The following is a 72,089-nucleotide window of genomic DNA, read 5'->3' on the forward strand; positions in this document are numbered from 1 at the left end:
CGACCCGCAAGATCCTGTCAAAAGCCGGTAAAGCTCATAATCCACCAATGAATTTTCTCGATTTAGATATTCCAATTGCCAAAAGAAAAGGTGTTAGAAATATTGTCAAATACCCATGTCTAACTTTGTATCCTATAAAGCCTTATCTTGACATTCTCAACCTTTGTTTCGTGTCTCGACATCTGTCCAAATACCAAAAATATGAAAGATGCTTTACGAGTTCCCGAGTGGAAGGAGGCTATTTTAGAGGAGATCGTGCTCTTGAAAAAACAGTACATGGGAAACAATGGAATTACTTGTAGGAAAAAAAACAGTAATGTAAATGGGTGTTCACAACCAAATTCAAACCAGATGGATCTTTAGATAGATACAAAGCCCGGTTGGTAGCAAAAGGGTACACTCAAACATACGGGATAGATTATCTTGAAACATTTGCTCCAAAGGCCAAATTAAATTCGTCGAGTTCTTTTATCAATTCTTTGTAAATCTTGATTGGTCTTTACAGACTAGATGTGAAGAATGCTTTCCTAAATGGAAAACTTGAAGAAGAAGTTTACATGGATCCTCCTCCAGGTTTTGAAGAAAAATTTGGAACTCGAGTATGTAAACTCAAGAAATCTTTATACGGTTTGAAGCAGTCTCCTCGACCTTGGTTTGAACGATTCACTCAAGTTTTTAAAAAACAAGGTTACTCACAAGGGCAAGCTGATCACACAATGTTCTATCGACATTCACAAAAAGGTAGAATAGCTGTTATTATAGTTTATGTCGATGATATCATTCTTACAGGAGATGATGTGGATGAAATAAGACGTCTCAAGGAGTATCTAGCATTGGAGTTTGAGATTAAAGACTTGGGTCCTTTGAAATACTTTCTTGGAATAGAAGTTGCTCGATCAAAGAAGGGTCTTGTGGTCTCTCAGAAAAAATATGTGATTGATCTTTTAAAAGAGGCTGGGATGAGTGGTTGCCACCCAGCTGACACACCAATTGATCCAAATGTAAAATTTGGAAATAAAGAAGGTCGATTAGTTGATAAAGGGCAGTACCAAAGATTAGTTGGTAAGTTAATTTACTTATCACATACAAGGCCAGACATAGCTTTTGCAGTAAGCTTGGTGAAGAGTTTACCGGGAAAGGGCTTATTCTTCAAGAAATCCGAACAAAGAGGAATTGAAGCTTATACAGATGCAGATTGGGCAGGCTCAATAACAAACGAAGATCTACATCAGGATATTGTACATTTGTTTGGGGAAACCTTGTGACTTGGCGAAGCAAAAAACAAACTGTTGTAGCAAGAAGTAGTACAGAGGCTGAGTTTAGATCAATGGCTCAAGGAATTTATGAAATGGTGTGGTTAAAAAGAATTATGGAAGAGCTGAGGAAACCAATAACTTCACCAATGAAGATGTACTGTGATAGCAAAGCTGCCATTAGCATTGCTCACAACCCAGTCCAACTTGACAGAACTAAACATGTTGAGATTGATAGACACTTTATCAAGGAGAAGATTGAAGAAGGCCAAGTGTGCATGCCGTTTGTTCCTTCAAAACAACAGATTGCTGACATACTCACTAAAGGACTCTCTAAGACAAGCTTTGATTTTCTTGTAAGCAAGTTGGGCATGATTGATATATATACACCAACTTGAGGGAGGGTGTTGAAATATGTATATATTTTAAATTTATTTAGGTAGATAAATCTTATTTGGGTAGATAAGTTTTATTCATATTCTAGAAATATTTTTATTTTATCTTTTAGTAGTTTACTAGAATAAGGGAACTATTTTCTTTTTATATTTTAGTAGTTTATTAGAATAAGGGAACTATTTTTCCAATTAGGATTAGGACTTTTTTTTCTCTATTTAAGTTCAATTCTTTAGTTAATAAGAGGAGTACAATTTTATTCAAAGCTCTCTTGAAATCTTTCACCCTTCTCAAGTTCATCAGTTGTTGCTGTCTAGTCTTGTCTAATCCTTGAAACTCCTCCTTGAGTTTATCCCAAGCCTGTTTTGGAGAGTCATGGGCCATTATCCTTATGAAGATAACATCTAAAACTCCACTTTGAAGGTATGACATGGCCTTGTACTTCTCAGCACAGTCTTCATTGTGCTGCCTGATCTGAGTAATGGTCGGATTTGCTCTCAAAGGAGGTGGCTCTATGTCATTTTGGACAACATTCCACAGGTCATGTGCCTGTAGATATATCTTCATTTTCACAGCCCAAATGTTGTAGTTTTCCCCAACAAAAACAGGTGGAGGAGGTGGTGAGAAGCTCATCCTTGCAGCACTTAAACAGACCAGCAAAAGTAACTCATACTTCTTTTCTTTCAAACACGAATCAGCCATAAAACAGTGCACAACCAAGGCCCTCAAAGTCAACAGGCTCTTGATAGCATTTGTTAAGTTTTAATCAAAGAGATTAACAAAACAAAGCAAAGAAGTTTGTGTTTGAAAGCTCAAAAAACTGAAGCAAATCGGATGAACAAATTGAGAGAACAATAGCAACTCTCATTACTTGAATAAGTAAAAATACATGATACATAAGTAGATGGATTACATTGGTAAAAAACAAAGCTTGCTTGTGCAAGTAAATAAGCTATTAAATCAGCATAATGACTGCTAAATCAGCTAAGAACATGATTAAATTCTAGCTGAACATTACATAAAAAGATTACAACTAAACCAACAAAAGTCAACTATTATAAAAAAGGCTCTTCAACCAAATTACACCATGGACATTTCCATGCTGCTGCTGGATTGCTTGGTCACTTGCATGCTCGTGCATGATTGCATGGTAGCATGCATGTTGCTGCTGTAGTTGCCACCTTTGAAAAAAAATGTTGATATCCACATGACAAGGTAAAGAGATAAGACGATACAATAAAAAGATAAATGATAGGGCCAAGATGACGGAATTTGTTTGGTACATTCTTTTATTGTGCGTAAATTTCAAATATATATTTCACATTACAAGCTTGTTTATGTAAGCATGCACGGGTTTGCAAGTAATATTATTGTTTGGGTTTTACAGCAACAAAACTAGAAAACATGACAGAGAACAAAGCATCAAGAAGCTTGATATAATTTCTTTGCTCACAAGCATGCAACAAGAAATGAAAAACTGGTTTTCATTATCATTAACAAAGCAATACATAACTATTATAGACAATCTTCTCTATCAAGCACAATTACTCAGCATAGTAAGTTGTAATACATTGCCTATACACTAAAACAAGCCAACCAAACAGGTCATTCAGCTACCTAAATACACCAAGCTGTTATCAAGCTTGTTCATTTTCAATCAAATTAAATTACATTGCAACTAAAACAAAAAAATATGTTATTGCAGCATGGCATGCTTACAAGCTATATGTACTCAACAAAATCATCATAGCAGCATGGTTGGCCACTTTAAACACTCCTCCTTGGCTTCCTTACTGCAAATACCAATCATTTATCTGCTTTTTTTTTTAAGCTTGACAGTTTCAAGATGCTTTGTTTTAAGTTGACCTTGCTCAAGTAATTTATCTTCAACATTGGCCTCATTCTCAACCAGATCTGACTCGCACACAAGACATCCCAGTCTTTTGTGCCAAAGATTTGTTCTTCAAATGGAGTCTTCTCCTCTTTCACAGCCTTGGTCGGTAACTTACCTTCAAACGCATCTTGCCTTGTTCCCTTGTTCATTATTATTGTTTCTTTTTGCACATACTCCCTCATGTTGTGGAGTGTCTTCATGCACATACTCAATCAACTTCTCCTTCAGCTTATCTCAAGCTTGTTTGAGAATCTCACAGGGGTGAGATGCTACTACCTTATCTTGGAACTCCTCCTCCTTCAGCTTATCCCAAACTTGTTTAGGAGTCTCACAAGGGTGAGCTGATGTTGCCTTAACAAGCAGCCCTTAAAGATGTTAGGCTTTGGCAACTTCTGTCTTTCTTAATAAGCAGAAGCAGCAAAATCAATTGCCCTCAAAGATTTAGGCTCATGATGCCATTTATTGGGGTTTTGCAGCAACAAAAGCAGAGAACAAATCGACAAGAAGCTTGATATGATTTACTTGTAAACAAACGTGTAGCAAGGAATGGAAAACTGATTTTCATTATCATTAACATTGTTTGTACATTAAAACAAACAAGCCAAACAAGTCATTCAGCTACCTAAATATATCAAGCTGTCATCAAGCTTATTCATTTTCAACCAAACAGAAAATATGTTATTGCAACATGCACAATTTTTACAACATGCATACAAGCTATAAACAAAAATAGTTATTAAAGAATAATAATTTTTAAAGCTATTTTCATAGTAGCATGGTTGACCGCTTTTCAACAATTACTTTTAAATATTTATACATTACCTTTTTCATTCTTCATTTTCATTTTATAGTTGATTTTTTTTTTTTTTTACATTTCACATTTCATTGACTTTTTCCTTGATTTCATTTGATGATTGATGTATAAAAAATCATATGACCATTTTCATGAGTTAAAAAACACTTTTTCTTAAAGAATAATAATATCTATTAAAATAGTTATATTTTGAAACAATAATTAAAAATAAGAATAAAATAATTTTAAGTAAATAATTATGCAATTTTGAAACAATAGCTAGGAAACTCCGAAGTACTTGGAAAAGAGCGATAGGGAAGTGGGCACTTCTTTGACATCCAACTCGAAGTAATAAACAAAATCAAACACAGAAAAATTATTTACACAGTTCGGTTTCCTTACGCCTGTGGAGCCTAGCTAAGCAAGAAACATCCGCTCTCTTCAACAATTACAACAACTAAATCTAACCTATCGCACATCTCGTGATGGTTCTCCTTACTTTTGAAACTTGAAGATCGATAATCTTATCACTAAATTCACCACTATGAACTCAACAAGCAAAATCACAACAATAACAAATTGCACTAAGGGTGAGCGTTCGATCGAATCAAGTGAAAAATTTTCGAGTTAATCGAGTTGACGAGTCTGATTTTATTATCCTAATTCGATTTGAAAAAAGTTGAAACAAATCGAGTGAAATAAAAGTCAAGTGAAATTGTTCAAGCTAAATTTAAAAATTAAACATGCAAATAAAAACCTTGTTACAATATAATTAATTTCTTGCTAAAAGCACATAAATTTAAAACCATATATATTTGAAAACTATTTCAAAGCAAAAGAGGAAAAATATACTTTAATATGATAAACTTAAATAATTAATTTAGTTATTTAGGTCTCAAAATTATTATTTTAGAATTTTTTAAAATTTTAAATTATATATATTATTTATATTTTTAAAGAAATATAAATTTTAAAATTTTTACAAATATTTTAAATTTTTGAAAATAGTTTTAAATTTTTTTGTAATTTTATTGAGAGAGATCAATTTGCTCATTTTCAAAATTGACAAGAACTAAATAGATATTTACATCAATCTGTCATTCGAATTGTAAAATTCATATAAATTATTTTCATATAATTTATACCTTTCAATAAATCATCAACAACTCAAACATGAAAACTATCTTCATATAATTTATATCCTTCAACAAATTGACAACTCAAACATGAAAACTACGTTCAAACAGAATGAAATGCTGAGGAAGTGGGCATTTCCCTGATACTCAATTACCAATTTCATATTTGTCAACAAATTTTAAGAGATATGTATTAGAATAAATAAAAAGGAAAAAAGAAATTGACTTGGATCTTTCTATCTAATATCACTCCTTAAACCCAGTAACCGAACTGAACTAGACGATTCCCTCAAACTAAATTGTTGCGGATAACTTTTGATTAATCCGATCTATGGTCCCCACGCATAGGAGTTCCATCTATGTTTCTGTGCAGTTTCTCATAAAAGATTGATATTTCATATTTTCTTTTTATCGCTGAATTGGTGCATAAGTCAAGCCATACCAAACTCGGCCAAAATCTTAGCTCCCACTGCTGAACACCTGGAAAAAAGGGAATCTTAAAGGAAACAGTCAAAAATATTTTCTATAAACCAAAACGTGTTATGTATCTTCATCAAGACCCATATATAATTTGTTATAATATGTAAAGGCCTGTATTAGTGAGATACTCTATTTTCATACGGTATCAAATTATAAAAATGAATGACGCCAGATATTATTTCAAACGAATCTGAGCATAGAGCGATTCAGAGATGATCAAGAAGACATTTTTTTCCCTAATTGCAAAAGCTTGATATATGTATTTATAATAACACCATCACAACTCTCTGACCCAGACAAGAAAAAAAAAAGTTATCCATTAAGATATTAACATTACAGAATTAATTATGTGGTGTGTGTATATATATATATATATCATTGCATACAGGATTTTTTTTAACCAACTTGCAGAAATGAGAGCTGCTCTCTTGAAACACTACCAATCAATTCAAGTGTATCTAAGCAATATTTCTTGCGGGAGGACCCATCAAACTCAGCACCACCTGCAAATTAAACGATAATATCAATGGCCAATATGTACACTATTTAATACGAATACAATTGTGTTGCTAAAGCAGAAGCAGCAGCAGCAGATAAACAGTGGAATGCAACACCAACAATGTCCGGTCATTGCTTTTATTTTATGAAAATTTCATTTGCAAGTCTGACGGCAACCACATTATATAGTAAGGTGTGTCAGAAGCATACCTTTGGTTTCTAGGTTACTCATTGATTAGCATTTTGGTTGTTATTTTTATAACTCACAAAACAAAACATCTTCTCAAGGATTTAAATTTTAAAAACTTTTCTCATGGATAATAAAAATGCATTTGTTTTACTTATGCATGGTACAATTATTGTCAGCGTAGCACTTTAGTCATGTTTGATTTCATACTATCTGCTTTCACTTATAACAACTTTTAATAGGAAAAAAAGCAAAAAGAAGAAAATAAGTAACAAGGGTAACAACCCTTGTTAACAATCAAACACAGCCTTGGAATGAAAACCAATTAGAAATAAATGGATTGACAAAGCCAGCAAAGAATAATGAAGTCGAAGAAGATTGTGAGTGAGTCAATTAAGAAGCCTCCTGTTAACTTACTGGTAAAAACACAAGCCCATGCAAGAAGCCAACAAGAACCAATGCCAAGTACATCTGAAAGTAATAAACCTGCAAAAAAGGAAGAAAATTGTTTTTATATATTCCCTTAATCAAGGAAAAAAATAAAAATAATTGAATGATAGCAGGGAAAGGTACCACAAAAAGTTCTGATCGTGAGAAGAAAAGCACAATCACTCCTACAAGCTTCGTGAGGGTGATTCCACTGTCAAAAGAAGTCAAAATGAAAATAATCAATTACTCTTTTTCAGCAAGCAAGCTCCAACTAGCGGGTCGTCTTTACCAAGCACTATAATGGGTGTAGGAGAGGAGAACTAAAAGTTATCCAACTAATAGCTTGAAAGGAACAATTGGACAAAAAATAACAATGGGAATGAAAAAAAGCTCTAAATGGTGAAATAGAGAAGATTTTCAGATATCTCTAACTTCTATTCCTGGTATGTTTGGGAAAGAAGTTTTAATATGCTAAGTTACTTCCCTCCACACCACCACCCTCCAAAATCCCTGCCTTCCCCAGGTCCCCAAGAAATAAAAACAAATAGATAAATAAAAGGAAGAAAGACTTGTAAAGATAAATTAAGATAGTGCCTCAGATGTTCATAAGAGATAAAATTCACTAAAAATAGTTCCTAAAAGAACAGTTAAATTGATGAATTATCCTTTATTTAGCTTGTCTACGGTGTTTATCTAGTCTTCCAATTGCTATCATTGATACCACACCAAAACTGGGACACTGAAATAACAATAAACCTGAATACAGATGCTCCAATGGTACAAAGAGCCTTCTTCATTCTTTGATCCCTATCCCCATTACTGACCTGTTTAAGAGACGCATAGAATTCTGAAATTAATAAAAGCCAATGTGCAGTTCCTTGTTTAATATAATAATTGCCTTACTGCAGCTGCATGTTCCAGGAGAACTAGAGTTCAAGTGGAGGTTAAATGTCACAATTAGGCAATGCATACATTTCTTCTTTTTACCACAAAGAAATCTACAGAAACCATAAGGAAAAAAAAAAATTCCCACAGCCATGTATGATACAAGTAATGCAGTTCCATTACCTACTCATCCCATACTACACTGAGTAAAGGTTTGATACTAACCAAGAAAGCATTTGCTATATGAACACAGAATTCAACAGCAATCCCAATTGACATGATAAGGTTCACAACTGAGACTGCATTGAGCTGAATACCCAGAATTGCCATAACACCCTGCAAAATTGGAGAGAAAGTTTTTTTGTTTAAGGAAAAAAAAAAACATAATTAGGAAAAAGGACACCAGAAGTTACAGAAACTTTATTATATTTTTAATACAAAATGGGAGGAGAAAGAAAAAGGCTGAAAAACGACACAGTATTGTAAATTTCAAGGCAGAAGATATACCATGAGATCTACAACAATCATCACCAACACCAGTACAATGATGGCAGAAATCCACAAACTGCATTTAAAAAACCAAAGAGTAACATACTAAAGTAAAGAGAAATCCAAAACAAATGGGCAAAAAGAGATTTAAGGAAACAGACAAATAGGCTAAAAAGGGACCAGAGAAAGAATTTGAACCTGGATGTGAAAACCAGACAGACAATAAAAATAGCACCTGTAATTTAAGATACTCTGTGAATTTTCACATAGAGACTCATTCAGAGAACACATGAAGTATGCATGTCTACACACACACAACCTCTTCAGGAAACAGAATAAGAAATAAAAGAACAATGAACAAAAGAAAAGGTGAACATAGCAGCAAAAGCTAAAGAACAGAGCATCTCATAAAATGAGAAAAAAAATCAGATCTCTTTCAAGAATGATGATGTGAAAGATGATACAAACTCCGTAAGTTAAAACAGTTGCTAAAAATACCAATACTTAGTAATCACATCCAAAAAGGTGAAAATGAATTTTACAAAATACAGATGCCATGAGAGAGAGCAGAAACCAGTTCTTTGAAATACAACGTGGTTGATGGATGCAAAATAATCAATACAGCATAATGGAAAACCTACCTAGCGCAATAGCAATATTTGTCAAAGCAATCGTCCAAATATCAAGATATTGCTCAAAGAAAATATAGAAGACTGAATAGGGAAAGATTTGCATCTGCATCAGATTAACATCAGCAAAAAAGTGAACTTGGTGTTAGGAAAAATATTGTTGCAATACAAAAACAAGTGATGTGAAAATGTCAAACACAAAACCAGCAGCACGAGGAAGATATTTGTAGAAAAAGAACTGTGATCATATCATTAAATTAGTGGGTTCTTTCTCCCCCTAAAGGATCTCCTTTCATTAAACATGTTCCCCTTAGAAGCCCGTTAATCAAGTTATTGTATTTCAATAACATATCAAATCTGAAGTCAAACTATGCACTCAAGTGGCATTAACACATAGAAGACAGAACCACCAGTAAGAATGGTTCACACTCCAAATAAAGAAACTTAAGCAGAACATATACATTATAAGAAATTAATTTGATTAACTGCCATAAAGTATGTCATGGCAGTCAACATGAAAGACCAAGAAATATTCATGGCTTCATAATGAAGAACATAAAATGTGCTAAAACCATCTCTATAGCAGGTCAGCATTAGCAACAGAGAGTGTGATGAGCCAAACACAAAAATGGAAAAGTGTTCTAGCCACTAACATTTCCCTGCTTGTTCCATGAAAAGAAAAGCAAACTTGCATCCAACCTCTTGACATGAGAACTTTAAAGCTTATCTAGGATCAAGGAAGCCAAAGTAAACTATTAATAGAGCATGATTGATTAAAACCTTCAATGAATCAGAAATTCTTGAGCTAAACTCCCTTGCAGCTCGCAACGCATTGACATAGTCACCCTGAGGAAAATGACGAGATCAAAGCAAAGTGGTATAATTAAGTTAAGTTGTATTAGAAATACTCAAAATTCATACTGAGATCAATCAGTCAACTAAATACATAGGCCTACTTGTCCGTTAAGTGGTGTGTGGTAAGTACGAAACTCTGATGCTTTTATTACACCACTCTCATAACCTGTAAAGAAGTGTACAGAAAAGCAAGATAGACCTCTTATTATCTCATAAGAGCAAGAAAACAAAGTTTAATACGCATAGGAAAATTTCCAATCTACAAACCATTCAAATCCACACTGCTAGTGTAAGCCCCATGACCACCTTTGGCACAATCAGCAGATGGGAGAGCATTAAGGAACCAAGGAAGCTTCTCTCTGAATTGCTCTGTAGATGGGCGATCATTAACCAAATCTGAATGGCGGAAGCACTGGAACCAACTAAAAGAATGTTAGCGCTCGCAATCCTTTTAGTTTGATACTTGGAATAAACCTTGAACCTTAATAACAACTCAAATGTACATATAATGCATACAATATATATATTTATTTCTGTAAAACATTTCTAATTTATATGCTACTCCTAACTCCACAGACACACACAAGGAAGAGAGAGAACAGGGACAAAACCGTTGTACAGTCTTTGCAGACTCCGCCTAAGCCACAAGAACCTCCATCTGGTGAACAGCAAGGTGGCTGGAAAGAGTATTTTCTACTTTAGTAATCCAGTGATAATCATCTAAATAGCTCAACAAGCTGGAAAAAATACATCAACTTCATGCTATGCAAGCAGGATATTACTGTTTAACAATTAAACAGAAAATTGCATTTCACACACATTTAGATCTCAGCATAAGAGGGAATAAGAAAAAAAATGTTGAGCTTGAGTTAAGAACTTAATATCAATAAAAAATCCATTTAGCTAACATGAAGGAAACTAGCATGTAGCATATGAAGTACTAACTTGATCGTCTGGCGGACAGTAAGATCCATTTGTAAACTTCCGACAACAACCAAATGCCTCAGGTGATAACCATACAAGAAAATCATCAAGCCATGAAGCAGCTGGCTTAGCAATATAGCTTGATTCTGAAACCAATGATGCTCTTGATATCTGGCCAAATGATAAATTGTTTTGTTTCAGATAGGGTGTCAGAGAGACAGACAGATAAAATAAGGCGTCAACCAACTCCAAGAAAACATGCATCCCAGAGTGCTTTGATGTTAGCATTATATATTATAATGAAAGCTACTAGAAATTCATTACCTCATTCAAAAGAGAGTTAGAATCACACCGGTTGATGGAGCATAACTTGTTTGTATCTCTTGATTCCAAGCTGAGTGGAAAGGCTCATTAGATCAAACCACCGTATGGATTGCGAATAAAACCAATAATACAGATGCGTTTACAAAAAGGATTTTGGCATAAAGCTTTAGAAGAACATTATAATTAAGCTTGGATATTGGCAGTAAACTTTACTCCACTAACTCCGTGAACACATTACCCATTAAATAACTAAATTACCAACACCTCTCACAGAACATCATCCATTTTCATTTTGGTCTTATTACAAGTAAATTTTTCTGTATTTTTTAAAATATATATCCAAAATATAAAACAATTAACAAAATCTATATTACAACCATAAACTGTAATTAACTAAAATTTGCAATCCCATGAAAGAAATCATTCTGTTAATTATCCAAAAGGCAACTATAAACTTGTTTGTACCTCTTGATTCCAAGCTGAGTGGAAAAGCTCATTAGATCAAACCACCATATGGATTGAGAATAAAACCAATAATACAGATGCGTTTACGAAAAGGATTTTGGCATAAAGCTTTAGAAGAACATTATAATTAAGCTTGGATATTGGCAGTAAACTTTACTCCCCTAACTCCGTGAACACATTACCCATTAAATAACTAAATTACCAACACTTTCTCACAGAACATCATCCATGTTCATTTTGGTCTTATTATAAGTGAATTTTTCTGTATTTTTTAAATATATATCCAAAATATAAACAATTAACAAAACTTATATTACAACTATAAACTGTAATTAACTAAAATTTGCAATCCCATGAAAGAAACCATTCTTGTAATTATCCAAAAGGCAATGATGACTGAAATTTGAAGTTTCAGCATTTTAGCTGCAAACTGCAACCTGTAAGGGATAAAGAATTGATCCTGTACTACACAATTACCCTTTCTTCAGCATAGCTTTACTTACCCAAAGGATAAAAATTTGATCAATCATGTCTTTCCTAGATTGTTCTATTGCTTAGGGCATGTGTGTCCGGTCCATGGTTGACCTTCATATATCTAACGCCAGGTTCAAGGCTTCTGAATAAAGACAGGCAGAAGGCAGCAACAAGATCCAAGAGAAATCCACCTGCTTCCTTTAGAGCTTATAGAGAGAAACTGAAAATTTTTTGAGGTAGAGAAACATTCAACCTCATGCATCAGGCTTGGACTCCACTATCACCCAAGTTTCTAGACTTTTCTGACCAAAGAACTCAAAAGCTTTTCGGATAGGAATGCTTTCACCCTCACTAACAGGATATTCAAATCAAAGTTGAGTTGAATGAGACAGTAGCACACAGCCAGCAAGCAAATCCTGACCTAATAATTTGACACTTGAACTCCTAGAAATCTAAACCTAATCCTCATAGAAAAGTATCCATTTCTAATGCCCCATAAACGAATACAGAGTTGAATAAATTCTGCCAAAATCCCACTAGCAGAAGCAAGAATGAAACTGGAATATCTCTCATCTACCTTTCTTGCTTCTCTAATATTGATAGTTAAAAGATCATCTTTCATACCCAAAAGCAGTCTCTCTCTTATGTATGTATGTTAGGATCAAACTCAGATAATTCACCTCAAGCAATAACAGTTTCTTCATCATGAAGAAGTCAAGCTCTCTTTCAATGATATCTCAAGTTAGTGATCCATATGAAAGAGGCGAACAAGTCTTATCACACAGCCCAAATGAAAGTGTATTTGCATGCATAGAAGTGTCTGTCTAAACTCTAAAGTACACCAGTTTTTGTGTATCAACTGCATTACGTGAACAATAACAGAGCTTATGTCTGAGATGTCTGACCAATGTTAAATCATGTATGCTGATATCATGCACATCATTTAGGTAATGGTAATGGCATTCTTCAATCTCATGGACACTGCTATTGCATGGTGACATTCACCAGTTTGAAAACAACATACAGTACTTACTGAAGATTAGGTAGAGGGGGAAAGCAAGTATCAAACTGGAAAAAAAAAAAGACTTGAAATAATATACAAATCGATACCTGTAGTTGTAATCCTTAACAACAAAATATAACGGTGGTCCAATTCTGAGATATTCTGAGATATTGGTGAAGTATCCCTAACACAAATATATATTGGCCAGTAAGAAAGAAGGATTGACAAGAAGAAAGATACAACACACCAGCATGAAAAGGAAATATCAAACCAGATGGATCAAACCTGAAGATAGGAGTCCCGAGGAAGAACAATTTGTTGCTCCAAACCCGAGTCAATCCTTGTGGAGAGCGCCTAAAACACAAGTACACAACTATTTAAATGATGAAAAATCAATTAGGGGGAAATAGTTGACACAAAATGCAAATAACTTACAATGCTTGCCAAAGCAAAAGCAACAAAGACGGCAACTACCACCACTTTGACACCCCGAAGTCCAAGAAAGGGGGCATGTATTTCCTACAGTATCAAAGGGTTTCAGGAGTTAACACGAAAGCATATAATAGGCCATATAGCATTGCTGTGACAGTTCATTAAGAAATTCGCTTGCTATAAATTCGTCAAGACAACACAATGAACCCAACTTCCAACCAATGGATATAACAATGCCTTGGATTCAATTCAGAGCTAGTAACTTTGAATATCTTACTTGCATATATTTTGTCAAAAGTCCATATCCTCTTGAGTTCATGCCTAAATTCATCAAAATGGTTGGTCAGTATAAATGCTGGATTACAATGTAGAAGAATGTTCACATAAAAATTTAAGGTGTGCTTGGTTGAGTGGAAAAGTGAAAGGATTGAAAGAGGAGGGGGAAAGTGGAAAGAAAATTAATTTTGAGTCTGCTTAATAGAAAGGAAAAGTGGGAAGAAAGAACACAAGAAAGATTACCATTTTTCATCCTAATGCATAAGAACAAATCCTTACAGATTGGAACGATAAGAAGAGAGAAAATGAGAAAGATTGAAGTTAAGTGTACATTTTACAAGATTATGCATTTTTTAGAATCTTCATTTTCTTTCCTCCAAATTTTCAACTCAAGCAATGAATGGAAACAATTTTTTTTCTTTCCATTTTCCGTTCTTTCCTTCCAAGCACAGTGATGGAAAGAAAAATATAATTTCTTTCTACTTTTCTTTTCCTTCAATTTTTCACCTTTTCAATTTTCCTTCCACCCTACCAGGCAAAGCCTTAGAGCTGTACTAGACATTCAAAGCAAACAATACATAATGAATTCATAAACAACAACCTTCATCAGACTCTTCAGCAGATGATGGAATTTTTATGCACGGAAAACAGTCAATCCTGTTATCTTCAGCCCTCAGACAGTCGAAAACTATCAGTGAAACAAAAGCAGTAACTTGTAGAAGGAAGTCCAGCAAAACAGCCAAAGCTAACAAACGAAAAAAAAAAACAGAGTCAGAGAGATTAAGGCCAAATAAGGAGTTGATAATTTAAAGTTACAAGATAATGAATGTAAGCACAAGTTATTAGACCTGCAAACAGGGAAAAGACACGGCATGCTGGCATAGGAGTGAAACCTCCAACTGCAAATGCAAGAATCTCAGACAAACTAGCTAGGGTTATGGATGGACCGACTTCAACCAGGGCATTACTGATTCGTTCCTCTAAAGGTAACTCCAATGGTTGGCGTTTTACAGCATGAACCAGTATACACATGTTATCCACTCCAACCTAATTAAAATAAACAGAATGAGAAGTGAAAAAGAAATATATCAAAGAATTTATAAACTAAAAGCACAAAATAATCACTGCCAAACCCTAAAAATAAAAAATCATATAGAATGTCTAACAGGATGTATAAGTTCACATTTAAAGAAAGTGGGCAGCATATTAGAGACCAAAATATAAAAACTAGGGACAGATATCTATGACAAAGTGTATTTATAGTCTGTTTTCTATGGTGCATTAGAATGGACACATGTCTGCCCCCTCAATTACGACCACAAATTGAGAATAAAGCCATCATAAGAATACAAGTTTCGGTTTCAGAATAAATAAACAGTGAAGTATTGACTGATGGAATAAACTGTTCGATGTATGCATATGAATGGAAACCTTTGCTTTAAATTAGTAAAACCCAAATGTAAAAAACTCAGCAGGTGTAAAGTCTAAAAGACTTGTTGACAGGGAGAAGGAGAATAGGGATCAACTCAGGACTACTTGTTATTATAATCTAGGATGCAAATTATCTCATAGAAATAACTAAAACAAGAATGCCATTTAAAACAATCTGATTGAAAACTTACAGCCAAAACCAAAAAAGGTATCACTTCCATTATGATCAATGTTGACTTGACCCCGAAAGCACTGAAAAACCCAACAGATCCAAGAACAGAGAGCATGACAAGAACAACTCCTGAAAGACCAAGCAAGACCTGCAAAACGGTAAATGAATGGTAAGCTACAGAAACTTATTATTGCACCAAGGACAAGAAAATTTATTCAATTTCAACAGAAAATAGCTTATGACAAGAATCTATGTCACATGGACATAATATACACAAGAAATATACAAAGGCATGCATGAGGAAATTTCTGTCTCTATTGATGAATGTACCCATGATGAGTAAAAGAACCCAGGAATACCACAACATTAGGCACTAGGTGATCAAAGAGACATATAGTAGACATGGAAAGTGCTAACAAACCAAACAGTTTTTAGTGTGCATCAAATTAAATATGAAGAAATAGTTAAAAACTTAGAAAAATACCTTGGATGAGATATAGAAAGTAGATAGACGAGATGCATCTCCCAATGTGATAGATATGTAAGCAAACATCACAAGATAGCTTACCTGAAATGAAATTAAATTAGGAGGAAAGGGAATACGAAACAAACAAATATTTGACAAGTAAAAAAACAGATACAGAAATAACTAGAATCATTTCGGAAAAGTTGACTGCTGAGAAAAGAACAAGTTCCAGTAACTTACCGCAATTGTTATAATATCAGCGGTGCTCTCCCTTTTCAGTTCTTCCTCAATTGAGCTTTCAGATGAAAATGAAAGAGAAAGATTTCTAGACTGAACTAAAGGTAGCAGCTCCTCCTGTCATGTCCATACAACCATCCAAGAGTAAGTAAGACATTTTCCCTCTGACTGCACAATTATAGCAGCTCCTCTTGATAATCCATACACTAGAATATCCACATCCAAGAGAATGTAAGAAACAAATGAACAGTTGTACCTTTGCTAACTTAATAAAAGCTTTTTCCCAAGCCACTGCCTTCCCATTCCCATTGCCTGCTTCATCAATTGCATTATTAACTGGGTAGGTCACAACAAATGCAGAAGCCTGAATTTGAAATGAAAGAGTATTAAAGAATAAGCATGCACTCAGAAAGGCAAGAAAGGATAAAAAGCAATTACCTCGGAATAATTGATCCCAGAAAATCCCCCTAATGCAGTGCTAGGATCAAGTGGAGCCTCAAATGCACTCAAACAAGTGTCTGAAGAAGTGTAATGCTGAAAGAGGGGAACAAAGGAGACAAAATCAAAGACATCATAAACATCCTAGTGAGAATCATCATAAATATAATGCTAACAGTAACAAGCATAGGTGTTCCTAACTTCGAAGAAAAGTAACTATGTTAAATGACATACAACAGATATTTCATAGGTGTGGCTGGTTATGGTGGGCCTCAAATGTTCATCTATGATCAAAATGAAAAGCCTTCATAATCATGACATGAGCTTTGTCGTTTTAAACTGAGCAATCAATCCCAATTCCTGCCTCAACCTTAAGGCAAAAGCCTCAAACCAATTGACATCATAAAACAGAAGTAACATCGGAGTAAACTTAAATCTGACAGGAAAAGAAAGGAGGATGGATTCAATAGAATTGCATGCCAACAGGGAAACATCTGATTTCTTCCATGATTATCCAGAGACAACAAATACAAGTACAAATGCACATGCCCACCTACACATACAAATACATAGAGATAAAAAATAATTACCTGAAAACAGTACTCAGCATGTAAAACTCCTCCATAGTTATCAAAGTTTTCCCGATCCATCTTGAAATACTAGTGGAAAGAGGTCAAGTAACAAAAACAAAGATGATTATGCTTTAGTAAAGCTAAGAGGTAACTCGAATTCCTTTTACTTAATTTCAAAAGGCACTATAGATATCTTGAACCCTGAGACTCGCAAATACAAATGCAAGAAAACCTGTAGAACACTCTGAGTAGCACAATCTTGGCCAAGAGGCTTCAAGCAAATATCGGTCAGAGACACTTTCGAACCAGAATATGTTGCACGAATTCCATCAACCTGTCAATTTTCAGCAAGAACAGACAAATAAGATGATGCAAACAGAAAACAAAACATGTGATGTCTCACTTATATCAGTGACTCAGAAAAGTAGCAATAAGTGCATTGTACCTTCTCTTGAATTTCAAAAAGCAATTGGATGTTATCATCTGAAATAATACTCGGTGGCTTCCCATGTGTTTTATCAGGCAAAGTGGCTAATATAAGCTGGATAAAAAAAATTTAAGTTTCAGAAAAATGTCATTGCTTTAATATAAATTTAGATGGTGTCTCAATTCCATTAAACTGAGATATAAACAAACAGATAAACAGTGAGACAAAGATACAGAAATAGAGAATTAGTGTCAGTTAACAAGAATATATATATATTTATTCTCCCACTCAATGTTCAACTTTTGGCATAGAGAATCCGATCAAGTCAAAAAGTGGAGAAAATTTTTAAGTATAGTTAGATCAACTTAAACATTAAAGTCTTGAGATATGAAATTAAACTTGAATGCTCATGCCTAACCCTTTCGGTAATGATGTTCAATCAGCAAGTAACTAAAGTGATAGCATCTACCTCACAGCTTATATAATTGTCAGATGAAAAAAATCCCTAAAATATGCATTACAATTTTATGTGTGTGGCTTTCTAGGTTCCTCCACTCAGATGTCCGTTTTCAATTTGACATTTAGTCAGGCATATTAAGGCACCTTGTAACCAAACAGACTAAGATGACGTTTAAGCTTAACTATATAACTTTTGTCACCTATAATTTCCAATTCGAACTTTCTAAAAGAATCTTAAGATAAAGTCTACTAAGGAACAGAGCTCAAGGAAGGCAAGAAATAGTTTCTCTCCTCTTTTATACAGGATATAAAGGCAAATTAATTGTTGAAAGCATTTATTCCTTCCATTATTTCAGGAAGGAAGGGGGTAGATGGATGGGGATTGAATATGGAAAAACAAATCATATCATAAATGAAGAAAAACAAATGAAAAGAACCTGTTCAATTCTGTAGAAGGGCGCAAGGTGACTGTCAAAAAACTGTTTCTCTTCTGCTGCCTTACTTCCATGGCCTACCCACAACTATATGATAACATCTGTCAAGGCTTGATAGTATGTAGAAGAGCAATGGTATAAAGCAAACAGAAAGTATGATCACACACAATACATGTCCTCACAGCTTATCCAAGGGGCAGTCAGGTACCAAAAAGATACTTTAAGTTCAAACAGCTTCTCATCCAAATATTTAGGAATGGAAAAAATATATGGAAAAACAATTTTCCTTTCCCCTGTTTTAGAATCGATACAAGAAATTGAGCAGACAAATGAAAAGGGTCTACAATGGGCTTAAAACAGGAGAATTACAAAAGCACAAGGAATCAAAAGAAGAAAGATCTAATTACAACAAAGAACTATTTCTAGTAAAATTGAAAAAGATCTGTTTCCTGACAAATGTTGTCACAACATTGTAACAGTCCCCACCCCCACCCACCCCAACTGATGGACTAGAATAGAGAAAGGCACAAGAATAAGATTAGAACTAAGGCATTGATGATAACTCACAATAGTTTCTAGGATAAAGATGAAATATCATACCTTCTCTGGCCTTGTCTCCACTTCGATACGTATGAGACCAAAACATAGCACAATAACAACTGCCAATGATAAACACAGTACAAGAGTAGGATTTCTAGCAACCCATTTTCCATAACTCCTGGACACAGCAAAACCAAACATTTAGCACATGCTATATATTTAATTATCTAGATATATGCATGTGCATGTGCATATTCTGCGTTCGCATGTGAGACAAAATCTAATTATGCACATGTTTACCTGTAAAAGCTTGACATATATCCTTGAATAAAGGAGAGTTGTGCCCCATTTTTCAATTGCTCAGTCACCCCACGTCCCTGATTTCAAGACAAAGAGGCACATATTACATCTAAACCTCAAAGTCTACCCAGTTCTTTTTAAGAGGACATATAACAAGCTGAATAATAAAACAGGAAAAAAGAAAAACCCTAAAAATCATTTTGAATAAAATGAAAAGCAACATTATACTGCTAAACCAATATAATTGCATTAACAAAGCAAAGTTTCAGCAGCCTACTAGGACATCTTATGAAAAATCCAGTATTTCAATAATCATCATTATTCAACAATGGAGATCATTTCCTCAATGCATACCAAATGCTCAGTTGGAGTCTTGGACAATCAAATATTAACAGATCAGGGACAAAATCATGAGTAACTGAACAAAGTTATGAGTTTTATGCTAAAAAAATCTCAGAGTTTAACATGAGTACTGAACGTTGAAGAAACAGGAGAGTGACAACATATAATCCCAAAAGATACTAATAAAGTCTGCAAACAGACAATACACATCCCCAGCACTTAATAAAACAAAACATATAATCCCAAGGATTTAGGCAACCAGACATAAGTTCTTAGGAACTGGTTCCTGGAAATAAGATAATTGTTAAGTACAAAATGAAGCCCTTGACTACTTTAACTGATGCCAAAATGCCAATAATATAGAATAGTAATATTAGACGGTAATGTTGGAATTCCTAAGATTAAGGACAGAAAACTTACCTTATTACTAGGAGTTCCCGTGTAAATAGAAACTAATCTCAGTCACTGATTCTTAGGAAGTTACTGTTTTTTAGGGATTGTTTTCCTTGTTTGTGTTAATTCCTCTCTTTATAGGTGTAAACTAATTAGCAGAATAATAACAATCTTTTTCTAAGTTTCTTCATGGTATCAAGAGCTTTAGGATTCATTCGATCCTGCTCATTCGTCTCTAATCTCCCTTCCTAAAAATCCCTCCGGTTTAGTCCTCCTCCCATGGGTGATGTCAATGAAACTCTGTCTGAAACTGAGACTTCACAAATAACTCAGAATGTCAATCAGGGAATCACTCAAGGTGAACTTATTTCCTCCCTTATAATCACCAATCATTGGCTAGATGGGAAGAACTTCGTGCAATGGTCTCAATCGGTCCTTATGGTGATTCGTGGTCGTGGCAAATTAGGATACATCAATGGAGAAATTCCACGACCAACCACAGCTGACCCGACTTATGCCACTTGGGAACTCAACAACTCGATTGTAATGGCTTGGCTAATTAATTCGATGGAAGGTCATATAAGCCGCACCTATCTCCTTTTCAAAACTGCAAAAGACATGTGGGATGCAGTCAAAGAAAACTACTCGGATCTTGGAAACGCCTCTCAAGTATTTGAGATCAAGCTTAAGTTAAAAGGACATCCGACAAGGGACACTCGAAGTAACTCACTACTACAACAATCTGAAAATTACTATGAGGCAGATTGGGGTGAAGGCTTGGAACATACCAAGTTTATGACTCACCTCAACAATGAACGTCTTTATGAGTTTCTAGCAGGACTGAACCGTGAGTTAGATGAGGTCCGTGGCCGAATTCTGGGCAGATCACCTCTCCCAACCATCGGTGAAGCATTTGTAGAAGTTAGAAGAGAAGAAAAGCATCGTCTTGTCATGATGGAAGACTCAAAGGAACCTAAACATGTGACAACTCTTGGCAACCGGCCTACTGAGACCTCTACCCTCATCTCCAGAGGTCCACAGCCACAAAAACCACATACTGGAAATGATAATGGATCAACCAGACCATCGTGTAACCACTGTAACCGTGTTGGTCATACAAAAGAAAAGTGCTTCAAACTCCATGGCTATCCTGAAAAAAAACAGAAGGATAATAAGACTGCCCTGTTATCCTCCACTGCTGCAGACGATGTTCTCGATGTTCGCCTAACCAAAACCCAACTTGAGATTCTCCATAAGATACTTGGTACTTCCACTGCTCATGGATCTCTAGCCACCCAAAGTACTGCCTTCAATATTGCCTTTGAATCTAATAATCAATCCTCTTCGATACTTGATTCGGGTGCCTCCAATCACATGACAGGTAACTCCACTTTGTTTCACACCTACACCCCTTGTCATGACAAGTCCCGAATCTGCATAGCTGATGGTTCTTACTCCCCTGTGGCTGGAGGAGGAAAAGTACAAATAACAGAGAATTTTTCTCTCGATAAAGTCCTACATGTCCCAAACTTGTCCTGCAATTTACTTTCAATCAATAAACTTACTAAGGATGAAAAACTTCTTGCTAAATTTTCTGCAATTGGTTGTGTGATACAGGAACAAAAATCGGGGAGGATGATTGGCACTGCTAAAGTTGATGATGGACTATATGTTTGGAATAAAGACAGCACACAAGGAGGATTGGCTCTATCCACTTCAAAAGAGGACACGATTATGTTATGGCACCGTAGGTTAGGGCATCCAAACTTTTTGTATTTGAAGAAACATCTTCTGCTGTTATTTCGAAATAAAAGTATTAATTCCTTGAAGTGTGAAATTTTCCAATTATCCAAACATACCCGTGTGCCATACCCATTAAAACCATATATCTAGTCCTAACCATTTGCATTAATCCACAGTGACCTATGGGGAGCCAGCCGAGTGAAAAATATTACGGGGGCTAGGTGGTTTATAACATTCATTAATGATCACACTAGGGTATGTTGGGTCTATCTCCTCAAAGAAAAATCTGAAACACCCAAAGTATTCCAAAATTTTCACTCAATGGTTCGAGCCCAGTTCAACTCTACCATACATACTCTCCACACTGACAATGGGAGAGAATACTTTAACTCTGTCCTAAGCCCATACCTTTCTGACCAAGGCATCATACACCAAAGCTCTTGTCCTGACACTCCTCAACAAAACGGGATCTCCGAGAGAAAAAATCGACATCTCCTTGCTGTGGCTCGAGCCATTATGTTCACCATGAATGTTCCCAAATACTTATGGGGAGAAGCTGTCTTCACTGCCTGCTATCTCATAAACCGAATGCCAGCAAAGGTCCTCAATTTCCAAACACCTCTAAATACCCTTCTAAAGTCCTTTCCTCTATTTCGTGTTCCTAATCTTCCAGCCAAAATATTTGGTTGCAAATTTTTTGTCCATAACCACACAAAAAGGCTATAAGTGTTACTCACCAACCTTGCGCCGAATGTTTGTCTCTCGGGATGTTACCTTCTTTGAAAATGAACCATACTTTGCAACATCTCATCTTCAAGGGGAGACTTTCAATGAAGATGAGACCCTTAATACTCTCCTCATTATACCTCATGATCCTACCACTACTATCACAAACAAGCCTAACAACCAAGGTGCTATGGTAATCCCAAATTTAGAGACTGTTTCCCCTGTGCAGCAAGAAGTTAGCCCGATCCTTCCCAATAACAATACCACCACCGAAGTACAACAGCCGCCTGATCAAGGAAAACAGCAAAAACAGGTTACCGAAATACAGGTTTACTCTCAATGGAATCGTTCTCTTGAAACTGATACAACAGTGCCAATTGCATCCCCAACCAAGGACTGTTCTGAAACAGAAGTCTCACCTCCGTCACCATCCATCTATCTTCCAATTGCAGTTCGAAAGGGCACAAGGAGCTGCACTCAACACCCTATTTCTTAGTTTGTGTCCTATGGAAATTTATCTAAGTCTTACAAAGCTTTTGTGACTAATGTTGATTCTGTAAAACCTCCAAAAAATATAGAAGAGGCTCTTGAATCAGCTGAGTGGAGACAAGCTGTGATGGAAGAAATGAAGGCCTTCAAAAACAATGAAACATAGGAAGTCTCGGATCTACCTAAGGGAAAAAAAATAGTAGGATGCAAATGGATCTTCACTACAAAATTTAAACCCGATGGCCGTATTGACCGATACAAGGCTCAACTTATGGCTAAGGGCTTCACTCAAACTTATGGTCTTGACTACGACGGACGTTTGCACCGGTTGCCAAGCTAAACACCATTCGAGTCCTCCTATCTCTTGCTGCCAACCTTTATTGGCACTTGACTCAATTGAATGTAAAAAATGCTTTCCTCAACGGGGAATTAAGTGAGGAAGTGTACATAGATTTCCCACCCGGGTTTGAAGAAAGCAAAGGCTAAGTGTGTAAGTCGAAGAAGTCCTTGTATGGGCTGAAACAATCTCCACGGGCGTGGTTCAGCCGATTTCCAAAAGCTATGACCAGCAGAAATTATATTCAAGGGCAGGCAGACCACACCATGTTCTACAAGCACTCGGAAAAGGGAAAATGCTGCATCCTCATCGTTTATGTGGACGATATCATATTAACAGAAGACGACTCAAGCGAAACTGTGAGGTTGAAAGAATTCCTTGGTACAGAGTTCGAGAGACTTAGGGAATCTTAAATACTTTGTTGGTATGGAGGTAGCAAGGTCCCAAACAGGTATTTCCATCTCCCAAAGGAAATATGTTCTTGATCTACTGTCAGAAGTTGGTTTGATGGGCTGCAAACCAGCCGAAACTCCTATGGAATTTAACCTTAAATTGGGAACTAATGAGGATGGAGAAGAAATCGACAGGGGGAGATATCAACGACTAGTAGGAAGACTCATCTACCTATCTCACACCCGTCCAGACATAGCCTTCAGTGTAAGTGTTATCAACAAGACATGCATGCCCCGAGAGAAGCACTTGGAAGTCGCATATAGAATATTAAGGTATCTAAAAGGGACTCTGGTAAAGGCACGCATTTCAAGAAAAGCGCCAACAGAATGTGGAAGTCTACACCGATGCAGGTGGGCAGGTTCTGATAACGATAGACACTCTACAAGTGGCTATTGTAGTTATGTTTGGGGTAACCTCGTGACTTGAAGAAGCAAAAATAGTCTGTTGTAGCACGCAGCAGGTCTGGAGGCGGTGGTATCGAGCACTATCTCATGGTATATGCGAAGGAGTTTGGATACAAAGACTTATGGGGAACTAAAAGTGCCTTACAGGCCTATGAAGATGTCTTGTGACAACCGGTAGCGATCGGCATAGCACATAATCCTGTGCATCACGATCGCACCAAACATGTGGAAATAGATCGCCACTTTATAAAAGAAAAATACACTCGGAGAAGTGTGCATCACCTACCTACCTACTAGACAACAAGTTGCGACGTGTTAACTAAAAGTTTGAACAGAAACATGTTTGAGGAACTTATTGGCAAGTGGGTTTGATAAACATCTACACTCCGACTTGAGGGGAGTGTTGGTATTCCTAAGATTAAGACAGAAAACTTACCTTATTACTAGGAGTTTCCTTGTAAATAGAAACTAATCTCAGTCACTGATTCTTAAGAAGTTACTGTTTTTTAGGGATTGTTTTCCTTGTTTGTGTTAATTCCTCTCTTTATAGGTGTAAACTAATTAGCAGAATAATAACAATCTTTTTCTAAGTTTCTTCAGGTAATAAAGCTAAGTTGCAAAAAGAAACACCCAAATATTGCAACATTTCAATGCAGAAAAATATCATATTGTAATCTCAAAATCCTAGATGGGAACAGGTAAATAGAATTCTACTTGTAAGTGACAGTAACAAAGATGTTAAAATGAAAAGGAGGAAGGAGTTCAATGAGAAAGAGGGAAGAAAAGATATATTTAGAACATAGCTAACATATTGCTATTTTTCATCAATTAAAGATTGGCAATAATATAAGAATACCAATTGCAGCAGACAGCAACACAACCCGTTGGAACTCCTAAGAATCTTTTTTTTTTTTTTGAAAAAATAAAATTGAACGCTACTCAGGTTCAGAAAAGGTAAATTGCTCTTTAATGCAACTCCCAAACTCAAACTCACCATACTATGAGAATGTCCAAGTCAACCATGTACTGATAAGGGAAGTAATAATCATCATTTACCTCCAAAGCAAGGTTCAAATCATATTGCATGTTAGACAAATTTGATTCATCTTCATCTGCTGACTTCAGTAATGGTTCCCTGTCGGATGCAAGTATCCTTTCTCTTTGCCGATGAAACAATGCCCATCCGAAAAGTCCCAAAACCAATATGATATATGCTATAGCTAATGCAAAGTCAATACATCTTACCTGCAAGTAACAGTCAATATCACTATATATACAGAACATACGTCAATAAAACTTTTCACAAATGGAAATTAACTGATTCAGCCATGAGGTTTAAGTGTTATGCAGTATGCACTAGCGTCGTTAAGTCATTTAAACTAAAACATAATAACTTTATCTAAAGGAAAGCCATCAATTAGACCTTAATAGGTCCAATAGTTATTGAGCAGTGATCTTTTTTCGATGGTGAAGGAGGTTCAGAATTGGAGCATTGAGGTGATGAAGGACAATCGCCACAAGAGCAGCCAAGAGAGGTGTCACCACATGAATACGTAGAAACGTTCATCAGCTCCATTCCAGATAAATCAGGAACAGTAGACTTGAAATCAATAGCATAAGGTGAACCAGGAAACCCAGGAGGAGCTTTCTGACCAATAAAATCAAACCACTCTGGAAAGAATCAACATATTAATAAAATACTATTGCAGAACAGCTAAAAGTCATAAGCAGGTGATGAAAATATACTACAAAGGATTCGGCTGGACCACACATAATATAGAAGGAAGTATCTTCAATTATAGTTTTAACTAGTTTCATTAACAAGAAAAATGCACATTGCTTCCCAGCAGCCAAATTCTTTGATGTGAGAAGAACCATGAGTTTTATGGGTTTAAGCAGGTCGCTAAAAGAAGATAAGTCAACCTCCATTGACATAGTGATGTAATCCAACAAACTGTTCATTCTTTGGTAAAGACTATATATTCCAACTCTATCTGTAGCATAAGTTCTGTCCATCATGAAGACATTGACATAACTGCAGGAAATGAATGAGACCAACCCATCATTTATTATCTTTCACCCCAAACTTTGCAGAAAAAAAAAAGGCAAAGACCCAAGAGGAAATCCATAAAGTTCAGCTTTTTCAGGAAGGATTTCCTCCAAGCAATCAAGAGATAATACCATTTTATTTTGAACTTCCTCCATACTGCTTAATTCACTCTACAGAAAAATCACTTTTGTTTTCTATGCCAAGACTGTTGATTCAGAAAAGAAAAGATGCTTAAATCAAATTTTAAATGTATAAATAATACTCAGCTAATGGGTGTCAGATGATACTTGGCAAACTGTTTTGGCAATATAAATTTTCAGCCATGCACTTAACTTAAATTCACCTTTAAAGTTTGTTGCCCCAGCTCCTATGAACTGAATGGCTCGTGTATTCATGGTCCCGAACTTTACCTCCTTACAGGAGTCATAAAGCCCTTCTCCAAAAGCATCAGATACAAAAAAGTCGATGCCATCCACTGTCAAGTTGCCATTAATCTGACAAATTAATAAAACAATGGGAATCAGTTAAACAACGTTAGACATATAAAGTGGAAAACAAGAGGTATGTTAAATCAAAAGCATGGAATGGCCTTTGCTCATTAGCCTGTCCTAACCTCTGAAACGGAAGTCACATTGATGAATAGACTTTGATTTGGAGAGCATGATAGCTCGCAGAAAAGATTTAAGAAGTTCCTCAAGCACGCTGGACAACCAACAAGGAAAGGAATGGCCTGACAAATAGCACACGTTACAGATAGTGGGAGAAAAGTAGATTAATGGATACAATACAGCAGATAAGCTACAAGCACCCCCAAAAAGAAATTATACCCTTACCCTGGGCATCATCATAAAGGTTTTACCTGCTGAACCTGTGCCCGCAATGTGTTAAACTGATCCTCTGTGCAACAAACATTACCGCTTATTGATGGACACAAACTTTGAATTTTGGCAGAAAACAGCTCATCAGGCTGATAAAGCATGAAATAAATGTATAAGGAACATAAGAAGAAGAAGAAGAAAACAGTGTCAGAATAGCTTTAAATTTTGGCAGAAAACAGCTCATCAGGCTGATAAAGAATGAAATAAAGATATAAGAAACATAACAAATAAAACATTAAGTGACAGAAATTATACTTGAAGGGAAAACAATCAGAGAAAACAGAGCAATAAAAATGTAAAATGAACAAGCAAGAAGTTGCTCACCTTCACAGATGGAGAACCATATGGGCAATTTAGAACTTTACCATCACTTCGTTGTCCGCAAATATCATACATTGCACAATATTCTTCGGAATGCCTCTCCCTGGCCAACAGACCACAAGTGTTTCAATTCAAACAAAAGAAAATGAGGCAGAAAATACCACAACCTTGTGACAAGAAATTAAAATTAAAATAAACAAAAAAAAAGAAGGTTGCCATCAGAGATTACTCAGCTCTTAGTAATTGCAAGACCTGAATAATATTCTGGAGGATAGGCTCAATAACTAAACATGCAGTCCAAAAGAACTAAAAAGAATTGTGCTGTAAAAAGCTGGGAATTGTACACAGCACATATTAACCAAATCGCAGATATTAAACACACATCAAGCTTTGAGACTGAAAAAAGCGTTACCCCGAAGTGAGATAAGAAACTGAAAAGCCACCAGAATCAGTCTTCTCTGCGCACAGTCCTTGCATCAATAAAATTAACTAGAAAAAAGGAACAATTTAATTAACACAAAGTGAGTATAAAGGGCTTCTAACACTGTACGAACAAGCTTCTATATCCATTTCAGCCAATTATATATAAAACTTCACAGTTTGAACAAAAAATACTGAGGTTCTAATTTTTTGAGCAAAATCTGATATTCAAAGTCAAACGCAAGTCGATAAAGTTACAGCTCCATCTTGTAAGCGTTTGGCCATCCTTTTTCCACTTCAAATCAAACAATAAACAGCTTACAAATAATAAAAAAACGAAGAAACACCATAAATAGCAATAACGGTAAGAATTGCACCATAAATAGCGGAATACCCAAATGAAATCTCAAGTAGAAACTAAAAAGTTCCAATTCAACTACGATATAGTGAACCCATTAGCGCCTTGTAGCATAGCATTGTAATTTAACAACACAAAAACAATTCATTCGGAAAAACCAAGAAATCCATGGTCACGGTATCATCACAAAAAAGGAACCCTTAAATTCAATAAAAAGAGTTGAAGAAACAGCTTGTCAAAGTAGGATCAAAGAACAGGTTCTTGCCTGTAGAAGAGAAAAAGCAGCGAGAAAACTGGGAAACTTCATCCTTAACTTTACAAGAACGAAGAGTGAGGTTTTAGTTAGTAGATGAAAATATAGCAAATTTTGCGTGATGACTTAAAAAGGACGAAAGCGAGGTAGGAAATTGCCATTAAACAAAGAAAAATACCTGTACAAAGACACAGTCGTATTTATTACACATAATTAACAAAGGACAAATTAATGTAGAAAATGCCAAAATGGTAAACTTTTTTATTTTTATAAAAAATAAAACTCCATAGGAGTCTTTATGCTATAACTTGATTGCATTTTAGTTATCCTAGTTAAAGAAATAGCGAATTGGTATATATACATTATAGAAAATAACAAAATAGTCCTTTAGTTAAAATTATGCTAGTAAATATTCATTTTCGTGTTTTATATATAAATTAGAATAATAAATTTAATTTTAATATTTACAATTTTATTCAATTCGATCTTTAATTTTTTTTTTGGAGCAAAGTGGCCATCTACCTATCTTTGTTAGCCACACTATTTTATTTTACATGACATGTTTAGTAAAAATTTAAAAAGATAAAATAATAAATTTAGCTTATAATGTTTATTTCCTTTTCATTTTGTCTTAATTCTTTTTAATCAATTTGTTCATCAACCTTCAAATTTTAATGAAATTATTTTTTGAGTGAAAAAGTTGAATGGACCGTTAAAATTTGGTTAAATTTTGTTATTAGCTATGTATATAAGTTATGAATTTACCCCATATTTTTAATTTGGTCATTTTCAATCTCTAGAATTTTATAATTTTAAAAATTTTAGTCCTAACTAAATGGTAACTATTAAATTCATTAAGTTATGTTATTTTCAAAATGTGATACGGTAAATATATTACCACATGTGTAATATCATGTCAAGTTAGTAACAAATATCGGTAAATAGATTTAATAATTGCCATTTGCATCGAGACTGAAATTTTATAATTCAAAAAATACAGTGGCTAAGAGTTATCTAGTTGGAGAACATGGACTAAATGTGTAACTTTATGCATAATATAAGACTAATAGCATAATTTAACCAAACAGATTTAACTACTATTGTTTAGTCATGACTAAAAGTTCAAAATTTAAAAAGTATAAGAACGAAACTTGATTGGTTCAAAAAGCAAAATAACTAAATTTGATCAAATCAAAGACATGTACTAAATTCATAACTTATGCAAAGTACATGGTCTAATAGCATAATTTGACCTAAAAAATTACAACGATACTAAAATCGCGTCATGTGTGACAATCCTTATGTACATCATAAAAAACAATTAAAAATTCTAAAAGTTCATAAAATCTTTAAAAAATTAGCCATGTTAGTAATGAAGCACACTTGCACTACATACGTATACGGGCTACCACAAAATGTTAAAATTTTAGTAGTCCAATCAACTTTTTTATTGAAAAATAATAATAACTTGACTAAAATTTGAAGGTTGAGGGCTAAAGCAATATAATAATAACTAGACTGATAGTCGAACTGAACTGAATTTTGATATTTAAGTAATTTTAATACTTTTTATTATTAGTTTTGTTATTAATTCTATAAGGTAAAAATAAGATAAAAGATATAACGTTGTAAATGGTTTTAAAATGTATTAAAAACCAGAGAAAAATACATAACTAAATAATAAAAGAGGAAATATTACTTAATTAATGATTATTCAATAAAAATTAAGATAAAAAATGTGAACAGCTCATGGTTGAAAAGGTTATTGCCTTCTTGATGTTCAACCTCTGTAACGCCCCTAACCCGAATCCGTCACCGGAATAGAGTTACGGAGCATTACCGGAGTTACCGATTCATTTATCAGATATTTCATTAATTCGATATATTTTCTTTTCCACGTTCAAGTCTCGTATTCAAGTCATCCGGATCTTTATAAAGAAATTTGATCGTCGTTTTCATTTATTTCGTGTTATAATACATTTAACTAATGCTCTAAACAAAATTATCATTTTAACCCTAAACTTTTAATTAATGATGATTTCATCCTTAGGTTAAAATAAAATAAAATTATTGTAATTTAATCCTTATTTCCAGCCGTTATTCTCACACAAATTGATAACAACCTATGAATTCTATAAAATGTCAGAATTTTCCATAATTTCATCACTTTTCAATTTAATCCTTAAAACATGTTTTTCCACGATCTTGAGCTAAATTAATAATTTCATTCAATTTTGTAATTTAAATAATAAAATAATTCATTTCATGCAAATTGGTCATTTCTAACATTTTTTTACAAAATTTCCCATAAAATTTTACTTTTATTCAATTTAGTCCATGAGCCTAAAACATACAAATTAGCCATGCTAGCTGAATATTCATACATATTTTCCTCCTCCTCCTCTCCATTCCACATCCTTAATTTATATAACACGCAACAAGTAACATTATCAATAATTTCACTATTTACTTATGTATATTCAAAACTGTCCATTTGCGTCATAGTCACTAAATTATTTATATCTTAAGCTACAGAACTCGAAATTAAGATCCGCTAATTTTCCCTGAAACTAGACTTACTTATCTTATTACCATAAAATTTTCAGAATTTTTGGTTTATCCAATAAGTACAGTTTATTCTTTAAAGTTGCCCATGTTCTGCTGTCTGACAATTCCGACCCTTCTTCACTAAGAATTAATTATCTCATCATACGAGATTCGGATGACGTTCCCGCTTATTTCTATTGAAAATAGACTCTTTAAGGATTTTAAACATATAAATTTAATCCCTTAATTATTTTTATCCAATTTTTGATGATTTTCCAAAGTCAGAACAGGGGAACCCGAAATCATTCTGACATTGTCTCACAAAACTTATTATATCTCATGATTTACAATTCCATTGCTTACACCGTTTCTTCTATAAGAAACTAGACTCAATAAGCTTTAATTTCATATTTTATTCATCCTCTAATTAGATTTCTACAATTTTTGGAGATTTTTCAAAGTTAGACTATTGCTGCTGTCCAAAACTATTTTAGTGCAAAATGTTGATTTTCATTTTGCCCCAAACTTCACAGTTCATACAATTCAGTCCTTACTTAATTAACCCCTCAATTAAACTAATTTTATCAATTAATACTTTTCCTAGACATTATAAGTTATTTCATAACTATTGAAATTCAGAATTTCCACATAAAACTCTAACTTCAAACTCTTTTACAATTTAGGTCCCAAACATTCACTTTCTATTCAATTCTTTCAATAAAATCAGCATATAAACAATTTAAAGCTCTAATTCTATATCAAATCATCATATACTTCCAGCACATATTCATAGAAACTTTCAATTTCTTTCATAGAGTCAAGAACTAATGAATTCAACAAATGGACCTAGTTGTAAAAGTCACAAAAACACAAAAATTTCAAGAAATAATCAAGAATTGAACTTACTTGCAGTAAAAATATGAAAAACCAGCTTAAGGGAACTCTTCCATGGTGTTTTTGTTGATGAGAATGCAGAAAAAAAAAGAGAAATCTAGATAATTCCACTTTAGCCCTAGCTTTATTAAGTAAATTTTGCAATTTTCCAATTTTTCCCTTATTTTCTTGGTGATTTCATGCTCTTGCCGTCCAGCCCAAATAGACCTTGGGTCTATTTCCCTTTTAAACCCTCTTTCTTTTATCATTTAAGCTATTTAATCATTTCCCACAATTTTTCATTTGATACAATTTAGTCCTTTTTGTTTAATTAGCTATCAGCACTTTAAAATTTCTTGACAAAACTTTAATACTAACTTATTAACACTCCATAAATATTTATAAAAATATTTATGGCTTGATTTAAAATTCTCGAGGTCTCGATGCCTCGTTTTCAATTCTAATTATTTTAATATATATATATATATATATATATTGTACATTTCACTTTTTCAAAATTTTTCCTAACTTCACATTTAACTTATACTCACTAAATTAATAATATTTCCTACTCATTTGTCGGATTTAGTGATCTCGAATCACTGTTCCGACACCACTGAAAATTAGGCTGTTACAATCTCGATCTTGGCATTGCTGGGCATGAAAAAATTGTTAATGCTTAGATCCTTGTTACCTTCCTTAGGGAGTTTACAGGTGGATTTTAAACTTTGCAAGGTATGAGAAATGTTGAGGCAAAGAGGGGAAAGGTTACATGTCACAAGTTTGTATGCTGGGGTGAAGCTAAAAATCTTTTTGAGGTGGTAAAATTAAATTGTATATTTTTACGATAATAAAAATATAATTTCATCATTTTGATAGTCTATATTTTTATAATTTTTAAAAGATTAAATTAAATTTTTATCATTTTTGGGGCCAAAATATAATTTTATTATTACTAATTTAAAATTTTATAAATTATAAATGAGATTAAATGAAATTTTTTCATTTTAGGGGAAACCAAAACCTTATCAACTCTCTTACTTCAATAAAGTGTGGGATGATGGCATGAGGATACCAAACTAATCCAAGGTGTATTCTTTGCAATGGAGAGGACTTAGAAACTAGACATCATCTTTTTGGTTGTTGCTCTTATTTCAAGTTGTTGTGGGATTGTATTTTGGGCATGTGGTATGCGAGTGATTCATCATTTTTTAGAGAAGATTAGAAGAGTAGATGGGAGAGCTCCTAGGCAAATTCAAGTTCTTTTATTTTTTTTATTCAACTCAAATTCAAGTCACATCACATCTGAGGCGATAAACATTAATTATTAAGTCAACACGAGATGTTCAAGCCAATTCAATTTTTGTTGATATAGATTAAAAATTTAATAGCAATAAGCTTGTGGATATAAAAATTGTTATAAATGTTTCTGTCCATATATTTAAGGAGTGGGGATTAAATGTAAATAGATAAGGGTTTTGATTTTTCTTAGTTGAATTATATGTATCAAAATATTACTTATTTTTTGGATGAATAAAATTTTACTAATCCAAAATGTTAAAAAACAATATAAAAAGTGAGGAAAATAAAATAATGTAAAAACTACTTAATTAAAATAATCTTTGGAAAATTAACGATTATTAATAAAAAATATAAATATCTAAACAAGGATATGAGAATATAGAGAGAGGCAAAGTTCGTCTTAAAAACTCAAAATACATTAATTAATATAAAATTATTATGAATATTTTATTAAGTAGATGTCTATCAATATCAAGATAAGTTTTAATAGACTTTAAATTCTAATAGTTATTAGAATTAGATCTCTACTTCATTTATACTTCTTATACTTATAAACAGAGACTTTGAAGAAGTATTGTTATTATCCCATTGATCAATAAAATACGTTCTATATTGCTTCCCATATTTTCTTTGTTCTTTACGCCTCTATCTCTCTTTATTTTATAACAAAAATAATTTACTTGTCAATGAAAAATAAATTTTACTTTTGTTTGTCTTAGGTTACATTTAGTGTTTGAAATGTTATGTTTTAATCAATTACGTTATTGTATTATAACATTTTAGTCACTAAGTCGTTAATTACAATTAAAGGCAACACGGAAAGCTAACGTGACATGTTAAATCATCATTTCAAATGAAAACTTTAAGTTAAATTATACAATTAACCCCTATATTTTTTTCATTTTAAGCAATTTATTTTTTTCTTTTATGTTCTGTTAACTTTCTTCTTCTTTTTTTCCCATTTTTTTCCCTTCACTTCAGCTTTTCCCTCTATTTTCCTCTCTTATTCATTTCTTTTAACGGAGTTTTTCTATGTTTTCCATTTTTTAAAACTAGTTCACAAGCTCGCCTCACTCGAAAAAATTAAATTGTTTAAAAAAAAGTATAGGGACTAGTTTTAACAAATGGAAAATATAAAACAACTACATTAAAAGAAATGGAGAAGGGAGAAACATAAGAGAATGAAAAATAAAGAAAAGTTAAAAGAACATAAAAGAAAAAAATTTAAATTTCTTAAAATGAAAAAAATATAGGGATTGTTAGCTTGAGTAATCAAACCGAAATTGCCAAAAGAGGGATGAATTGGCCTTTTAAAAATTTGGTGGAAGCAAAGAGAGAAAATGAAATAATGAACACAAAGATTTAGAATAGTTCGGCCTCAATTGCTTACCCCACTATCTTAACTTTCCACAACTAAGAATTTTCCCAAATTTCTAATTTATTCAACCTTTGAGGACAATGTTCAACCTTACAACTCTCTTAAGACTTCTACCCAAATCTTAAGATAAAACATCTCAAAGAATGACAAAGAAACAAACTAAGAAATAATCCTTACACGATCAAAGTGTTTGCCAATTAAGCACAAATAAACTAAAATACACTTGAACTAAGGAATGAAAGTAAAGGATCACAAGTGTATACAAGAAAATTATGGAAGTATTGGGTACAAAGGTTGTTTGATTAATGATTTTGCTTGAATATGCTTTCTTGTTATTGTAGGATCTTTAGAAGCTGGTATTTATACCCCCTAATTGATTTCCAACAGTTAAGGTTGTTGTGGTAGTTAATAGAGCCATTGGGGATGTGAAAACCAGAGCATTTAATACACCTGCAACGACGAGTATCGATACCGAATAAAAATGTATCTATAATTTTTTGCAATAAATGCTAAATTCAGTGACCGTTGGAGTTTAACTATCGATACTAAAACAATTTTATCGATACTTTATGAACTAGTATCGATACTGTATCAATATTTTATTGATTTTGTGAAAAACAGAATGTCATTTTGGTATCGTCTATTTGAAGGGTATCTATATTTCAAAATTATTGATTCTTGGCCAAAAAGGAATCGATACTGGGTGATCTGTAAGATGAAAAGAATGAATGGTAGTGAGTAAGAAAAGGACAGGGTCTGTAGAAATGGCGAGGCGTGTGATAGTCCACCTGCAACAGTTGTACGGTTATCAATTCGGCTAGAGTGAGGTCATATGATGAGAAGCTCGGAGGATCGAGTGGAGTCCACCACCCTACTGAAGAAAACTCGCCTAGAACAAGCAATGAGTTTAACTATATTTAGTTTAAATTTTCAAGTATTACTCTTGCAAGATAGGGTTCATTTATTTATATGTGACCTAGTGAAGGATCTCACTATGTTCATTTGAACTTACAACAATGTGGCTGATGTTAGCAGGACTTGTGAGGATACTTGAGGACTTCGAGAATGAACCTAAGCCAGACAGTGATAGGATCGGGATTGTGCAGTTAGAGTCCTGCACATAGGAAGAGGGTACCATTAGAGGTTTCACCTCAAGATCAATAACAATAAAGCCAGATAACGTCATTAGAATTTGGGTTTTTTTGGGGATAGTTAGCCTTAGCTAAATTTTAAGAGTTATTTTGTAAATAAGTAGTCTGTATAGAGACAAAAACCTTGAGAGACCAAGTTTCGGATAAACTCAAGGCTTTTGTTGTAATAAGTATTATTGTTTCAATATAGCCTGTATTATAATAATTAGCCAATAGAATTTAGGATAAACTAATGTGATTCATTTGTGATGCTCCGTACCCGAATCTGGCGAACGGGTCGAGTTAGGGCTATTATAGGTTCCTCTTAACTATCATCCACGGTCCGTATGCTTCTGTTTCCTCCACTTTGTCGTCATCCACCATCGCCGCATCTGTCGCCAGAGATTCTCCATCACTGGAGGCACACCACCATCTGTCCTTAGACAAGATTCCGTATTTGAAAATATTCCCTTTACTTGTCCATATCATCTACACGAGAAACAAACTGTTGAAAAATACTCATACTAAACTCGTTGGAGTATTCCATTAATCAAGACATAAGAAACCAACAGTTTATCCAAATTAACGTATACCACTATACGACCGAAATGACCCCATGCTCAATTATCAATATTAAAATCTAGTTTGACAACTTTCCCCACCATCTCTCCAATCTCCCATAAAATCTTCCTTTTATACATATGCCCCGGAAGCCTTAGAAGACAGACCCAAGGCATTACAACACTTGGAAAGGGTTGTGCAGGGTTAAAATCTATAAACCACGGTTGTGCCGTCAAGTATTGTCCATAAGTGATTCAAAGGCCTTGAGAGAGCACCTTTTCAAAATCAATATTATTCTAAAACTTAGCCAAGAAATAACCATTCTCAATGTACATAAAGTTAGAACGGCATAGAGGGTTTCCAAAGATTTGAAACCCTATTTTAGATAGCTGCATACCTAATGTTCTGACCTAAGAGCTTAATCACTACTGTAGTAGCCATATCTTTAACCAAGAAATGGTGAATCCTCTTCGAGAAATCAATCGAAGGAATGCCATTTACAATCAATCTCGTGATGTCCCTTTACACAAATCAAATTCATCCTCCACTTCCACCCTTGTTATTACAATCCCCCTCTTCGAGCCAATGGGGCCTTTTCCCACCAATCTCTCTTTCTAAGATAAAGGTGGATCAGGGACCAAAACAACTGCCTCCACAACATTCGAATCAACACATTGATTCCTAAGACAAGCTCTCTTGGTAGAACAATCCTCAATAACTTCTCCATCCATTTTTCACATTATAATTAACCTTGGACTATGTATTTGTTTTTCTTGATTGAAAAAATTGGTACAAATTGATCTATTATACTTTAGCTTTAATCTATTAAATTAGACTTTTTTTTATAATAAAAGAATCAAAACGAGATTTTTCTTAATTTGTGTTTTAACCATTTACGTTAAAAACGATAAGATAAGATTAATAGATAACATGTCAAACTAGGCATTTCAATAAATTTTAAATTTTTATAATTGTAATTCAATTCAATTTATTTTTGGGAAAAGTGAATATTTAACCAATAGGTTGCAAAGATAATAACTCTATTTTTAGCCTTATCTATTCTATGAGTTCTATAAAATCATTATCATAATTAATAACTTGTTTTTCAATACATTAAAAATCATAACATTTTATATATATTTAGGAAAAATCTCAAAATTATATATGAAATTTACTTTAATGTAAAATTTTATACATGAACTTTGATTTTGTGCAATTTTATACATGAAATTTTGATTTGATCCAATTTTTACAAATTATTAACATAATTATTGATATAACATTATTTTACGCTTATATACATTACGTACACAAATAATTATATTTATCCAATATAAAAAATGATGCATTTATTTATTTAAATTTGTATGATTGAATCAAAATTAAAGTTTTATGTATACATTTGAACCACAATCAAAACTTCATGTGTATAATTACACCAAATTAAAGTTTATTTATCAAATTGCACATTGAATCAAGTTCATGTGTAATTTTAAGATTTATCCATTATTTAATAAAAAGTATTATTTCAATTATTGTATTCAATCTAAATATCCAATTTGAAAAGTAAAAAGAATTGTCAAATGACATCATTCATTGACTAATGTAGGACTTAATAGTATTAAAGGCCCTTGAAGAATTTCCAAAAAGAAAAATTAAGCCACTCTAAATTTTTTACATTCAATTAAGCCCTTAAACTGGTAATTTTATCTAGTAAAACCCTTGGACCAATGTTAACTGTTAGAAACTGACAACAATTCTAATAGCAACAAGTCAACCAATAGATGTTGACATGGTGATCCATGTTAGCAAAAATTCAAAATTCAAAAAGAAAAATTGAAAATTCAAGTTTAGAATGAATCCAGACAAATGATTGTCTAAATTTAATTGAATTTGGACACCCATTGATCTAGATTTACTCTAGCATTATAAAAATAAAAAATTATGAAAAATCATTATTTGATCGTATAATCTCATAGAATAATTACTGTAGCCAAAGCAAGTATTGTTCTAAAATCTTAAAATATTTTTATTTATTAAAATTTTTGGTTTTTTTTTTTGTTGATGTACAATGTCACATTAGCAAATGGTGTTGATGTGTTTCATCACGTCAATATTCGCTAGTTGACTCAACAACCACGTCAGAGTTCCCATTAATTTCTTATAGTCAACACTGGTCAAAGGTCTTACTAATCAAAATTATTAGTTTAGGGTCCAATTTGTTTGAAGTTTTATGTATTTAAAGAATTATACAAATCTTACATTCCCAAAGAAAGACCTTGAGACCCTTGTATATAAGCTATTATACTTCATTGTTCTAGTAAGAACCAAATCGAGAGGGTGGACTCATGCATTAAGCATAAAAGGCTAGTGTAATGTACACCTAAACCCTTTTGTTTATAAAACTTTTTTTACTAATTTTTTAAGAGTACAAAAAAGTGATCTTCTTAACTTATAACATTTATATTTAGCCAAACTACAATATAAATAAGATAAAGATAAGGCAGGAACGAAATGAAATAAAAAGTCAACCCATAACATCTATGTTAGCTTTTCTGTCTGAATTAGGGGTGAGTATTTGATCGAGTCAAGTTGAATCGAGTAAAAAAATTTTGAGTTAGTTGAGTGACAAATCCTATTTTAGCAACCGAACTCACTTTGAATTTTTTTTCGAATCAAACCGAATCGAGTCAAAAAATTTCGAATCAAATTGAGTCCAATTAACGAATCCTATTATTTATACTTAATGTTGCATTTAGATGGACCAATTATTTAACTAGTAGACAAAGTACAATATTATTTAATTACACAAACAATATAATGATTTTGCCTTTTAACTTAATGGGTAAACATTTATCAAAACGGCGTAATTTTGTCTTTTAACTTAATTATTTTGAATTTTTACTTTTAAAAAAGTAAACATTTATCAAAACGACATAGTTTTATCTTTTCTTATTCGGATTTTCAGATAACTCAAATTGTGTAATTCATATTCCAGTTAAACCGAAAAACTTAATTTTTTATTCGAATTGATCCGAATAACTTGATTAACTCAAATAACTCGAACTATTTAATTAAAAATTTAAATTTTATCGAGTTTTTTAAATCGAATCAAATTTTGCTCACCCTAGTCTGAATGCATTCAAAACAATTCGCTTTCTAGATAATCCTTCTAGAAGAGTGGGATTAGAATAGAATAGAACAATTTTTCTAGTTACTTCATTCTTTATTTCTATTTGAGAAAATCCTTAGGAAAAACATTTTGTTTCCACTGAACTTAAACAAGATGTAAACGTCTCTGGTAAGCCAAAGTTATCATTTAATAGCTATTTTGCTTCAATCAATCCCATAAAAAATTGAAGATTTAGTTACGATTAGAAATAGACTTTTCTATCTTTATCCATGGATCTTTCCTCATACTTATTCAATTGGAAGGTAAGCTAAAATTATTCAACCAGTTTATTCTTTATGTTCTCTTTCAAATACTCTTTGTTTCCTTAAAAGCTTCCTTCTACAATTTTAGCTGAGTATTTAATTAGTTTGTTTTTTCTTGTTCCCTGTTTTCCTATTGGTTAACATAATTGCTTGTTAAATCCTAGGGAATACACAAATCCATGAAATATCCTTATGAATAGTGATATTCACACCTCAAGCAATAATTCTAATATTCTAAGCCTTTGGTTTTTAACAATCTTAAGGATATTTAGATGTTGTTTGCATTATCGATACTCATATTCGTTGTTGCCATTATTGTTGTAATGCTATTTGTGTCATGTCTCCATGAAGGTACCATGTGCCTACTTTTACTATCGTATTGCTATATGTATCTCAATTATTTTGATATTCCTATTGTTTGATATTCTCATGCAACAACAACAAGTATTACAAGGGGTAAGATCTAAATATTTCTAAAAGACTATAATTAGTTTAATTTTGTAAAATAAAATATTGATCGCATATAAAATGTGTTATTTTTATGCTTAATTGTTTGAATAAAGCATGAATCTATGATTTTATGTTGTATGAATTCATTTATTATTGTCAAAAAATTAGTGGACTTAAATTGAAGTTTAATAAAATTCTTAATATAGTAATAATGTGAATTTACTCTAAACTTGATTAATATTAGTTTTACCTTTAATATGGGTTGGATTAAACATTGATTTTTTATATATAATAAACCAAGGTTTTAATAATAAGATATGCATTTCTAACTATGATAAGAATTTATTGGTTATCATGTTATCGTATTTGATTGAATGCAAGTTTTATTTATTTAGTTTGAATTGCATGTTTATATAGAATTGAATAAATATATGTGTGTGTGTGAGTTGAATTTATTTTTTAAACGTGATTTATAATGAATATATGGTTACAAGCCCAAAATAAAATTTTGAGAAATAAGAGGAAAAAAATGAAAATTATTTTGTGGGGAAAATCCATAGTTGGTTGTTAGAAATAAGTGTAATAGTATGAAAGTGCATGTCTAGGAAAGATTCAGGCTAGGAAAGACTTAGTACTTAAGATTGTCATGTACACCACCTCTATTTAGGAGAAACCTACTTTGTTTTATTCATCAACTATGCTCACTATTCTAGTATCCAATTATGATGACAAATTGGGCCACTATATAACTTTATGTAAAAATCAATAATGGAAGAATGGTAACCCTGTTAAGCCAAATGTCAATTTGGTCAAAGCAAATGATATAATCTTGTGTTGATTTCTCAAGTTGATATTTTGACTAATGTGAAAGAGTAGGAGATGGATAGTGGTTGTAACACCTCGATACTTGAACCGATCTCTGAGTTCAAGCTACAGGATGCCACATTCATTGTCGAAGCAACTATGATCATTTCTCATTAATTAAAAACCGTTATACATTCAAATACAAGTAAATCATGCATATAATATGATAAGTAGCCATTTTTTGGGTTTTATACGAGTTTACTAAAGCTCTATTGCTAACTCTAGGTCAAATTAGTCCCAAATTGTAAAGATTTTAGAATTCCAGGTTGATGTCGCGACTTTCGAGGTTCCTCCTCATGATGCAACTCACTAACATAGGCTTTTCGTGACATCAAGTATACATCATCACGATGTAATTCGCTAGTTGATCTTGTCACGACGTTGTGAGTATGTCGTCACGACGTGACTTACTATTTCCCAAAAAGATCAATTTGGAACAAGTTGGAAAGACCTAAAATAACACTCAAACATCTAAAATACAACCAATTTAACAATAAACAGATTGTATTCAAGCCAAAATATACGAAAATGGTACTTTTAGATAACATTAATCTACCAAATTCCAAAATCAACCATTTACGATAGAAAACCGACTTAAACCTAGGTATATGCCATATACTCATCAAAAGAGAACTTTAAAAACTTTGCTAAGTTAGGAATCACCTCCTGGATGTTGGGACTACTTCTCATATTCTGAGAATCACCTAAACCTTTGCATGGAGAAAACAAACCGTACGCTGAGTGATAGGGCTCAGTGGTAGATTTATGATTCAAGATAATATAACATAAAGTATCAATAACAATATAACATGTTACACATCACAAAATATCTATCAATACATATTCCCAATTGCATCATAATTTCACAACCATTTCCATACAAAAGTGTACATATACCAATGTTTAACCAAACCGACTAACTTAACATTAGCATAACCGACTCAAATGCATATATAAACCCTATTTCAAAACATACTTGTAATTAATACTAATTCATAATTCAAGTACTCATGACCATGACATTATTACATTCAATCTCATATTCATTTCTCATCAACAATTCATTTTCACATATCATTTGACATTTATCATTTCATTTACCTTATTAACCATCATTCAAACTCGTTTCTAGAATCTATTGACTCATTCGTTTTCGGTTTGGACCCCTGAGCTTGTTTTCAATTGATTTACATAATCATCAATTTGTTTCATCTATCTCAATTCACATATATACATATTTGGTTCAATAGCATCATATATCATCATATCCACATCATTTACCAAACTTACAATTTGCAACCCTATTAACTTGACTCAAACTAGGATGGATACATGGATCGTTCAACCAACACACCAAACTGGCACCTAGGTGCACTATCGGATAAACCTAAGTAGGGATAATTGGCATGTAAAGTGCATATTAGAACACGAAGCACATCACTAGTACACGAAATGCATCCTGGTACACAAAGCTACACCTTAGCGCACAAAGCACATCTTGGTACACGAAGTGCATCTTGGCATACAAGGTGCATCCTGGCGCATAGTTCATACGCAAACCAATCCTATGACATGCCAACTATATTCAACTTAGCTCAACTAGTTAATAAGGTATCAATGTTAATTTTCATTTACAATTTAATACATATATTATTTATCTATCATATTCATAATATTAATCCATTTTATCATCATATCACATATATTTCCTACCATTCAATATATTTACACTCAATTCCACAACACACATCATATCTCAAAGTAATTCATGTTGCTTTACATTTTATTCATTTTTAGTCTTCTATCTCGACAATTCATATTCAAGCTCAATCCAATGGTAGTCCATGTCTCGATAATTGATCTCAACTAAAGCAATTCAATTTAAAAATCCAATAATAACCCACCTCAACACCTTATAATGCAAAATAATATGTATATACAGAAAATAATTGGTTCCCAAATCATAAACATACAAACCGAAATTCTGAGCTATTTGTCGTCGACTTTTGATTTTCCTTCCCCTCTCGACAATTTCCTGTCAATGTTAGCTAAATAAAATCATAAAACATATAATATTATCAAGTTCCATTCAAATCTGAACCAATCACAATATCAAGCATATTTTACAATTTATTCAATTTAGTCTTTAAACTCAAGACAAACATAACTTTCAATCAAAAACTCCGGATTGTTCCTTAGGTTAGCTTAATCAAGCTTCCAAAATAAAAAAATCTATAAAAATCAAATAAAAATGGTTAGGAATTTACTTAAAATTAAAGCTAAAAGCTTAGAAACCCTTAAAAATGGTGTCCTCTACTCTTCTTCTATACTTGGCTGGTTGGAGAGGATATCTCATCTCTCCTTCAACTTACATTTCTTTTTATAGTTAGATTATGGCTTAATTAACTTAATTTAATCATGTTTTATCTTAATTAATCAATTCATTTAATTAGTTAATTAACATCATTACCTTCCATTACTTCATACTTAAGCATGGTATAATTACCATTTTAATCATTTCATTAATTGTAATTTAAGTCCCCAAGTCACTTCCTAATTAAAAATTATAGCATTAGATTTTACAATTTAGTCCCTGGGCCTTAATTAACCATAATTTTGGCTGAATTGATCATCCAAAAATTAATTCACCTATGTAATAACTCTATAAATATCTTTATTTAATATTTATGAACTCAACTGATTGAAATGGGATCCTAAAATTGTAATTTTTGATATCATTGAAAATCGGGTCATTACAAGGTTTACATAGGTAAGAATGGTCATTACTTGACTTGTTAAGCATTATATGATTATGTCCCTCCTATGTTGTAAACTAGACTTGATAATGGGCTGGGCCACCCATCCAGGTCTAAAGGTCTAGCCGAAAGGTGAGAGGGTTTAGGTAAAAATATAGGCTCGAAAAATGCGCTTCGCAAAAAATTGAAGCCCATTTTTTAAACGGGTCGAGCCTCGAGTAGGATTTTTGTCACATCCAGTTCCTATTAAAGTTCAGAATTAATAAGGACCATGTAACATCCTCAAAACCCCATTGGTAGAAAATAATATGATATAGATTCTAAGTGAAATAAAATTTAAAGAAAGTAAAGGATAAGGGATGTTAGAGAAAAATGAAATAAGATATTCAATTAAGTAAATTATAATTTGAAATATTATTATTAGAAATAATGAATGAAAAAAGTAATAGTAATATGATGATGTATTAGTTTAATAATACAACTAAAGTGATGTGTTAAGTTTATTGAACTGTTAAAGTTTACTATGACCATCTAGTGAATGTTAGAAGAGACTATTTAACTTCAAATAAAATCGAGTAAGTTAGAATATCTTATACTTTGTATTGGAGGTCATTAGAATATCTTATACTTTGTATTGGAGGTCATGGAGTGGTATAGTAAGTTATACCTTAGCGATGTAATACGAATTAAGTGAAGTGTATATTGTGGTTAAATAATGGAAGGTCAATATTTATGTCAAAAAATTAGAAGGATATATGAAGGTTATAGATAATTGATAGACTGAAAATATATAAAAGAATACATGAATTCGTGAAGAAATGAAAGAAAGAAAATTATATGAATCAGAAGGATAAGTAAAATATATGTTTAAGAGACCGAAGAATTTAGAAGCAAGTGCATTATTGGGATAAAGAAATTATAAAGATATGATCACAAGGGAGAAGGATATCAAGGCAATGCAAGGAAGTAAAAAAATAATGAAATTTATAGTTACTCAAAGTAAGAAAATTTCAAGAACAAAATTTTATTTAGGGAAGAATTTTGTAATTCCTCCAAAATCATTATCTTAAATTTTATAAAGTGATATATTCGAAAGTATATAATTTAAATATCGAGTAAATGAAATAAAGTATATCAATGTTAGTAGAGGAAGGTATTGGATAATGGAGAAGGTCCAAAAAATGAATAAATTATAAAATAAAATATATAGTATTATATTGTGAGATATAAATTTAAGGTATTGACTAAATTGTGAAAAAGTGAAAAGTGATGAGATCACAATGTGAATATTCAAAAGTTGAAACGTTAATGTGTAAATTCAAAAAGTTGAAAGACTAAAGGTGAAAATAACCAAAAGTAAAAAGGACATAAAAGGAAATATAAAACTTGACTAAGGGCAAAATGGTCATTTAACAAAATAATAATAAATAAATAATTTTGAGAAAAATTACAAAAATTTCATTGGATATATGGATGAATTATGGCCATTAGATTTGCTTAGGCTTGAAGTGTAAAATATGGTCTATTGGATTGTAAGCATGATGATGATGATATTTTAAATAATATATTAATAATAAATAAATTAGATATTTTAATAATAAAATGGTACTATAAAAAGGGATAAAAGATGAGGAATTTTCTTCATCCTTCTCTCCCCGACGTGAATAGAAAATGGGGGAGGAAAAAAATATTTCATTCTTTTACAATTTGATCCTTAGTTATTCAATTCCACTATTTCACCCCAGAATCATGAGAATTTCTATGAGTATCAAAAAGGAAAACGGAAGCATATATTTTAAAGAGTATGTTCATCAACTTAGAAGCAAGAAACAAGTAGATGGAAGTAAAGAAAAATAGATGAAAAGAGAAGGATAATGATAAAGTTGAGAAAGAATTGGAAAATAAGCAAAAGAGAAGAAATTTTTGTCAAAAGAGATAAGTTTTCAAACTAACCTTACTTGTATTTCAATGAGTTGAGATAAATATATTGTGAATGAAAAGTATAGTATGTGTGTATTTTAATTTATACATTAGAGACAAAAAGTATTGATGAAATATGACATGAAGAGACACCAAGTTTTCAAGTGAGTGAGTGTATGATTTATAATTTTGACAAGTATTAAGGTAAAGAAATGAATATGTTATAAACATATAAGTGATTAATTTGGACAGTAACTAAAAGTATATTAAATACATGTGATTAGATGAAAGTTAGTGCAAATGAACCATGGGAAAGAAAATGTTTCTACAAAAACAATTTTTGGACGGCAGAAGTAATTAAACTTTAAAAATTCACCAAAAATTATAAAAATCGAAAGGTTGAGTTAAATATGGAATTAAAGCCTATTTAGTCTAGTTTTTCATAGAGAAAATGGTGTAAGTAATGAAATTGTAGATTATGACATATAATAATTTTTGTGAGACAAAATCACAATGATTTCGGGTTCCCCTATTCTAAATTTGAAAAATCATTATAAATTGTAAAAAAAAAAATGTTTATGAGATGGAATTCATATGAATAAAATCTTAATGAGTCTATTTTCAAAGGAACTAAATTAGAAATTAATATGAGACTTGTGCTAAAAGTTAATAATTTTTTAATGAAGAAGGGTCGAAGCTTCCTAGCAGCAAACTAGGGGAGGATTTAAAGAATTAACTGTATTAATTGACTAAAGGAAAAATTTTGAAATTTTAATGGTACAAATATAATTGAGTCTAGTTTCAAAAACAAAAATTGGATCTTAATTTCAAATTCTATGGGTCAAGATATAAATAATTTAGTGACTGTTGCTCTAGTGGATAGTCTTGCTAAAAATATGTAATTAATGAAAACATAATTAATGTTGCATATAAGCATGCTATACTAGAAGTTGTAAATTCTTATATAATTATATATATGCACTTATAGGATGTGGAATATGGAGAGGAGGAGGAAAAAAATAGAAGAGTGTAATATTAAAAAGTTGTTATAAATGATGGAATTGTTAATGTACAAGAGAAGTGTAAATGAATTGATGGAACATTAAGTGAATAATTGTTTTATGATGTTTTAATGGACTTATTTGTAAACTTTTAATAGTTATGGTAATCTTATAAATTTTATTGAGAATCATATGGTGTTGAAATATGGAAATAGATACATGTGAATGATATGAATGATACATTAGCTGAGTTGATTTGGAATATGTTAATTGAAAAAGACTTAGGTGGTAAAAACTTGAAGTATGGAAAAAAAAAACGGATGAAACAGGGTGCACATCACAATGTCAAACATACCACATCGCGACAAGCCCAAGTCAGTGAGTGACGTCATAACGAGGAACCCCAATGCCGCGACAACGACTCAAGGTTTTGAAAACTTTGTAATTTAATCTCGATTCAATGATAAATTGTTATGTGTGCCATAGAAAGTTTGAATTGAATTAAGACATATTTTTTAAATTATGTTGTAAATTCTATTTAGTCTTAGTAGTGTGATTAAAATGATTGAATGAATCGAATTTAACAGAAGTTGTTTCAGCAACGAATGTAACATTCCGGTGCTCGGTCCCAACAAGCGGGTCAAGTATTGGGGTGTTACAGATCGGGAGTTAATTGAAAGAATTTGTAGATTCAGCAAACTCTATTGAAAATCTAGAAATTATAGTGGCTGAATGAATGATAAATAGTTGAATCTCACTTCTAGTTTAGTTAAGCTGGAATTGCCTTGTAACACCCTCAACCAGATTTGTTTTGCCATATCCGAACTTTGGGTATTACCACTCGAATACAGACAAAAACTTAATCTACTTGTACAAATTTCAATTAAATTGCAAGTTAATATCGTATAGATCCAACCTAAATTACATAAATATATATACAATGGGAAAATACAATTGCGACACATGATAATTTAATTACCATGATATCTAAATTGAAATTTTAATCTATTACAGTTATCCCAAAATATGGATTTCTAAATAACATTTCAAACTTTGAGCATGCAACCCAATTTGCATTGTATGCATAATAACCCGATACGCCATTTCATTTGGTGTAACCCTAGCATTGTCCTTCCTGGCATAGAGTCACATTGTCTCACTTGAAACACAATATACACAAGATAAGTTCATAAGAACTTAGTGAGGGAAACATCATTTACCTGAGTAATACTTGCACATTGTAACTAGCGAATCATAATGACGATCTTATCGCTCTTAACCTTTAAATTTGTCTCTAGCAAGTACTTCCTCTGATTCTATTCTTATACATATCAGATACCATACCTCACTCTGCAATCATTCCTTTTCCATCACTGTCTTCGATACATCACTACATCCTTCAATTTCTAAGCTATCATATCTTCACAATTTGAGAATGAACTCTTATACAGATGACAGATACCTTCATTGAACAATCAAGCTTAAATTCTTATTCGGTTCACACATTCAATGCAACTCCTTTACTTCTCTATATCTCTTCAATTCATTATTTTCAATTGAGTCATTGTCTTATATAATACCTTACTATGTAAACCATAAAGACATTATACCTTACTGGTCTTACTGATTACACTGAAAATTTTATATAATGTAAGATTGTTATTCGTTAATTATTAGTTACATCAAGATACCAAACAACAAAAGGACATGTGGAACCAACATAACAAGAAAAAAAAAATGGTTATTTTGCTTCTACTGATTTTGTCAATCCTATCCGAGTTAGTTACATTGTGGCTATACTGTGTCATAACCTATCACCATTGAACCAGGCCTGGGCCATATCGTGCAAGCATCGTGAGCACAATATTGGTTTTTTTTTCTTTGGACATCCAAAAACCCCTCAAGGTTTTATCATCTAAAGGTTCATCTCCCCAAGTTTGAACCTACAACCTCATTGTACAAAAGTATTAATGCAACTCTGATACCATAGGATCTAAGATAGGGTAAACATGAATATCGTTTATGTATAATTCAAGCACTTATAGTATGGTTAAGTTTTGAGGCTTATTATCTTTTTATTCTATCCTGTTTACTTACAACTAAACTTGATCATGGGTTGGGTAAGGCTGATGCAGTATTTTAGACTCACTTTCTAGGCCCATCCCAACCCAAAAAATTGGCTTCAAATTTTGTCCAGGCCCGACCAATATTAAAAATGCTAAAATTGAGTTTGACTTGGTCCAATTGTAATAAAGGTTTTTAGATTGTTTTTATATAAAAACAAATTTAATACAATCAAATATACTAAAAATATTAAAATAAATATTTCCTAATAAATTGAAAATAAAAAAAAAGTATAGGCATGTGATTTGGGTTGGGTTGGGCCTGAGATAAAGAATTTCTACCCAAGGCTCGGCCCATTTAGAAAACGAGCCATATTTTTTATCCAAGCTCATTTTTTAGGCCTATATTTTTACCCAAACTCTCCTATTTTTCGAGCAAGCCTTTGCGTTAAGGCAGATGCTATGGTCCATGATCAAGTCTACTTAGAACATATTCATTTGGTAATTTGTTAAATGAAAGTAATAAAAAAATGGATGACAGAACAAAGACGTTGGTACACATTGTTGGTGGTAGAAGAAAGAATGCTACAAAAACAAACGTTGGAAGTACTTCCGATGCTTATTTGAAACAATAATTATTTAGGTGGAGTATTCTTCAAGTATATATCTATTATCGTGCTCTCATATTCAAGTTGTGTATAAATTTTTTCCAACAATATGATTGAACTCTAGTTTACTAATTATGGAAACTAATATATATTAAGTAAATATTAATAAATTTAAAAACATTTAACAAGATTTTCTTTCCATATGTAATTGATAATTTAAAATGTGCTTTTGATTTAATTGTGGCAATGACAATTTCATTTTTCAAAACTCTAATTTTTGTTAAATAAAATAAATTAATACATATTAATAAAAATATATAAAATAATATACAAATAATTAAATAATGCCTTTTGCTAGCAATCCAAATGAGCATGTGATTAAAAGCTTTGTATTGACACCTTAAGATCAAGGTTAAGGTTCGAATCTTGGTGTTAACATCCCACCTTTCTTAGATTATAATGAAGGCTTGATTATATATATACATATATAATTTTCAAACTAATAAAATAGGAGAGAGGTCCACATAAATCAATATAAAATTAAAGTGATTTTACATTTTTCAATAATTTTTATACGATTAATATTTTAATAATTCAACCATCATATTTCATGTCTCTTTTATATATACATGTCAAGTTTAGCATAAAATAAAAATTTCTAACTATTCATTTTATGTATAAAAATAAACTTTCAACCATTAAATATATATTAATATAAAAAATATTTTAGATCAATATAATAGAAATAACGAATCGATTCAAAATTTGCATGCATGTCAAGTGCAAATATCTTGATAAATTTAATGAATGGGCTGTTAATATATTTATTATATAAAAAATACAAAATATGTAAAACCACTTTAATTTTACATTAGTGTAAATGGATCCCTCCCAATATATTTTTAACCTAATACATGAATTAATTCACTATAAATAAAACACTATTTTTAATCTAATATCTTAACATATTCATTGGAAATTGAGTGTTACAATTTCCATTCTAACCGAACTAGAATTGGACCTCAACCATGTCCAATTCGATTTCTAACTTTCTTTTTTCTTCTAATATAGGCTGCTAGCTTACGATATCTTTCAATTTAGTCCCTTATTCATTCTTATTTCTAGGTTAATTGGAAATTGGGTGTTACATTCACTTTAGTCCTAAATTATACATTCAAGTCCTATTCATCTTTTAGGTCTTTTAAAGATTATTTGAGGCTTATTGGATCATTTCTAAGTTTTCTTTGAAATATGGTTGAAATTGAACGCCGTTTGGGGCTTATTCGGGCCAAATTGAGCAAAAACAAGGTAAAATGGAACACTTTTATCAATACTCACTATTCTAAGTACCAGTACAACTCCCCTGACACTATTCATTTTTTGCTCTCTAGAGTATTTGTACCGATACAAGACATACAAGTATCAATACTTGTTTGCAAGGTACCTTAAATTAGGCCCAAAACACTCATTTTTATGCTATGGTTAATCCAATTCATTCCCAAACATCCATCAACCAATTTAAACCATAAAACATCTCAAATTATCATATATATCATCATACATTCAAGATATAACCTAACTAAATTCCCTACACTATTATATTCTTCAAGCATTTTTCATTAGTACTCATAAATATATTTAACAATATCGATGTACATGCCGTAACTAATTCCAAAAGAAAAATTTTATACTCACTTTTAGACCTTGAGATGTGATGAAATGTGTTGAAACTAAATCTTTGTTAAAGTGCTTCAAATTAATTTTTTTCACCTACATGTTAGAAAATAACACATTAAGCTTTTGAAAGCTTAGTAAGTACATTAAGAATTTAAACTTTCCATTACATTAATTAAATTTAACATGTCAATACATTAAATATAACATATTGAATTTAGCTAAATAATTGATAAATATTGATTTGACTTACAATCTTATCATATTTCACTTACCAAATCACTATCAAATTCACTTAACCTTTTTCCATTTTGCCCATAGTAGACTTAACTGAACAAGTAGGATATGCAGAAAGAACAATGAAATGCACCAAAGTGCAAAATCATTGAAATGCTCCAAAGAGCCACTATAATTGAATTGTATTGAAGTGTTACCATCACTAAGTTGCACTAAAGTGTCACTATTACTATGTGCGCTGAAAGTTTCCTAATGACATGTCATATATATCCAACATGTTCATGTCTTATCTACTTGGGCATTTATATTGTCATTTTCATCGCTATCTCTTAGCAAATTTAATAATATATGAAACTTTACACTCTTTACAATTTAATCATTATTTTCATAAAAATAAATATTCACTAAATTATCACTTTAGCATCACTTAGAAATAAATTTACTATCATAAACACTTCATTCATATTCACAATTCAAGTATCTTTATTTCATAATTCTAATTTTTACACCCTTTGCAAATTAGTTATTTTTACATCAATTTCACTACATTTAACTTTACAATCTTTCGAATTTAATCATTACTATCATATAATTCAATAACCGCTATGTTCTCACTTCAATATACATTGCACTTTCATTTATCGCTTCACATAGATATTTTATTATAATATTTTAGTACACATAGTCACTTTTGAATATTTTACAATTTAGTCATTGGAAAAATGAAATTTAATAACCACCATAAATCCACTTCAACATCACTTTGAATTTAACTCACTACCATGTAACACTTCATTTAAATCCACTAACATACAATTTTATTTCACATATCAATTCTTTTGTACACCTAACTATTTAGTCCCTTTTTACCAAAATTCCACTACACTTAGTATATGCGCTTTACCATTGAAACTATTTTCATTTCAATAATACGTCTTATTCAATTTCATAATAAATAATATCATGTTCTTAAATAATTTAATCATACAATTATTGTTATAACAACTTAAATATATCCTACACTTAATTTTAATTGGGCAAAACAAAATTCTTGAAGTACTTACACTTAAATGCTTAGATTTTCTTCCTTCTCTCACTCATTTACTACATCTTTTCCTTTGTCAAACAATCAGTTCTCTTCTCTTTCACTTTAATAACATACCACATGCATACATGTTTTAATGTCAAAACAAGAATTAAATACTATTATTGTACACTTTAAATGAAACTGGTATGGAATCCATGACAAAATCTCACCATTCTTACCTTGCTTTTTTACTTCAAACTCTTTCTCCACTTTTCTCTCTCCTCCAAGATGAATATAATCTCTCTTCTCATGAAACAAAGCTTGTTATAAAGTTTCTCTATTGATTTTACTAAAAATCTATGGAATTTTTTTAAGGATTTAAACTTGGTTTGATTAAAAATGTTGGAAATGACCAAATTGTAAAAAAAAAAAAAACTTTTCTTTTATGAAATGATGGTCGCGTTGGATGAAAATAATGATGGTGAGAATTCTATCATATTCTCTCATAAAAATATATTATAATTGATTAAAATTATTAAAGTGTATAATAAAATTCCCAACATTATCATTTTCATCCAATGGCCCATATTTATTCACAATTTTCATCAATATCAAAGGGCTTAGAATGTGCCATAATTTATGAAATTATTTTCATAAATATTTATTTATGAGATGTCCATTTTACCCTTGAACTTTCTCTATAATCTCATATTTGATTCATGACACTTTCTTGGTATAGTTAACTTCTAATCCTTTCTCTATTTACTTTCAGTTCAATTCAATCCTTTATACTTTTAATTTTCTCACTTGTGCCCTAACACTTTTCACTTTCTTACAATTTAGTCAATACCTTGGATTTATTTTTCTTAATACAAGAGCGTAACACTCCTAACTCGTATCTATCGTCGAAACAGGGTTACGGAGTATTACAGGACAATATAATAGTAAATCATTCAAATCATACATTAATACAAACATAATCAAATTTTTTGGACCTTAAGAAACTCAAATACTAACCAAAATACAAAATCAAAATGACATTAATAGGGTCAAAAACACATCAAAACCAATCTAATATGTGCCTAACCAATGTACCCTCATTGTTACCACAATTATATACAATTTAATATCAAAATACACATTAATTCAATTCATCAACTCATTCAAGCAATGCCAAGTCAAAATACCTAACAAAGTTACCACAACCACAACAAATCAAATATAAGTAAGCTACACATACTAATATAACAACTATATCTCATTCTCACACCCTTTGCAAATTGGTTATTTGCACAAAATATCATTCATAACATTTACATAAGCCAAACATTAAACAAAATAGCACAAGAGCCTATGCATGCCATACAGTCTGAATTTAACATTTCAAAAACTACCGAGATAAACTGGATAGTGTGACTTGAGTGCTGATCCGATCGTCCACCCTTCCGAAAATCTATAATGACATTAAACAACACAAGTAAGCTTAATGAAGCTTAGTAAGTTTGACGAGATAAACAAAAATCTTACCGAACTAACTATAATAAATCAAATAATAAAAATCATCCATAACATCTCCTTGTCATTCACAACTTCAATCGGTAAATATATCCGTATTCAAATTAATACAAAAATAAATAACATGTCTTTGAAATTCACTAAATAAATCACTTTACCGAAAATTTTCCATTCAAAGAACGATTTACGGATAAGAGTACATCGTCAATAGAAGCTCATAAGAGCTAGTCCTCCCAAATACGCCAACAAAAGCTCGAAAGCTGAACAGAAGCTCGTAAGGGCTGATCCACCCAATCACACCAAACAGAAAATAAAACACGAGAGTTTGCAACAAATGCTAAACCCCGGTTTACTTGGGTAAACTGTTGATATCTCCCTCCAATAGCATCTCCATTCCAAACCCCAGTCATACACCAAATCACGAATGTACTCAAATTACGCGTTCAGTTAAAACTGAATATCCAATTCCATATTATAATTCAAACAATAATTCATTTCCAACAATAGAATATATGCATAATACTAATCATCAATTTATACAAATGTTAAATTTTAACCGTATGAACTTACCTGGACTGAATTGTAATAATTGTAGAAGTTTAGGGACTATTCTACTATTTTTCCTTTTCTACAAGTATCTACGGGATCTTGATCTAAAATATAAAATTACTCATTTATTAGCATATATTTCATTTCCAATCTATTTTACAATTAATACCCTTTTATTTTTTAAATTTATGCAATGACTCTGAACTTTTACAATTTTTACAATTTAATCCCTTAATTAGTTTTAATCCTTAATTAGTTAATCTATCAAATTAACTAATTTTCTCAAATCAATAATCTATCCAAATATTCTAGGCCCTCATACAGCCCCTAATAAACCTAATATTCACTATCAAACCGTAATATTTTGATATTTTCACAATTTAATCCTAAAATCAATACTTAACAAAAATCACTTTACAAAATCATCACACAACACAATCAAAGCTCCAAATCCATGTTATTCATCAAAAACATCTAATATTTATCAATGGAAACTTCCAAAATTTTTAACATAATTAGAAACGAAGATACGAGTTAGCTGGACCTAGTTGCAACAATCTCAAAAATATAAAAATTAAAAGAAACGGGCAAAATTTACTTACCAAATCATCAAACCAAAGTTGGCCGAATACTAAGCCCTAGCTATGGCTTCCTTCTTTAACAAATTGGGTGAAAAAACAAAGGTTACAGAAGATGACGTCACGTTTTATTTGTTTTACTTTACTTTTTATTATTAAATTACTAATTTAACCTTTTTTATAATATTAAAATTCACCCATTTAATGTCCACGTCCATTATTTTTAATAATGGTCTAATTCCAACTAAGTCCCTCCTCCTTATTCAATAAACCATTTAATCACTTAAATCAAATAGTGACTAAGGTTTACATCTTTTACGATTTAGTCCTTAATATTTATAAAAATATTTAAGGCCCGGTTTATAGAAACGAGGTCCCGATACCTCACTTGCTAAAATTACTTGACCTTAGGGTCTTACCACTTGAACCTAATAAATTGTTATAAAACATAAATTACCAGATCAAAAACCTTTTTAAAACCATCGTAAATATTAAATAATAATATTTACAAACTTACTTGCCGAATTTGGTGGCCTCGAAACCACTGTTTCAAACACCACTGAAAAATCGGGCTGTTACAAAGAGTCTTTTCAATTCCTTCTGTTATGTAACTACCTTCCTATTTAACATCAATAATTTCAATATTATTTATTTCAAAAATTCTAACACGTGTGATCTCGTATTAGCATTATTCTTGACTTAAGGGTTTTAAGGATGTTACATATCTCCCCCTTAAAATTTATCTAACTCTACTAGTGTAGATACTTATCTCTTCCATAATATGATATTTCACTAAAGAAATTTCATTATTTCTTAGTTCATTTACTTCTCAAGTAGAGGTGTACATAGGCCGGGCTACCCGGCCCGGCCCGAAGGCCCGTCCGAAAATAGGAGGGTTCGGGTAAAAATATAGGCCCGAAATATGGGTTTGGGTAAAAAAAAGGGGTCGGGCTCGGGTAAAATTTTTTTTGCCCGGGCCCGAATTATATACTAAATATATATATTTTTATTTTTAATCATATACATTTTATTTTCAATTTTAATATAACCACTTTTTATTATATTTTCAATTTGTGAATTGTTTTAAGAATTATTTTAGTATCATTTTTTATTTGTTTCTTGTTTTAATATTTGTTTTAAATGTATTTGATTTATTATATTTTAAATTTTTTTATTTAATGAATATGGGTCGAGTCTGGCCAGGCTCGGGCTTAACAATTTTATTTCGGGCCGGGCTGGACCCGGGCCTAGAAAGTTGGCCTAAAATTTTGTCTGGGCCTAGCTCGAACTCGGCCCGGCCCATGCATACCTCTATTCTCAAACAAGGATTCTAAAATTTTAATAAAATTTCAATAACTTCTAGTGAACTCACATGTAATGAAACAAACCAGTATCTTTCCAACTTTGACACATGAAAGATATTACAGATTCTATAAGCCTCAAAAATCAACTTTCATTTCTTTCCAATTTGATGACATTTTTAGAAACACTTTCTGTCCCATACTTAGATTCAATATCTTTTCTCTTAAGATCTGCATAGAATTTATGTCTATCAAAATTATTTTTTCAAATGGTCTTCCCTTCTGTTTCTTTGGTGAATCCAACTCTACAATCTTGTTTTCACTTCCATTCAAATATTGTTATAGAGTATAAAGATATTGAAAAAACCTAATGTTATGTTACTTGGGACATAATTTATTATATCCTTTTCATTCTCTTCCATTAATGATACAGCTTTAATTCATGATATATTTTATTACTTCCCAAATGCATGACAATTGACCTACAATAATTTTTTCGAAGTATGCTTTATTTTTAACTTATCAATATCGTAAACTATCTTGAAATCACAGTCTTTTCACTGTCAATTTCAAATCTTTTTTTTTTCTTTTTTCCTTTTTTAACATTCTCTCGTTGTGCATACTTAATATGTTGTAGTAAATGCGGTTTTATTTTCAACTCAGTTAATATCACTCCATTTTATTCCAGACTTAGATGAAAATTAAGAATTTTCTTTTTGAAAAATATTAGTTATGAAAATTTGTTTGAATTCGATTGGGGGTAAGTAGTTGACGTGTCAAAATTTGAATGGATAATAGGAAAGATTGGAAGCCCGCCCACTTATCATCCTAAACCCTAACCCCGCCAATATCTCTCCCTCGGCTCTACCCTTTTATCAAAACAGAGCGCCACTTTTCACCCTTTCTTCTCTTAACTCAAAACTCCAAACCCCCCTTCGCAACTGCTCACTTTCGCCAGGTACCTCTTCCTTTTCCTTCTCTATCCCTAGATCTCGATTTCACCTTTTCTTTTTCGATTTTGTATTTCGTTTTATTTGATGGCATTGAATCGCTGATTCGTTTCCAAGCTTCGGTTCTGTTTGGTTACTGAGAAAAAAAAAACTTGAGATTTGAAGCGCGTTTTTTTTCCCTTTTGGCAGAGAAAAAAATGGACCGGTACCAGAAGGTGGAGAAGCCGAAGGCTGAGACGCCGATAAACGAGAATGAGCTGAGGATTACAGCTCAAGGGAGAATGAGGAATTACATTTCTTACGCCATGACTCTGCTTCAGGTTTTTCATTGTTTCGCTTAATATACCTTCCTCTGTTATTCTTTTCATGTCGGATAATTGCATTGTATTAGGCGTTAATTTAAGTGTGTTAAAATAGCGAGTAGCGTATTTTTTTAATAAAAATATTCTGTTGTTGAGCTAAGGTATCGTTTTGTTTTACAGGAGAAAGGTGCAAACGAGATTGTGCTTAAAGCTACAGGTAGAGCTATAAACAAGACTGTCATGATTGCTGAATTAATTAAGGTAGTTGTTTGATTTTAATTGGTTATTGTTTCATTTATCTTAATTTTGTTGTTATCTATTCGTTTATGAATTCATGTCCATAGCTGCGTCATTCGTTTTCTTAATGATAATGTAATCTCTAAGCATTTGAGAACATGTTGGTTTTGTTATATCTCTCCCGTGCATATTCTCCAATTTGGAGTTAGAAAGATAAAGGAAGATATAAATTCATGAAATGCGATTGCTCTTATCTTTATAATCTCCCTCCCTCTTTTTATGCGATTTTGTACTAAAATGTTTTAACTTATTCCAGAGGAGGATTGCTGGTCTTCATCAGAACACATCAACTGGATCAATAGACATAACTGATACATGGGAACCTCTAGAAGAAGGCCTTCTTCCGTAAGAACCTAGATTTCCCGTTCTTTCTGAGTTCGGGCATTCATTTTCTGGCTAGCACTGATGTCTAATCGCCTCTAATCTATGGTTTACTTGAACAGCCTAGAAACCACTCGCCATGTTTCGATAATCACGATTACTTTGTCTAAAAAAGTTCTGGATTCATCTTCAATAGGGTAATTGGCCACTACTTGTCTGTATTTAAAAGCTCGCAATGTTGAATATATTATTGTTCTTTGAGCCCTGTTATTTACCATGATTGTCTTGGCATGCTGCTCTTTCGGTCTGCAACATGTTATGATGTTAGATATCAACCTCCAATTCCAACCGATCAAGTGAAGGCATCAGCCGAAATTGAGGGAAATGAAGGAGGTAAGGCAATAATGGACGATTATTGATGATTATGCAAGTCTGCTTTATGCTGTGTCTGGTATGAATTGATATTTATACTCCAACTTATGCAAATTAGAGGACTCTGCTGACACCCAAGGCAAAGGACATGGGGGTCAAGGAAAATATGGAGGTATATAAGCAAAACAGCATGGCTTGTTCTGTACTGGTGTGAAATTGTCGTGACCTAAGTTTGAGTCATAAAGGCGTGTTTGGAAAAAGTCATATTCATTCTTTTATGTTGGAGACAATTAGAGTTAAAATCCTTTCACAGATTCAGCTATAGTATCTTCCTCTCTTCAACTTGTACTGGATATCAACTTCAAAACATGGATGTGCTTAGAATGGTGATGAGATTAATAGAAACTTGAATTTGATGATAAATTAAGATTCAATTATATCCTTTTGGTGATAAAAAGGGTGAAGGGGACAGTAAAGAAACAGTCTTGACAGCACAGTTGGTGCTGTGTCTTCTGTTGGTTGCAAATAGTTGCTACGTTTAGTAGCACGTTTTATGCTTTCTTTATCTGAATATCTGTAGAACAGATTTTCGGTTCTAAGGCATTTTCTTGGAATGGGATGGCAATAATCCTTGGGCATGGGATTGATTGGGAAAGTCTATTATCCAGATTTGTGCTGTGTATCATCAGATCATATCTTTTCTTTTTCATGAATTTATTGTAGCACATGTGAAACAAAACTTACGTGTAAGTTTAACTTGTGCAGGCAATATCAATGGTGGCATGGTGGACAATAGGAATGGAGGATGGGATGGCGGACGAGGTTATGGAGGCAGAGCTCGGGGTCGTGGGAGGGGACGTGGTTTCCGAGGGCGTGGTAGAGGGTATGGTGGTGGAAATATGCAGCGGGACTCAGGATATTACAACGGTAATGATCCATCAGGACCATTGCCTGGCCAGGGTCGTGGTAAATCTTTGCTTCCAATGTTGCTTTTGGTTTTGCCGATCTGTTCTACTGACTTAACTTTTAGTTTAGTGACTTGACGTATCCAGAAACCAATATTTTTTTCTATCAAGAAACAGATTTACAAGAAGCTATTTTCTTAGTTGAGAGTCTTTAGGCAGTGTTTCTCTGTTATAAATCGCTGCTGATAAATGTCATCATGGGATTTCTCTGTTATCAATCACTGCTGATAATGTCATCATGTGGTTACTTCTGGTAGATTTTTCTTTCGGCGAATGAGTTGCTTTAAAAAGAGAGCATAAATTTTGGATTACACATGGTTAAACGTCCAGTGTATTGCCAATAATCTTTATTAATAATTCTTCAAGTTGCAAGTATGTGATTGATTATTGTTTTAGAAGAAAACAAAATATATATGAATCTCCATAGAAGGATTAGCTTCTCTTTTTCCCTCATATTCAATGCATGCCTACACATCATTTTATTAGAGCTACATTCACCATTTTTGTTTAAAATCACTGGTTGCAGGTGGACGTGGGAGAGGACGAGGACGTGGTCGCGGACCTCCTGGTCAAGGTTTCAGATCTGATGGTCCATTTCAGAAAGCTGCTTGAGCATCTACAGAAGTATGGCTTTAAATTGAAACAAAACCAGTGGATGGCTGCTGGCCTTTACGCATTATTTAAGGCTTTGATTGCAAATTTGATTGGTAAGAGACCTTATCTATTGTTTTCTAGGCCGCAAATTTTGAGGGAAATTGGTAGGTAGATGATATTTTATCACGCGCCGCCAATGTTTGTGCAATTTTTTTAGTTATTTTTAGATTAATATTGAAAATGATTTTCTCGAAATAATAGAGCAGCAGTCTGCTTGTCATCTTTTTTAGTGACGTTTGTCATGTTGCATAATTTTTTTTAACATTAATCTCAGTATAGGATTAATGTTTAAAATTATTCATAATTTTTTTTAATCTTTAAATAAGAGAATAATGTGTTCAGAGGCGAATATAGGGGAGTTGGTAGGGTTTTGGTGAAAATTTCTATTTAGGCTATTGAATTTTTTTAAATTTTAAATTAGTAAAGATAAAGTTGTACTTTAGCTCCTTCTAAAATTATAAAATTTGATATAATTATTTAAAATTATAAAGATATAAATTATAAAAATTAAAATTTCATTTCGCTTCCTAAAAATTTATTTTGCTTTGTCTTTCAATGCGTTTCAATACACTTGAAACTATGTTCTCTTGCACTAATAATAATATTCATGTTAATTGAATTAAGACTCGATTAGCTTGTTCAATATTTAAAGAATAAATGATATATTTAGTGAATTTAAAATATGATATAAATAAAAATGGTTACCATTAATTCATATTTTAAAATTTAGTTATTTATATTTATTATAAAAAGAAATAAGAAACAAGTTAATGGTTATGTATGGATTATACTACCTAGTATGATCTTGTCAAGTATCTGATGCCTGTGGTAATTATGTATTTAATAAAATGGAATAATAAAGTATATTTATAAATTATTTTTTAAAAAAAAGTTGTAGATATTATTTTAATAGTCTTTACTGTAAGTTAAAAATAGGAGCACTGGATATATGATTGTGAATGGATGTGTCTCTCCTTCCTGTTTACTTTAATGTATATCTAAAAGGCAAGTATGGTCCAATACAGTGGCGTTGACGAGTTGTTTACCTGTTTAATTTTCTAGTCAAATCTCTTTTTAATGAAACGTGATATTTAATTCAAACTAATTTTAATAAAACGATAATGAAAGATGAATGTCAAAAATGAGATGAGATTAAGAAATTATCTTCTGTTTTATTTTTATTTTCATTTAATATAATATAAAAACGCACCTTTTGAATGTTTTATTTATTAATCTTTTGTAGATTTAAACTTTTAAGATCTTTTAAAATGTTTTTATTTTCTTATAAAATATATAATTGTTTATGAAGACAATTTCAGATATCGTCTTTTAATCAATCCTGGAAATTAATAAGAGCCCGAAATAAAAGATGATACGACGATAGTCATTGTCGTTCACATGTTACTCCTTTTTTTTTTTCTTTTTTTCTTTTGGTTGTCGGCAAGCGAGACAGTTTCAGATTTTAAATCTGGTTAAATTTTGCTATCAGTTCTAATACCATTATGCTATTTTCAAATTTTATGTCCTACTTATTTAATCTACAGGATTAGCTTATTATTGTCAAGTAATGTTTACAAAAGCAGCCCTCATTGTAGTTAACTGATTTGATAATTATAGTTTGACTCAAGATTAAATTTTAAAATTACAAAGACTAAAAATATTTAAATTTGATAATAATGCCTAAATCTACAACTTACATATAATACTAGATTAATAGTAGAATTTAAGTTACGACTGAAATTTTAGCATTCAAAAAGTATTGAAATTAAAATTGATCAAATTAAAATATAAAAATTAAATTTATAGCGACTAATAACAGAATTTGACCACGTTGTAATAGGGTAGTTTTTATCGATTGGATGGGCTTGTTATGTGGGCTAATTTGTTAGGTCAAACTCTTATTTGAACATTCATAATAATAATAATAATAATAATAATAATAATAAAAATAATAATACAAGATTAGGTGGTGTGTCTTCCCTATTATTAACGAAAAATAAGTGCAAGTGAAGATAGTAGGCATGTGATTTAGGCAGAATTAAAGTGATAGACGTCAAGGGAACTCATAAATGGGGTTGAAAAAGCTTCTTCCATTCTCTTTTACTTTTTCAACAAATCTTGCATCTCTCGTTGATATTCGGTTTTGAAAAGCAAAATTACAGTTTTGGGTTATTAAGCAAAGGCTAATGTACTCAAATTTATTTTAAAAATCTATTAAGGGCTTTCACATCAAGTTAATCACTTGCTGACTGGATTTAATAATCAACATGAAGAAACATGATTTGTTGGCAATTTTTTTTAATAAGCTTTCCAACTTTTCAGAAAAAAAAAAAAAAAACTTTTTCACTCCATTGAGTCTTGAACTATCAGTTTTGACTCGGCCAATAAATGCTTATGTGGTGATTCATTTTAGTGTTGAATGATGATGCGCCAGTTTCATGTTAGCGTCGATTGATTGCCCGGTTAAAAAAAATAAATTAAAAATCAATATTATTTTAAAAACAACTATAACAATTAACTAGACAAATGCTTGTCTAAGTTCATTTGAGATTGAACACTTGTTTATTTGAATTCATTTTGAAATTATAAAACATAAAAAATTTAAAAATTAAAAAATCAAAATTAATTTAAAATTATAAAAATTTGGACACCCATTTTTCTATATTGATTTTGGAATTATAAAAATTATAACAACCATTAAAATTATATGGTTTTTAATTAATTTCTAATAATTTTTTATAAAATTTAATGATTTTTTAATAATTTTATGTTATTTTTTTATAATTTTAGATGAACTATAAATGGATGTCCAAATTCAAATGAACCTAGACACCTGTTTGTCCAGTTTCATTGTGTACGTATTTTAAAATAATTTTTTCTTGATGTGGTAATGCCATGCCAGAAACCGGGCTGACATGGTGTCTGTTAATGGCCACGTCAACGTTACCTTAAATACTAATAATCAATGTTAGTTAAAGGTTCTATTTGACAAGTTTTGTTAGTTTAAGGGCTTAATTGGGTGCAAAAAGTAGAAGAGGCATAATTAAATTTTTTTTTGAAAAGTTAGAGGGCTTAAAATACCATTAAACCTTTTTTTTAATGTAAAATAAAGACTTAAAAATTTAAAATTAAATAGATTAATTTAAAAAAATAAACAAAATTCTTTTTCCTACCCTCTGCTCACATAACCAAAACTTTTCATGAGGCTTTACATTGTAACTTTCACTTCCTTAATTAAAATTTGTAACTTTGATAGAGCCAATGAAACAATGTAGTATTTGGTAAGGAATTTTACTGAACTCCAGAGGTTAAAAGAGGCTGTTGGAATGATCTTTGTAATGCAAAATCATGGCTTTAAGCTAAATGTTGAAACCTTTAATTGTATTTTGGGGGTTGGTTTTTGTAAAAGTAATAAGTTTGCTTCTTGTTTAAACTAATGTCCAATCTAACGTCCAGGCACAAGTTTGAACATGACAGTGAACAAAGGTAAATAACAAATAGAGAAAATGAAGAGGTAACTCCCAAACTTTGTTAACATAATTCGAAAACAATCCTACTCTGTAGAGTCTTATTCAATGAATGATTTATTAAACAACTGGTCTAACCACCTATTGGCTAAAACTAATCTATAACAACCCGTTTTTAGTGAAATCAAAATAGTGGTTTCAGGACCATAAATTTTAGTTAGAAAGAAAATTTATTTTAAAATTATTGCATGGTCTGCACATGATAGAAAAGACATATGAAAATTTTGATAAGAAAATTTTATCGATTTCATGTTTAATTATAGAAAGGACCAAAGTGCATAAAATGCAAAAGTTGAGTTCTAGTAGCTGTAAGTATCAAATAGCTATGGAATTCAAAACCTGAGGTCCTTATATGATAATTAGACAATTATGAAAAGTTAGTAGATATTTTGATGATTCATCTATGAAAAATTAGAAAAGAAAATGACTAAATTGAAAAGTTAAAAAATTAATGGATGATAAGTTAATTAAATGAATAAAATAATTTCATATCATCATATTTCCTAAAATTTCTATGGAAACCCTAAAAAAGAGAAAGGAAACCAAGCAAGCTTAATTGGGTAAGTAATCTTGTCCCGTTTTTAGTAATTTTTATATTTTTGAGATCAGAATAACCTAATCTATCTATTTTGGGATAAATTTGAAAAGATATTAAAGTATTGAAATTTTGCCATATATGAATATGCTGAAAATTTGAAATTTATTGGTATCAGATCTACGGTTTAGTTAATTCTTAGACTAACGTAGTAAGCACGAGTTTAGCTATACATGCCTTTATATAATTTGTGATAGTGTAATATCTCCTGACCATTTTAATTGTGTTTTTAATATAGTAATGTCGTCCAACTGAGCTAGAGCTGAATCCAAGGAAGTTGAGAGCAATGCTCCAGCTTCAGTTCAAAAAGCTGCATCTAGTAGTAGTAGAAGGCCCGAATCTGAGGGTCGAGGTGAGGAGGCAAAATAATCTTTTTTTAAATGATGAATGAATGGTTTATAGAATTTCTGATAACAAATCCTGTTGTACAACAACCTCCCCTTCCTGCTCCTCAATCGGTTCCCGATATGTCACAAGGTACTGAATTTGTTAGAACTGGTAAGCCTCTAGTAGATAAATAGAATACCTTGATTTTTGTTGTACCGAGGGAAAATGTTACTTGGGAATCTTTCCAAATAGAATTAAAAAAGAAGTATATTAGCTAGAGAATCCTTGATCAGAAAAAGAAGGAGTTTTTAAAGCTTAAATAGGAAAATATGATTGTATCTGAATAAGAGCTAAAATTTGTTCGGTTAAGAAAATATGCCAGAGAGTGTATTCCGACTGAAGTTTCCATGTGTAAATGTTTTGAAGAAAGATTAAATGAAGACATTAAGTTATTAGTTGGGATTTAGGAATTAAAAGAATTTGTTGTACTGGCTGACCGAGCACATAAAGCTGAAAAACTTAATAAAGAAAATAGGCAGGCAGAGATGGAAGCACGAACTTTGAGCAAAAGATTTATGGGAAAGTCACAATCATCAGCTTCAAAGAAATCAAAGAAATATTAAGATCGTTCTGTCACATCTACGGGGTGTTCTGGTAAGGACCGAAGTATTCAACGCTCAAATTCGAGATATCCGTCCCCATCCGCAACAAGTGTAGGAAGTGTTGAAAATCCTAAACCAATATGCAAACATTGTAATAAATTGCATTTTGGGGAATGCCGTATGAGAAGTGGGCCATGTTTTAGATGTGGATCTTTAGATCATTTTCTCAGAGACTGCCCGGAAAAGCCTAAAAAAGATACTGTTCAGACTTCTAGGCCGAGTAACCTCCCTCAAAAGGCAGACCACATCGTCACCCTGGTAATGTCAGTGGTAGCCGAGGTGTGATAAAAGATTCAACAGTCAAATCTGAAGCACGAGCACCAACCAGAAAATATGCTATATGTGCACGTGAGGATGCTTCTGCACCTAATGTTATTACTGGTACATTTTCTCTTCTTGATATTGATATTACTGCTTTAATTAATCTTGGTTCAACACATTCATACATATGTATGAATTTAGTGTCTGTTAAAAATTTACCTATTGAGTCCACTGAATTCGTGGTTAAAGTTTCAAATCCCGTGGGCTAGTTTATGATGGTAGATAAAATCTGTAAAAATTGTCCATTAATGCTACGAGGTTATTATTTCTCGGCTGATTTAATGTTGTTGCCATTTGATGAATTTGATGTAATTCTGGGTATGGACTGGTTAACTCAGCATGATGCAGTGGTAAATTGTAAACAAAAGTACATTGTGTTAGAATGTCAGAATGCTGAATTGTTTCTTATTGAATCTGATAAACTGGATGGGTTGTTTAATGTAATCTCAGCTATATCAGCATAGAAATATATCAGAAAAAGGTATGATGCTTATCTTGTATATGTGTTGGACATTAAAGTATCTGAATTGAAGATTAAATCAGTACCAGATGTTTGTCAGTTTTCTGATGTGTTCCAGGAAGAATTACCCAGATTACCTCCAATCAGAGAGGTGAAATTTTCTATAGATCTTGTTCTAGGGACAACTCTAATACCTATAGCTCCTTATAGAATGAATCTTACATAGTTAAAAGAATTGAAAGTACAATTGGAAGAATTGATTGATAGAGGTTTTGCTAGACCCAGCTCATTACCTTGGGGTGCACCGGTTTTGTTTGTTAAAAGGAAAGATGGATCATTGAGGTTATGTATTGATTACAGGCAACTCAACAAAGTTACAATAAAGAACAAGTATCCATTGCCTTATATTGATGATTTGTTTGATTAGTTGAAAGGTGCCACTGTATTTTCGAATATTGATCTCTGTTCTGGTTATTATCAGTTACGGGTGAAAGACTCAGATGTACCGAAGATAGCCTTCAGAACCAGTGCTCGGAAGCTCATAAAGGTTGGAGCCGTTCGGAGCACCATCACACTATCCTTCAGCTCGTTTTAGTATAAATAGAAAGCTTATTTTGGTATAATAGCATGTATAGGCTAACTTGGCCAATGTTAGCATATAAATGATTGTTTGTAATCTAGCCATTGGAATGGCTAATGATGGTATGTTTAGTGAATATATATATGAGGTTATAATGTGGTTGGTATATGTATGTAAGTATTGATGTAGGTTGAAGACAATTTGGGTAAGAAAAATGGCCATGAAAATGATCTATTTTTGTCTATAAGGGTAGACACACGAGCGTGTGTCTCAGCCGTGTGTGACACACAGTCATGCGTAAGGACGTGTGGTTTGGCCGTGTATCCCCTACATCTTAAAAATTGAGAAACAGAATGCTCAGAATTGGTCACACGGGCAGAGATGTAGGCATGTGTCTCAGCCATGTGAAACACACGGCCTAACATACGGATGTGTGTCTTGGCCGTGTGAATTCTGCACCTAATTTTAAAAATTAAATTGTCCACACAGCCTAGCACACGGACGTGCGAGTGGCCGTGTGACCCAAGTCAGTAGCTACCCTAATTTGAACACGGGTTGGGCTATGGTCGTGTGCCTCACATCGAATGCCTGTGTGAACCACATAGCCTGACCACACGAGTGTGTAACACCCCAAAACCATCCTAGACGTTATGGCCAAATCTGGCGATGTCACATGGAATGGATTTTGAAAACTAAGTTGTCACAATCAGTTCTTTACCTCTTGTTCGTTTTTAACAAATTCAAAAACATTTAATCAACCCTTAAGTTTCTGTATTCATTAAAAAGTCATTAAAAGCGGAAGTTTACGGAAATCATGACGTGTAAGCAAAATAGTACCCGTTGTTTTAAAATAAAACTTTTTAGTTAAGCATGCATATATCAAGCAACAAAATCAAAACCACTAGTTAAAAAGTCCATACAATCCCAGAAAATACAAACTCCCAAATCGTAATGCCAAACTTAAATAAAGCTATAAAACCAAATAAAACTGTTTATAGCGAGTGGTCACCGTCGAGTCCTTCAATGCACCGATCCGCCTAATTCTGTGGATTACCAGTACAGATTAAACAGAAAGGAGTGAGTTTACGTAAACTCAGTGTGTAACCCTACAGAATTAAGCATGCACACATCCAGAAAATTAAAATCAGTCGGATACAAATTCGGGCCTAAGCCCATTACAGTCATAGATGCATATTCGGGCCTAAGCTCATCTTGGATACAAATACAGATATACAAATAAGAATAAAAAATCGAATATCCTACCACTGTCCTTTACACACCATCTCTGACCATTCCTACACACCATTTGGGTTTAAAACACCCACCCAGCCCTACATACCATGTAGTACCGATGCGACACATAACAGATATAATGTAGCCATGTTGCCAGATAATAGGCATAAATTGCCTTTCAGAACACTTCCTCCAAAAATACATCATCCCACCTCAATAACAGTAACAGAACATACATACAGAAGTAACAAACAAATCATGCTTAACATGGTTTTATAAACAGATAACAGATATACAAACATAGGCATGCTCATAACCATATTTCAGTCTAACAGATCATTTAATTTTAGGGTTTGATAGTGTTTACCGACCCTACGGTAGGCCCACAATCGATTAGGACGACCTATGCAATCCTACGAAAAATCTCAGTATAATGGGCCCATATGGGCATGTGGGCCTACACGCCCGTGTAGCCCATACGCCCAGATTGGCCTTGCCAGTGTGGCCCATACAACCTGACCCAATAATCGACACGCCCATGTGTCATGCCCGTATGGGCCTATACGCCCAACTTGGCCTAGCCCGTGTGGCCCACACGGCCACACTCGAGCCATATGGCCGTGTGCTACGTACGGCCATGCCTTCGTCGATCACACGGCTGTGTACTCACACACGACCTACCACACGGGTGACTATACGCCAGTGTGGTGTCGACAGTGGCTTTTTTCAGCTTTTGCCGAAACTCATTTTTTTGTGTTTCAGTTACACACCTACTATCGTTTCAATGCAGAAACACTCTCGAGCCTCGAGAAACCTAAAAATAAAAAATCCAAACTCCACAATCAACGACGATAATGCGAAACCTAAACGGAACCTATTCGAAACGAAACTTTAGAGCAACATTTACACACTTACCGTCGACGAGCCAAGATTACTAAAATGAACTAGACTGTTGTAGCGAATTCCACAATTCCACGGTCTTTTCCTACACAACACACTCACAAAGATGAATTCCCAAACTACAACATCAACTCCCATTCAGGAGAATGAAAACCAAAAGGGAAAAACTATAAACTTACCAAGATGAAATATGCACCACCGCAAATTCCGAGCCCCAACAAATAAAACGAACAATTGTTTGAACAGAAAATGAGGAAAATGAAATGAGAAGTGGCAGGCAGAAAAGAAACAAAACGCCAGAAAGGGTAGCAAAATTTTAGGAAAGAAAAATAAAAATAAAATAAAAATAAAAAAGGAAAGGATAAACCGAATCCCCACTTAATCGCAATCCCTTACTTTTCTCCCCCTAATCCCGTTACTCATAACTCCCCCAGACTTTAATCTCCACTGAAACTCTTGCTCAGAATCAAGCAAAAATAAATACCCCTGCCTGCGCAAGAATTTGAACATAGGACCTCCCACACACAGACTCCCTTACCACTCGGACCAGCAGGCTCATTCTGATATGAGATTACATGCAACTAAATATAAGCCTATTGAGCAAGGTAAGGCTTAATTCCAAAAATAACCAAAATTGTTAAGGGTAAGGCTTGAGCTTGAAACCTCTCACACACACCCAGAACACTTAACCACTGAAGCAGATAGATATTTGTGTTAGATCACTACAGAAACATAAACAAATATTTTAGGGCGTTACAGGGTGTGTGTCCCTTGCACCTAAGAAAAATTTGAAATTACGCGAAAAATTTTCTGAGTTTCTGGATTAGTCCCAATTTGATTCTAACGTGTATTTTGGGCCTTGAGGACCAAATTAAGGGGCGATATGATTGATTTCAGATATGAATAGTAAATGATATGAAATTTGCTTAATTGATCTGTAAACTCCGGTAATGCTTCGTGACATTGTTCCGGTGACGGATAGGGGTTAGGGGTGTTACACAATCTACCTTTGCACAAGAAGCAATTGCAGCCCTAATAGATAGACCTAACTTGTTACTAAGAGTGTTCAAATACTCAGTTAGGTTATTAACCAAACCGAACTAGCATTAACCTAATTAATCGAACTGTATAATCTTTTAACCGTTAACGAAATCGAAATATTTCGGTTAATTTGATCAGTTAACCAAATTAACCAAAATTTATATGTTTTTATCTTTTGGTTAAAACAAGTATAAAGCATATAAAAAAAATACATTGATAATGTTCATTTGTCTTGAAAGTTAACCGAATTAATTAAAATTTTAAGTCTTGAAACACTACATAATTATTAAGTTTAATTAATTTGGTTAATTCGGTTAATTACCCGATTTCGAACCAAATTAACCAATAACCAAAATTTCAAAAAATCGTTAATCAACCTCTGACTGAACTAAGTTCGGCCACTGATTGATTAATCGAATTAGATCAGTTCGACCGATTAATTCAATTTTAACCAAAGTTTAAACACCCTTACTTGTTAGAACTACTTACCCAATTACCTTACTTACAATCAGTTTAGGCTCTCTTAAAGAATGCCCATAAAATGAGTGTGAAAATACAAGTAAAACAACATTAAAGATGCCAACAAAATCAGTACAAATCACTCTTCAAAGATGCATATTCAACATACGAATTGTTGCCTGTTTATAGGCCAAATAGACAGCCTTCCATATAAGATTTTGTAGAGAAAAATACTTCAATTTGGTGAAAAATAATCCAGGATAAAGTCCTTCAATATATATATTCCAAAACACAACCGTATCATCCAAGTAAAATCATTAGCTAAATCCATAAGATAAGGCTTAAAGGACAAGTATAAGTTTTAAGGGATAAAGTATGTCTATTTCATGGTTTCTACAATTAGCCAAATTTGATCATTATGTTCTGATATGAAATAAAAGACGTTTTGAGATTCATTTGCTTATGGAGAAAATAATCATGGTGGACCAAGTAAAAATGCTAACATTCAACTCCATCTAAGCTTTCCTAAAGACCTGTTTAGACTGCTGTTTTAAGATCTGTCTGGATAACTATTTAAACATAGGAATGAACAGATAGTCCAATGAGTTATTTAAAAAAGGATCTAAACATCAGCACTAGACAACTATAGTCCCAACAATTTTGAACATGCGTTGCTTAATTATTCGAAAAAAAAAGTGTTTGATGAATTGTTTGAGGGAAGTGTTGGGAGGGGGAGGAAATCAAATGTTGATAAGTGGTTAAAGGAAATGCTGGAAAGAGGGTACATTGTTGATAATGCTATCATCATCTCATTCACTCACCTCACACCATCGACTCACATCACTAAAACATCATATTCACCATCCTCATTTAACATTGAAAGCAACAATCAACCATGCAACTTGAAGAACCCTAGAAATCAAACCTAAAAATCCCACAAATACTATAGTCGACAAAGTCGAACAAAATAAAAGGGGGAGAGAGAAGAGAGAGAGAGAGAGAGAGAGAGAGTTTGTATAAAAAAGGAGTTAAGAAATTAAAAAAGAGAGAAAAAGGAAGAAGGGAAATAAAAAAAAAAGTTGAAAAGAACTTATTGAATGGTTGAAAGTTAGCTGCCAACAAAAGAAGAAATATATTAGAAAATCCAGCTGAATCAATCATCAAATTAAAAAAACATAACATAGGCAAGTCGAGGCTAAAGGTTCAAGTTTGAGCACTTTGGGTTTGATTCTTGAAATTTCAATCAAGAAGTTGAAAAGGGTGATGAGAACTTCGTTTCTATGGTGCCAACGACGTGAAGGATGCTAGAGTGTGTTTGAGCAATCATTGCTCATTGAAAGATGCTTAAGTTTCATAGTTATTTATTTGATTTTTATTTTTTATTCTTAATTTCTCATTTAATAAAATTACTATCTTTAATTTTCATTTCTGTTGAGATCGAAATACACCAAGAGAGGGTGAATTGGTGTTTTAAAAGGTTTTTGATAAAAAAAAAAAAATCAAATAACTCAAGAAATTATAGTGGTTCAGCCTCAATTGCCTACATCCACTACCTTAGCTTTCTTCAACTAAGGATTTTCCAAATCCATTAGATTTGAACCTTTAAGGACAAGGTTTAACCTTAAAAATCCCTACCTTTTCAAATGCAAGATAAAACCACTTCCCTCTAAGGTTTTCTATCCAAAACCTTAAGTAATACCTCACAAATAAGAGAAAAAAAATGACGAATAAGATGATACCACTACAAGGTAGATAATCAACAATTAATCATTCTCACATAAAGTTACGACACTTGAAAGAATATAGAAACTTAACCCATAAGTGTGTATAAGAAATACTTAGTAAATGATTGAAAAAGATTGGAAAATTGAGTTTTTGAAAGTTAGGTGCAA

The 72,089-nt window shown here is 32.4% G+C and overlaps 2 protein-coding genes across 4 annotated transcripts; one reads left to right on the forward strand and one right to left on the reverse strand.

The window, feature by feature from the left end:
• Positions 1-5,439: 5,439 nt before the first annotated feature.
• LOC108466918 (uncharacterized) lies at positions 5,440-28,652 on the reverse strand. The gene is made up of 39 exons (XM_017767291.2): positions 28,475-28,652; positions 27,844-27,920; positions 27,435-27,534; positions 27,092-27,199; positions 26,846-26,962; positions 26,576-26,726; positions 25,606-25,853; positions 25,239-25,427; positions 19,296-19,372; positions 19,056-19,173; positions 18,459-18,542; positions 17,581-17,676; positions 17,368-17,469; positions 17,154-17,222; positions 16,564-16,659; positions 16,382-16,489; positions 16,129-16,242; positions 15,907-15,990; positions 15,442-15,570; positions 14,668-14,866; positions 14,421-14,564; positions 13,821-13,864; positions 13,547-13,630; positions 13,397-13,465; positions 13,219-13,295; positions 11,170-11,239; positions 10,867-11,016; positions 10,533-10,598; positions 10,189-10,333; positions 10,023-10,087; positions 9,847-9,912; positions 9,079-9,172; positions 8,636-8,672; positions 8,456-8,513; positions 8,174-8,284; positions 7,820-7,887; positions 7,208-7,274; positions 7,052-7,120; positions 5,440-6,452 (listed from the first exon to the last, which is right to left on the reverse strand). The coding sequence occupies exons 1-39, from the start codon at positions 28,514-28,516 to the stop codon at positions 6,408-6,410; spliced, it is 3,837 nt and encodes a 1,278-aa protein (XP_017622780.2). The 5' UTR covers positions 28,517-28,652; the 3' UTR covers positions 5,440-6,407.
• Positions 28,653-57,046: 28,394 nt separating this feature from the next.
• On the forward strand, positions 57,047-60,386 carry LOC108464446 (uncharacterized). 3 transcript variants are annotated; one of them, XM_017764753.2, is made up of 9 exons: positions 57,047-57,189; positions 57,371-57,501; positions 57,664-57,744; positions 58,037-58,125; positions 58,224-58,298; positions 58,430-58,494; positions 58,592-58,645; positions 59,239-59,439; positions 59,965-60,386. In XM_017764753.2, exons 2-9 carry the CDS (start codon positions 57,379-57,381, stop codon positions 60,048-60,050), a joined length of 774 nt encoding a protein of 257 aa, XP_017620242.1. In that variant the 5' UTR covers positions 57,047-57,189; positions 57,371-57,378; the 3' UTR covers positions 60,051-60,386. The 3 variants fall into 3 exon arrangements, with proteins under 3 accessions (XP_017620242.1, XP_017620251.1, XP_017620260.1); XM_017764762.2 differs by having other exon boundaries at positions 59,239-59,400; XM_017764771.2 differs by lacking the exon at positions 58,592-58,645.
• Positions 60,387-72,089: the final 11,703 nt, after the last annotated feature.

The sequence above is a fragment of the Gossypium arboreum genome, chromosome 2 (assembly GCF_025698485.1).
Source record: "Gossypium arboreum isolate Shixiya-1 chromosome 2, ASM2569848v2, whole genome shotgun sequence".
Classification (NCBI taxonomy): Eukaryota; Viridiplantae; Streptophyta; class Magnoliopsida; order Malvales; family Malvaceae; genus Gossypium; species Gossypium arboreum.

Coding starts and splice junctions, on each gene's coding strand:
- LOC108464446 (XM_017764753.2), top strand. CDS start 57,379: ATGGACCGGTACCAGAAGGTGGAGAAGCCGAAGGCTGAGACGCCGATA. Junction 58,299..58,429: donor CTGGATTCATCTTCAATAGG/GTAATTGGCCAC, acceptor TTATGATGTTAG/ATATCAACCTCCAATTCCAA. Junction 58,495..58,591: donor AATTGAGGGAAATGAAGGAG/GTAAGGCAATAA, acceptor TATGCAAATTAG/AGGACTCTGCTGACACCCAA.
- LOC108466918 (XM_017767291.2), bottom strand. CDS start 28,516: ATGAAGTTTCCCAGTTTTCTCGCTGCTTTTTCTCTTCTACAG. Junction 27,921..28,474: donor CTGCTTTTTCTCTTCTACAG/GCAAGAACCTGT, acceptor CCTTTTTTCTAG/TTAATTTTATTGATGCAAGG. Junction 25,428..25,605: donor TAACTATTGGACCTATTAAG/GTCTAATTGATG, acceptor TGTTACTTGCAG/GTAAGATGTATTGACTTTGC.